The 72089-nt window shown below is 37.9% G+C and overlaps 2 protein-coding genes and 1 pseudogene across 3 annotated transcripts; all 3 read right to left on the bottom strand.

Annotated features, from left to right (window-relative positions):
- Window positions 1-4030: 4030 nt before the first annotated feature.
- LOC307057655 (olfactory receptor 2A7-like) lies at window positions 4031-4953 on the bottom strand (the record flags this gene model as incomplete). The annotated part of the gene is given in 3 exon segments (XM_079710859.1): window positions 4031-4570; window positions 4574-4788; window positions 4791-4953. Coding segments are annotated over 3 exon segments (918 nt in total).
- An 11071-nt stretch (window positions 4954-16024) lies between these two features.
- On the bottom strand, window positions 16025-36034 carry LOC307058430 (olfactory receptor 2A5-like; annotated as a pseudogene). The gene is made up of 2 exons: window positions 35828-36034; window positions 16025-16746 (listed from the first exon to the last, which is right to left on the bottom strand). The product of its transcript is annotated as an olfactory receptor 2A5-like (transcript).
- Window positions 36035-65779: 29745 nt separating this feature from the next.
- On the bottom strand, window positions 65780-66705 carry LOC307057653 (olfactory receptor 2A12-like; the record flags this gene model as incomplete). Its single annotated transcript, XM_079710857.1, is given in 3 exon segments — window positions 65780-66153; window positions 66156-66399; window positions 66403-66705. Coding segments are annotated over 3 exon segments (921 nt in total).
- Between the last annotated feature and the right edge of the window lie 5384 nt (window positions 66706-72089).

Below are 72089 nucleotides of genomic sequence, written 5' to 3'. Positions count from 1 at the left end.
CTTTTGCTCTCTTTCTCTCCTTCCTTCCTTCCTTTCTTTCTCTCTCTCTCTCTCTCTCTCTCTCCTTCATGTTCCATGTGACCTGCAGAAAATGTGGAAATCAGGAAACTAACACATAAAAGAAAAACTGAAATACTGTGAAAACAATAGTTTAGGACTATTGTTTTCATATGTTTAGTTTCAAAACTAAAACATAGTTTTCTTTTTTTTTTTTTTTTTTTTTTTTTGCGGTACGCAGGCCTCTCACTGTTGTGGCCTCTCCCATTGCGGAGCACAGGCTCCGGACGAACAGGCTCAGCGGCCATGGCTCACGGGCCCAGCCGCTACACGGCATGTGGGATCTTCCCGGACCGGGGCACGAACCCATGTCCCCTGCATCGGCAGGCGGACTCTCAACCACTGCGCCACCAGGGAAGCCCCTAAAACATAGTTTTCTATGTTCATTTGACCATAGGTCATAAAAAGTAAAAAAATTTGAACAAAGACAATAATAAATTAAATATAAGCATTTATGATACCAAACAACTTAACCGTAGGGAAATGCATCATTTCAAAATTACATGGGTTTTTTTGGTCACATATCAAGGTGACATAGCTCTTAACTTGTGGACAACTTCTAAAAGTGGTCAGAGTAAAACATAAACATATATAAAACATAAATGTATATGAAGGAAAATAACATACATAATACAGTCAGCTTTTAATTGCAGTAAGTATGTTCTCAAATATTTATATTATCTGTCAGCATTGGACATTTTTTGTCAGCACTGGGCATTTTCTGTAATCACTGATTTTCTTTTAACCTGCATCTATAACCATTATGGTTATAGCAAGGTCCACTAGGATTTGAACATAATTTCCATTTGAAAGTAGAATAAATAAAAATCAACACATTGATAATATAAACAGCTCCCAGATTAAATTATCTTAATGATTGGTTTGCAAATTGGTGGCTTTTAATTGATGAAATAAATATGCAAGTCAAGGATGAACCTGTCTTCAGAAAGTCATGACAGGCTTGGAATTTATGGAAAATTACAATTGTAAAATATTAACAACTGTATTTCTGGAGTAATTATGTGTTAAAAGGTCAGAAGTTCAATGTTTGATTTGGAATCCTGAAAACTGGGAAATTAAAGAGGCAGAATTTGCTTACTGAGCACAGCCCAAGACATAGAAACTTCATTTAGTAGACACCTGGTTTCTGATTATGAGAATTGTGATCTATTGGGGGGAAATTTATTCTAGTTTTAGAAAATACCCTTCAATGTTATTCAATTGCATTTGCTCTGATTCTAGGCTCATTGAGCCATGTCCTTATTTTTTATTCATTTCTCAGATTTTTGAAAGGAAAATTGGGGAATCTTGGATAATGGGTATAGGTACTCCTTTTCCTGAGAAGAAATATCCTCCATTATAAGGTTCAAATTGGCATCCAGGTTAACCATGATTATCTCGTGAGTTTTGTGAGGGTCAGTCAGTTCTTCAGTGACCATAACTCCCAAAGAAGAAGTCCCACACCAGATAAACACTGATGCTCAAATTGTGATTTCATAGTCTGATCATCAGGATTCCCATAGAAATGGTTAACTAAGAGAGGTTAGAACACTATTTTCTGACTTAATTAAGTATAAACTTTATTAAGGACTAAATATTAACCCCATTAAACATTAAACAAGAACACTGATCCCTTTATTGAAATGATGAGAGCTTCCCAGGGGACACAGGTTCGAGCCCTGGTCTGGGAAGATCCCACATGCTATGGAGCAACTAAGCCCGCGTGCCACAACTACTGAAGCCTGCATGCCACAACTACTGAAGCCTGCGTGCCTACAGCCTGTGCTCCACAGCAAGAGAAGCCACTGCAATGAGAAGTCCATGCACCGAAATGAAGAGTAGCCCCCGCTCACCACAACTAGAGAAAACCCTTGCGTAGCAACGAAGACCCAATGCAGCTAAAAATTAATTAACTAATTAATTTTAAAAATTTTTTTAAAAGAAATGATGATATTTGTTCAATAATATAAAACACTCTGGTGCAATTAAGTAGTTTCTCTTAATCCCCCAAATTCTTAATTGTTCATCAGGGCTTAACTCCATTAAGCCTTTTGATAGAACTTACTTCTTCAATTTACTCCAGGGCTTAATTTACAACCAAAACATTTTTATAGCTGTGCTTAGAAGCCTTTACTTATCGCCAAACCTTATTGCTCTTCAAGTAGTTGAGACCTGACTATATCCCAAGATAACATTTAAAAAAAACATAATTTGCAAAAGATATAATTTACTTTATACCCCTTAAAAACAGTGTTATTTTATTCCAGCAGTAGAAAAAAAATTCTTAAAGTTCTGTCTATGTATTTAGCCACAAAATACATAGAATATTTTTCATTAGGAGGAAATTTTCATAACTGCATAAACACCTCACTTAACCCTCTGTCTTTTGAGATTCTAGTAATGTATATGGCATTCTATATAGAGTGTCAGGAAATTCTTGTTTGTGTGGCTATAATTTGAGATTTTTTCATTGCAAGAATAACCAATGAATAATAAATCATGTACTTTCCCTATTTTGTTTCGTTCTTAATCTCCAAAGGATCAACTAGCCCCTTGGGCATTCTATCTTTTATTCATTTCCTTTTTATCCATCATATTCATCGTGCACCTTTTCCTGTGAACATTCTCTTACAATTTCTCCCATGTCTCTATTTTCTAAACACAACGATTAAACTTTTCTAAAGCTTATATACTATGTAGGTGATCGACTTTGCAAATTCTTCTAGATTCCCTTGAGAAACCTGGTTTTCTCTTTAAAGCCTTGAGACAGAAAAATAGATTGATTTCATGCAGTGGGTAAGTAGAAAAATGTATACAGAATAAATTTTTTTAATGAATGAGGTCATCCCCTGAGATGTATCTTGGAATACTTATTGAAGACAAAGCAGAGAGTTGGATTTATTTTCTCCAGATGATCCAACATTGAAGAGTAGGGATAGTGACCCTCACTTTCTGTATCCAAAGAGAGCACAGACCCTCACAGGCTGATCTAGGTACTGTGTTTAGACCTACATCCTCTTTAGAGGCTCACTTTGCAGGAACAAAAAATCATTTTGCCTAGAGGATGGTTACAGGAAATATTCACAATGAGTCAATCAGTATCAAGATCTCCTGTTCTAGTAAACTTCTAATTAAGTGTTATGGAAATAATTTCATGTGACCAAATAAGTTTGGAAAACACTGGCTAAAAATTGCAGTAGAATTCTTTATTTACCATAGGAATTTTTACTGTTTTTACTGTATGATAATATGAATTGTGAGTCCCCTAAAATGAGACATTTATTATGTAATAATTCTCAAACTTATTTGACCACAGAATTTATTTTTAAAGCCCTCTTAAGGGGCTAGAGATTTGAGGAAAACATATTGGGAGATATGGGGCTGGAACATAGCTTGATGAAGAAATTATAAATAGTATTATTGTAGATCTGTGGCTTCCAAATACCAGTCTATAACATCCAATAGCATCACAATTTGCTATAGATAATATTTGGACAATGATAATAAAGGCATAGATTTCTATAAGATACTTCCTACATCTATTCAATCAGTGATCTAATGGTGGGTCAGGAGACAGTTCTATTTATTTATTTATTTATGGCTGCATTGGGTCTTCGTTTCTGTGCGAGGGCTTTCTCTAGTTGCGGCGAGCAGGGGCCACTCTTCATCGCGGTGCGCGGGCCTCTCACTATCGCGGCCTCTCTTGTTGCGGAGCACAGGCTCCAGACACGCAGGCTCAGCGGCTATGGCTCACGGGCCCAGCTGCTCCGCGGCATGTGGGATCCTCCCAGACCAGGGCCCGAACCCGTGTCCCCTGCATTGGCAGGCAGACTCTCAACCACTGCGCCACCAGTGAAGCCCCGACAGTTCTATTTTTAATAAGAGTCTTAGATAATCTTATGCTGAGTTGGGTTTGGGACCTCTTAAGATAATATCCTCCTAGGTCACTGTCAACCCTGATACCACTATCTTTTCATAAAGCTCTCTCTATTCCCAGCACTCTCTTCAAGGCATTCTTTACTTCTGAATTCCTAAGAGTATAGATAAGGGGGTTGAGCACGGGATTGAAAAGTCTGTGAAACAGGAAGAGATATTTCTTCTGTTCCTTGGGGTTCCCATATCTGGGTCCAACATACATGACAATGGCTATGCCGTGAAAGAGTCCAACCACACAGAGGTGAGATGAGCAGGTGGACAAGGCTTTTCTTTGACGTTCCCCAGACTGGATCCTGAAGATAGCACAGAGGACACATGTATAGGAGATTACAATTGAGAAGCGTCCCCCTAGCACAGAAATCATGCCAGCCAGTACCACAGTGTCATGGATATGTGTATCTATACAAGCAAGTTTGAGAACAGCCATGATTTCACAGAAAAAGTGATTGATTTTCTGGGATATACAGAAGCGTAAGGGTAAAAGTAACACTAGATGAATCAAAGACAGAAGGACTCCAATGGTCCAGGAAATCACCACCAGCATGATGCAGACTCTCCAGATCATGATGGCAGAGTATCAGAGGGGCTGGCAGATGGCTACAGAGTGATCATAGGACATCACCACCAGGAGAAGACATTCTGTGACAGCAAATGTCAAAAAGAGAAAGCTTTGTGTCATGCAGCCAGCAAAGGAGATGGGCTTGGCTGGACTCAGGAGGTCTCCCAGCATCTGGGGCATCGTGTTGCAGGCATAGGCTATGTCAACGATGGCCAGGTGTGAGGGGAAGAAGTACAGTGCAGCCTGGAGTCCAGTGAGATGAGCCCCAGGAGGACCCTGTTCCCCAGTAGGGTGAAGACATAGAACAGAGAGAAGAGCCCAAAGAGAAGCATCTGAATCGTTGCATCAAGGGGAAATCCCAGTAGGGTGAACTCTGTGATACATGTCATATTGTCTCCCATATCCCTATGACACAGGAAATTCAGTTAATGTCCATGGTTAAAGAGAAGTCTTTGAAAATAGAGTTATGTCAACAATACCTTTCTGTGGTATAAAAAAGTGTTCAGAAACACTTTCAGTGAATTTTTGTGCTTTTAAATGAACGTCTAAAGAATTTATTTGGGGCTTCCCTGGTGGCGCAGTGGTTAAGAATCCGCCTACCAATGCAGGGGACATGGGTTCGAGCCCTCGTGCATGAAGATCCCGCATGCCGCGGAGCAGCTAAGCCCGCAAGCCACAACTACTGAGCCTGCGTGCCTAGAGCCCGTGCTCCGCAACAAGAGAAGCCACCGCAATAAGAAGCCTGCGCACTACAATGAAGAGTAGCCCCCGCTCGCTTCCCCACAACTAGAGAAAGCCTGCAGGCAGTAGCGAAGACCCAACACAGCTAAAAATAAATAAATAAAACAAATAAAATTCTTTAAAAAAGAATCTATTTGGTAACCTTAAAATATATACATACATACAAATAAACACATATATACATATCTTTCCTTTCTTGTTGTTAAGTTTTTAGCAGAGGCTAACTTTTCAAAATATTGGTTTGGCCAAAAAGTTCGCTCGGGTTTTTCCGTAAGATGTTAAGACGGTACGAAAAACCCGAACAGAGTTTTTGGCCAACCCAATGACTATGTTGCCACATGTTAATAGAAAACATAGTTTTTGTTTCATTCAGTGAGATACCTCATATCCTTCAAATAAATTCTGCTTTTCTTTGCTCATATTAGAGTTACTTCTGTTTTTTTTTTCAAAAACTATGACCCTTAACTGATACACATGCTAAAGTCCTTAAGCTGCAATACGTCTAATCTCAACTTGGAAGGGCTCATCAAGGACAGGGTATACTGAAGGTAGATGTACCATTTCCCAGATACACCATTAGCCATTAACCTCTCACCTGCCTGTCGAAACACACTTTCGACTCCTGCATCTGTTGTCACCTCCACAACTAATATTGCACAAAATCTCTTCTTGTTCAAATATAATGACTTCTTTTCAGCCTAAAATCTATTTTTTCATATTTAGCTTTTCAAAATACTTAGATGAACATTTATATGAATGACTGAATAGATTTGTACTGTGTTGCTTATCTAAACACAAAAACAGATTCAGTAACTTTGTTAGATTTTGACTCGATATTGATAAACACTCTAGAAATACCCAGTTTTAGATACTGTCTCTGCACATGACTGGCAATAGCTGGAGGACTTCTGTGAGGGATGCTGCAAAGGGGTCTTTAAATTCCTTGAGAGACTGAACTAAATCCTCTTTCTTACTCTATGATTCCACAATTAGAATGTACGTATAAACATGATATTGCCCTTCTTGCTTAAATTGTATTCCCATTTTTTAATGTAAAATCATCTTGTCTTGAAGAGAGCAAGAGTGAGCAGTAATTCTCAATTTAAATGGCTATAAAATTATCAACCCATTTAAAAATCATCCCATTTGGGCTTCCCTAGTGGCGCAGTGGTTGAGAGTCCGCCTGCCGATGCAGGGGACAGGGGTTCGTGCCTCGGTCCGGGAAGATCCCACATGCTGCGGAGCGGCTGGGCCCGTGAGCCATGGCCGCTGAGCCTGCGTGTCCGGAGCCTGTGCTCCGCAACAGGAGAGGCCACAACAGTGAGAGGCCTGCGTACCGCAAAAAAAAAAAAAAAAAAAAAAAACACATCCCATTTGCCTTGTTACTCCCCTATTGCTATTCCAATGATAAGTGTCAGGTCCAGAAGTTTGAAAATAAAATAATTTGGTATTTATTGATTTCCTATTACATACCTACGATTGTACTGAGGGTGGAGTTATCAATGATAGGAACTCTGAACTCATACTAACTGCTTAGACTCTGGTCTCATAATACTGTACATAAATACATAACTACTTGTACACTTATCCAATAACTGAATATTTGTCCTTATATATTTAGATATTTGACTTCCCTCTATATGTGGTACTTTAAGCCTAGTTTGTAAAATGAAAAGGTACTGGACTTTTTTGATTATTGTTAAACATTTACCAGAAAGTCGTACACACTTATCTCGTTACCTTAAAAATAGCTACGAGTAAAAAACAACCATTCATATATTGATTATATTAACATATTGATATATTGCTTAATAGTATCTTTTACTCAGCCTACTATTTATACTATCAATGAGAAAAATATGAGCATTAATAAAAATATACTTTTGCATGATATTGATGAGTGACAGTGAAAGCTAACAGGCAATGAAAATGATGTTAAAATATATTTGACCAGAACTCACAAAAGTAATTAAGACACTTGTGTATCTAGGGATGATTTTTGTGTAAGGACCCCACAAAATCTTCATGCAGAAAAAGCAAACATACCTGGTGTGGCTAAATTTCCTGATGGTGCTGGAAGGTTTGCTCCTCCTCTGAGAAGTGCCAAGGAAGGATACTGGCTTTTCATGTTGCCTAAGAGAAGAGAAGGCTTTATTCATTTATTATCTCCACAGGGCACCTTCTCAATTGTCATGAGGGCTTTGTGTACGGCATGAGACAGTAGGTCTCTCTTACACCAGTGTGCTCCCTATAGAGACGTAAAGAAGCCAACCACTGTTCCCCTTCTGAGACTGAAGAGGATTGGCAGTCTCTGTCTCTGAGGAAGCCAGAGAAATAGCGAGATCTTTAGAGGTTAAGATAAGAACAGGAAATACCTTCATAATTAAAAGGATACACACATATTAAGTTATACTCTGGTGACCCCATGAATATTACGGGTACCCAAATATAGGAATTTATTATAGTTTCATGAATTTTTATGTTGTTCCAGTTCCCAAACATTCAAGAGGCACTCAGGAGATGCAGAGATTCATCCCTGGTTATTGTCTGACAGTGAAATAGAAACTTGACATTAATTCCCAAAGCCATATTTCTTTTAGTGTACATAGTCTTGTTTCCCTGCTGCCGTGAACCTTATAGGAGAATAAACTTGTATTCAAAGGTAATAACCATTAAATCATTTTAGATAACAACTCAGAATCTACATCCTTGAGCACAGATCTGGAAATATGTGGGCACCGCTGTTAGGGTTTCACGTTGGACATGCCCTGCAGCTTGTTGATCTGTCTGGAGGATGAATGAATAAGGCACAAGGGCTGAGTGAAGCTTACTTTTGAAACTTTTCCCTTTTTGATAATTTCTGGACCTGCCCTTATGGGAAAGATAGAGCTGTGTAAAAGCAGAGGGCCAACTCCTGTCCTCTTTACCCTTATGGTGGGGCTGGTTATATGTATTCTACCTATCAGAGTAGGCAAATACTACTATCACAGTCTATACTGGAGGAATACAGTATTCCAATTCTTCAGGGTGTTATCAACAATCCACTGCCTTAAATCTGTGTGTCAGGTTACAATTTCTATCAGGTCTACAAGTTCTGAGCAATACAATATGTGTTGGAACCAGTGAATCCCTTGGTCATTTGCCCTTTGTCACTTCCTTTGCTATGAAATGGGCCTATTGGACTGAGGTGATACTATGTGGGAAACTGTATCAGAAATCAGGTAATCTAATGGCCCTCCAATAGAAGTACTAATCAAGATACCGCACACAAGAAAGGGAAAGTCATACTTGTGATGTGTATCATCTGCACTCACAGTGAATCATTGCCCTTTGTAGGGTAGAAGGAATCAGCATGCCACCAACTGACTATTGGTCTCAAGAGGAAGGTACAATATTGAGGGCCCAGCATTGGTCTTTGCTGCTAACACAACAGATACTCAGCACAGTAAAGCAGCCTTGGTGAGGTGCAGACTGTGCTGGTGCAAAGCTCCCACCTCAGTTACCATGCCTAGTGCATTTGTGTGCTCACTGTGTAATCACTGGAGTGGCTGAAAGCAGAGGCTGCCTGACACTTACTGGCTATACCTGGTTGTTTAATGCCTCTTCTGCAATGATGTCTCTGGTTGACATGAATGTGGGATGTACAGATTCATACACTTTGTGTACCATCCCACATCTTTTTCCCATACCTCCATTCAACCAGTATTCCAACTGTCCTCCTTCCAGATCCATATCAGCCAATCAACCCATTTGCCATTTTTCAGGAGTCCATGAATATTCTTTTTTTTTTTTTTTGCGGTACGCGGGCCTCTCACTGCTGTGGCCTCTCCCGTTGCGGAGCACAGGCTCCAGACGTGCAGGCTCAGCGGCCATGGCTCACAGGCCCAGCCACTCCACAGCATGTGGGATCTTCCCGGACTGGGGCACGAACCCATGTCCCCTGCATCGGCAGGCGGACTCTCAACCACTGCACCACCAGGGAAGCCGCCATGAATATTCTTATCTCAGGAAACTTTTCTCTCCACAAGGTAGAGGAATAGTTGAATGGCTAGCTATGGGCAATGAGAAGTTTACCCTCATTAACTACCTTTAAGGCCCCCCACCTGAGTGTTACATATATTGCACCAATATATCTAGCCAAATCATCCTTGTATCAGGCCTTTCTTCCTAAATTGTCAACTGGCTGTAGGAAATCTCTTGGAGATAATACACACGTGTGCACACACACATACACAAAAATACATTAGAGAGAAGCATCAGTGATATAGGTGATATGGGGATCTGGGCCAACTGTCCACCCAACTTACTTTGTCTTCTGCACATGCTCTTGTCCTAAGTTATACCACATTCAGTATATGATGCATGATTGCTGTGATCACTCTCTCCTATGATTTGGTGAGTCTGATGGCATCTCAGTTCAAGACAGGCAACTCTGGATTTATAGTAATTTGATACTCTGTGATTAGTCTCTCCCAAGTCTCAGCAATGTGTGAGGAATGGTGTTGAGAAAGGTGTATTGTCTTCTGCTGGAGACGAAAAGCCTTGATGCAGAGTCCCTGTGGCCTGTCCCATGATTCACCCATTGGGGCTTACCAGAGACATCTTTATCTACCAGAGATACCTTCAGATCCACGTGGTCTGCCAGTCAGAAGTTCCAAGTGCTAGAGCTATAAATATTAAATGTATAGTTCGATTAATTTTCATATATCAGTACACGTGTGTAAGCACCATCCAGACAAAAGTATAGAGCATCTCCATCACAAGAGAAAATTCCTGTGACCACCTCATTGCTAGAAATCACTTTCCTACTCCGAGGTAACCACTATTCTGACTTCCATCACATAGATTAGTTTTGCCTGTTTTTGAATCTCATATAAATAAATTACACACTATGGATGCTTTTGTCTCTGGCTTCTTTGACCCAACATAATGTTTTTGAGATTCACCCACACTGTTTGGGTATCAGAAGTTCATTCTTTTTTATGCTGCATAATATTCAATATGAACGTTCCAAAATTCATTCATCTATTCTACTGTTCATGGACATTTGGGTTATTTCTAGTTTTTGGCTATTGTAACTTAAGTTTCCATGAATATTCTTATACACGTTTTCACTGGGTATATACCAAGGAATAGCATTACCAAACCATAGGATAGGCACAGATTTAGTTTTAGTAGGAATTGCTAAACAGTTTTCCAGCGTGGATTTATAATTTTACGTTCCTACCAGCACTTGATATTAATTTTGTAATTTTAACCATTGTGGTATTTCTCTGTGCTTTTATTTATATTTTATTTATTATTATTATTTTTTTGTGGCATGCGGGCCTCTCACTGTTGTGGCCTCTACCGCCACGGAGCACAGGCTCCGGATGCGCAGGCTCAGCAGCCATGGCTCACTGGCCCAGCCGCTCCGTGGCATGTGGGATCCTCCTGGACCGGGGCACGAACCCGTGTCCCCTGCATCGGCAGGCAGACTCTCAACCACTGCGCCACCAGGGAAGCCCTATTTATATTTTATTGATGAGTAATTGTATTGAACACATTATCATATGCTCATTGACTTTTAGATATCCTTTTGTATGAAGTGCCTGTTCAAATCTTTTGCCCAATTTTTGAGGGTTTTTTTTTCCCTTTTGTTGATTTGTAAGCATTTTTTAAAGAGTCTGGACGTAAGCATTTTGTTGAATATAGGTACTGAGGATATCTTTTTCCAGAATGTGGGTTCCCCACTGGTAACATCTCTCAAAACTATGATACAATATCATAATCACTATATTGTCAAGGTGCATAACATTTTCATCAGCACAAGAATCTCTCATGTTGCCTTTTTCTAGCCACATCGACTTCCCTCCCATACCCACTCTGTTCTTAACCACAAATCTGTTCTATGTCTATAATTTTGATATTTCAAAATTATTACATAAATGTAATCATACAGTGTGATTAGTATATAATCTTTTGTGCTTGGCTTCCCCCCCCAACCCCACTTAGCATAATTCTCTGGAGATTCAACCAGGTTGATACATGTATCAGTGGTCTGCTCCTTTGTATTACTGAGCAGTATTCTATGTATCCCAGTTTAACTATTCACCTGTTGATGGACATCTGGATTGTTTCAGTTTTGAGCTATTACAAAAAAAGCTGCTATAAACATACACATACAGGGTCTTTTTTGGGGGGCGGGCTGTGTTTGTTTAAACATAAGTCTTCGCTTTCCTAAATTTGATTTTTGGTAATTTTAAAATTATGAATTAAATTTTCTTAATTCATATTATATGGTTATAGTGTTATGAAAATTGTCTATTCATGTTGGGTGAGTTGTGATTGTTTTTTTTTGAGGAAGTGTTCCATTTTGTCTAAGTGGTCAAATTTATATGTGTTGAGTTGTTTATAATTTCCTTTATTATCCTTTGATGTCTGCAGTGATGCCCTGTTTCATTCTGATATTTTTAGGTTGTGTCTTTTCCTTATAAATCCTGCTAGAGGTTTCTAAATTTTATTGATTCGTTAAAAGAAACAGCTCTTTGCTTCACTGATTTACCGATTTTTTTTTGCTTTAAATTTCAGTGTTTTCTGTTCTAATCTTCATTAATTCCCACCCTCTGCTTGTTTTGAATTTATTTTGCTCTTCTTTTTCTAGGTTCTTGAGGTAAGGACATCTATTACTCATCTGAAACTTTTCCTTTTTCCTAATGTACACATTTATTGGTGTGTTTCCCTCTCTGAACTTTGAAATGTTGTGTTTTTATTTTCATTCAGTTCAATATATTTTCTTTATTACTCTTGAGACTTCTTCTTTGACTTATACGTTTTTTAAAAGTGTATTTTAAAATTTCCAAGTGTTGGAGATTTTTCTGTCTTTCTTATATTGACTTCTAGTTTGATTCCATTGTGGTTGAAGAATTTACTCCATATGATTATTTCTTTTAAATTTGGTGAGGTGTTTTTACAGGCTAGAATAGATCTATCTGTTCTGTCAGCACTTGAAAAGAATGTGCATTCTGCTGTTCTATAAATTTTATGGAATGTTCTATAAATGACTATTAGATTCTTTTTTTTGATGGAGCTGTTGAGTTCTTCCATATTCTTGCTGATTCTCTCTCTAGTTGTTCTATCAGTTTTTGAAATGGCAGTGCTGAAGTCTCTAACCATGTGTGGATTTGTCTACATTTTTGCATCATATATTTTGAAGCTCTTTTGTTTGGTGATACACATTTAGGATTGCTATGTCTACTTGGTGGATTAAACTTTTTATTACATAAAGTTCCTCTTTGTTTCTGAAATTTTTCTTTGCTTTATCTCATATTAATATAGTTTTTTTTTTTTTTTTTGCGGTACGCTGGCCTCTCACTGTTGTGGCCTCTCCTGTTGCAGAGCACAGGCTCCGGACGCGCAGGCTCCGCGACCATGGCTCGCAGGCTCAGCGGCCATGGCTCACGGGCCCAGCCGCTTCGCGGCATGTGGGATCCTCCCGGACCGGGGCACGAACCCGTGTCCCCTGCATCAGCAGGCAGACTCTTAACCACTGCGCCACCAGGGAAGCCCTGATGTCATTTTTTTACCAGCTTGAATGAAGTATAGAAATATTATCTCCTTTTGCATCTCTTTACTCTCTCCAATTTATAATTTTCTTCAATATTTCCTCTACATAAATTTAGAAAAGTACCCAAAAAAGCTATAATTTTGGCTTGAACCATCAAACATAGTTGAGAAACTCAAGAGGATAAGGAAAGCCTATGGGATTCACTCATAATTTTTCTTACCATGTTCTTTCTTCCTAATATTCCAAGTTTCCTTTTTTTCTGTTTAGAGAATTCATTTTTAAAGATCAGCTTTGTTGTGTATAGAATTCTATGTTGACAGTTTTTAATTTCAGTAATTTAAGATGGTATTCCATTTTATTTTGTCTTCCATGATGTTTGTTAAGAAGTCAGCTATAATCTTATTGTTGTTCCCTTGAAAGTAATGGACTTTTTTTTTTCCTGGCCAGTTGTAATGTTTTTTCTTTACCTTTCATTTTCAGCAGTTTGACTAATATATTTCTCAGTGAGGTTTTACTTATATTTTTCCTGTTTGAGTTCTCCCGAGCTTCTTAAATTGGTGTGTTGGTACTGCCTATCAGATTTTAGAACTTCTTGTCATTATTTTTTTTCCAAGTAATTCACCTGTCCCATTTTTTCCTCTTTTTTCCTATGGGACTCCAATTACATGTATGTTAGACCTTTTGACTCTTTCTTACAACTTCATTTTGCCCTCTTGAGTTCTTTATTTCTTTCTCTCTTTAGTTTTGGCAATATATATTGAACTGTTTTTAACTTCACTAATCTTGACATCAGTTGTAGCCTGTCTTCTGTAAAATATATCTAATGAGTTATTTGTCAGATTTCTTTTATGGAAAGATTTAGAATGGTAACTAGACTTTTAAAATCAGATTCTTATTTTCAATCGAAATACTACATGTTGTCATCTATTCTCTCCTTTATTTCCTTTATATCAATTATAGATATTTTAATATCCTTTTCTATTAACTCCAATACCTGAATGATCTGTGAGTTTTTTCCTAGTAACTTATTATCTCTTATCTATCATTTTTTGCATGTTTAGGGATTTTCTTTTTTTTTTTGCCGTACGCGGGCCTCTCACTGCTGTGGCCTCTCCCGTTGCGGAGCACAGGCTCCAGACACGCAGGCTCAGCGGCCATGGCCCACAGGCCCAGCCGCTCCGCGGCATGTGGGATCCTCCCAGACCGGGGCACGAACCCACGTCCCCTGCATCGGCAGGCGGACTCTCAACAACTGCGCCACCAAGGAAGCCCTAGGGATTTTCTTAATGCTGAAGTTATGGATAATATGCTATAGAAACTCTCAAGAGTTTTGAGTTTTTTTTTTTTCTGGAGAGCAGTTAGACTACTTGAAGATCACCTTGCTCCTCTCTTAAGGCTCAGTTTTAAGCTGTGTTATGGTAAGTAACATAGTCCCTAGTCCCAGGACATGGGAATTCTCCAAAGACATGGAATTTCTAGAGCCCCATCTGAGTTTCTAAATTTTGTTTTGTTCTGTTTGCTTTTGACCAATCTCTTCCCATTCTGGCTGGATCTGAACTCTAACATCTTCCCGGGAATTTGTGAGGTTTTTTTTTCTTTCAGTCTTCAAGCTGCTGCTGCTGCTTTCTGCTAAGTCTCTCCTTAGCCCATTTTCACATAGCTAGGGAGTTAACTCAGGAAACAAATGACATTTTAACATGAATATTTCTAGGATTCTCTCTCTATTGCTCTCCTCATATTGGACGTTGACCCCCCATTACTAACTGATCTAGTGGCCTTGAACTCTAATCACTGCATCCTCTGGTCACCAAGACCACTGATCCCTCCTTGGGTTCCATATTCCTGTACAAAGTCCAGGAAAATGCCTTCCTGGGAGAGTTTGGGCCAATGTATTCACCTCATATGCATCTCCTCCATTTCTCCAACAATTGACAAAAGTAGTTTTCTATATGTTGTTGAGATTGTATAGCTATATATGGTGAGAGGATAAATCTAATACCAGTTATTCTGGTATAGTCAAGACACATACTAATTTATTTTTAATGTGACTCTAGAAAATCTTTTCCCTGCACTTAAAATTTTAATTAAAATATAGTAGTTACAAGATTACTGAAAAAAAAGGGGTTTTAATAATTTGGTTTCATGAGGGAAAATCTCATCCAGGAGTGGAAAGTCTGTTTTAGAAGTCGTGGTCATTTTGCATGACATTTTCTGGAAGTCCCACTCCATGCATAATCATTAGTGTGGTTTATCTTTGCCCATTAAGAAGTCAAGTCTCTAATATGTTACTATATTCCACTATATATATGTTTACTATTTAACTTTTTTATTTTTTTAATGGTTGAGAGACATAATAAGGTGAAATATTATTGCCTGAAAATACTCTGCTAGTCTGGAAAATAAAAAGGCAGAAGCTTCAGGGGAAACCTTGTTAAGAGATATAAAAATAGTAGGAAAGTGAGGTAATTAGAGAATAAATCTGCATTTAATTATGCATGTTGTAAAACATAAATGGGAGACTAAAAGAGAATGTAGGTGAGAGGTAAAAATGAAAGCAGAAGTAAAGGAGGGATGGAAACATTTCTATAATGGATTATGAGACATTGTTATCTTTTTTTGGTCAATACTAAGTATTTTTCAACTCTTGTCAGAGGACTTAGAAACTATTCACTATCCAACAGTGAATCCCAGTCCTGTCTTCACTTGACTCATAACTGGTATTGTAGAGACATTTAGTTCTGCAATGATTGTATGTTGAGCAACATTCTGTAGCCAGGAATTTTCCTTCTGGGTGTTCATTTCCTTGAAAAATAACACTTGTTACCAGGCGATGTGAATGCTTATGATTGAATTGGTTACTTAGTGTAATGACATTGTTTCAATAATTAAACAACAAGAATTTAAAAAATAAGCTATTAATCCATTTCTTGAAAAAACTGTGCTCTTTAGATTTTTATGGCTTTAAGCATATTGATAATCCAGATGTCTCATCTCTGAACAAAAATGCTTAACACCAGAGATGAAACTTACACATCAAAATTTTTCCTATTTTCAGGTAGTGTCTTGGACAATTCAGATTCTCTTATCAAATTTTGCTGTTAGGTAATTTTTCTGACCTTGAAGTCATCCTCTGACCACATCCCAAAGGAAGAAGGCTCTACTTATCAAAAAGTTCTATCCACCCCTCACATGGACCTCTTCTGCCGTTCCCTCCATGAAGCACCCTTCACCTTAGCATTCCTGAGGCTGTAGATGAGGGGGTTCAGCATTGGACTGAAGAGACTGTGAAACAATCACAGCTTTTTCTCTTATTTCCTCTTTGACTAGAGTACAGGGACGATATCAGTGCCATGTCAGTGCCAAAGGAAAGCCCAACCACACCACGGTGGGAGGAGCAGGTGAAGAAAGAAGGCTTTTCTTCAGCCCTCTCCTGACTGGATCCTCAGGATGGTCCAGAGGTTGCTAGAATAGGAGACCAGCACCAAGCAAAGGGACCTAAGACAAATACACAGGCAGCACAGATGACAGCTTCACTGATCCATGGGTCAGCACAGGCCAGTTTGAGGACAGGTAGGATTTCATAGAAGACATGGTCCACTTCCTAGGACTCACAGAAGGACAACCTTAGAAGGAGAACTGCATGTACCAGAGCCAGAATCAATCCACATGTCCAGGAAGTGATGGTCAGGACCGTGCACGCTCTCCAGTTCATGATGACAGTGTACTGGAGGGGACGACAAATGGCCACAAACCTATCATAGAACATCACCACGAACGTCAGGCACTCCATGTGAGCAAAAGTCAAATACAAAAATGTCTGCATTATGCATGGAACAAAGGAGAGGGCTCTATTCAGGTCTGCTAAGTTTACCAACATCTCAGGGACACTGTTGGAAGCATAGGACATGTCAATGATGACAGGTAAGAGAGGAAGAATTACACTAGGGTGTGCAGCCTGGGATGCAGACAGATGAGTCCAGAGATCAAGCCATTCCCCAACAGGCTGAAGGCAGAAAATAGAGAGAACTTCCAGAAGAGGAACACTTCCATCTCTGTACTGAGTGGAAATCCTATCAAGATGTGACCCATGTCACAATTAAAGATAGTCTGCCAAGGACAGAAGGATGACAGAAAGATTCGTCTAAAGAATTAATAAAAATTGAAGTTATTTAATTCAAAAGAATTCAGAGGAAACACAGACTAATTTCTGTTCTGTTTCAATTATTTTCAGTCCTAATGTAGCAAATATTTCAGAACCACATTTATAAAGGAAGAACGAAGTATTTACCATAGTGTAAAAATAATACTGTGGGGTAATAGAGTCAGTAACTTTATTCTTGATCCTCTACTTCAGCTTTTCTGTTTCCTGATAGAGAAACTAATTATTTCAGTATTTTAACAATATTTACATGAACTGGTGATTTATTTTTAGCTTAAAAAATCTTACAATTTTAGGGCTTCCCTGGTGGCGCAGTGGTTGAGAGTCCGCCTGCCAATGCAGGGGATGCGGGTTCGTGCCCCGGTCCAAGAGGATCCCACATGCCGCGGAGCGGCTGGGCCCGTGAGCCATGGCTGCTGAGCCTGTGCGTCCGGAACTGGAGAGGCCACAACAGTGAGAGGCCCGCGTACCGGAAAAAAAAAAAAAAAAAAAAAAATCTTACAATTCTAGAATTTTATTTTAGTTATTCACTTTGTACCTTTACTTATTTTTCTTTCTGTATGAAAAATTTGCTGACACCTCATGATTTTAGGTCACAGGTCACAGTTTCAAAAGACTGAGTCATAGTGAAAATAAGAAGATCCATGTCATATCTGATGATACGATATTCAATTTTCTACTTTCTAGAAACAGAAAAATAAAATGTCATATAAATGACTAAGAAATCTATGATGTAAAGGTAAGCGTTTTAATTATTTTGATATGTGAATATGTAGTCTTTGTAATACATATATATCTACCAGCTATATATTAGAAATTTAAAAAAGTGATAAGAAACAAATACCTATCCTTTGTTTTTCCTTTGGCAATAACATTTATGAACACTTTCTCATGTGAAAAATCTTCTATGACATTTATTTAACAGTGGAGCGGTTTTTTTTCATTCATACATACAATGTAACTTAGTGAATCTTATTTTTTGACAATTAAGTTATGAACTATGTCCATTTTATTCGCCATGATGTGTTATGGGGCAAAAAATGTACATGCGTGTGTGTATGTGTGTGATATATGTGTGTATATATAAAAATTGTGTCTATCTATCTATCCTTTAAATTAAAAGCTTAGGATATATTCCTAGGAGAGGAACTGGTGAGGCAAAGGATGCTTTATTTGCTTGTTAAGAAAGAAGTAAAAGCAAGCCAAGCAGTTAGATAATCTAAAGCCTCACCTGGGCAAGAAACCCTCAGTGGGAAATGTGACTGACAGCAGTTTGGAAAGCTTAATTCATCCTTCCCTGGTAGTTGCCCTACCTGAAGGGCATTTCTATCATGCTGACTCCTAAGAGGCATTTTCTTTAAACCTCTGGCTCAAATGGGGAATAATCTGCTACTTTGGGGGTTTTCTTACAATTACTTGATAAGTGGTAAATAAGAAAACAACAACAACAACAAAAGAAAAATAGAGACTCCTTGAACTTGAATTCAACCTGTGTGGTGGAGAAGGAGAGCCGTGACTTCAAGAGAGGACTGTTTTGCCCCGGGTGCCAGTAGGTTGCCTCCAGCAATCAGCTCCCTCAGGGCTACCTAGACTGCAGAGATGCCTCATCCCATCACAGTCTGTGCATGTGCTTCTGGTGCTGCTCACAATCCATGGCTGATGGTGGTGGGGATTTAATGGCCCCACCATCTGGGCCGACGCGGGAAAAATGTGTTTCACAGTTGGCTGTGGGGTTGAATGAGCCTCTGTTGCACCGACACTGCAGGTTTCCTACCTCCCCTGCATTCTCCAATGTCACTCCCTGATAAATATCCCGCATGCCAAACTCCATCGTGGTGTCTGCTTCTGCAGGATCCCACGGGGGACAATCTAACAATATGCAGACCTTGATCCTCCCATAATCACCAACCTTGAGACCTTGTCTCATTCTGCCCTCTGCCTTGAGCCTTGATTTAACTGTCCTCAAATCCCAAAGGGCTGACACACACCAGACACATCCCATTTTCGTATCTTACTTTCTAGGTTTTTGACGTTTTCCAGAAGGCAACTCCTTCATATACACTGCATTTTAATCCTCCTACATGGTACCCAGCTGCCACAACACAACAGACACTCCTTGAGTCGTCAGTGTCTTGTATAGCAATAGGTATTTTACACTCCAACAACTTCAGCTGTGGGCAAGGCAGCCCGCTCTGATCTTGCAGCTGTGCCTTGTGGAACATAATGGATCACAGTAGGGAAACAGATGAAGATGCATATCTGCTCCTAACTCCTTTAGCTTGGAAATGACTGATGTTACTTTTGCTCACTTTTTAGGCCAGAAACAGTCATATGTAGTCATTCTAATTTTAAAGAGAGCTAGTAAATATGGGGAATTCCTGGGATATTTGGTGACCTCTGTAGCTCCAACATTTGATGGAACTGATTTTTTGTGGCTGACAAGCACTGACTGTTCTCTTGCCTTTCCCACTCTGTGCACACACAACACACTGATGGCTTGAAACTGTAAGTAAGGCTCCCTCCTCCCCCTTTAGAAAGTTTGTTATGAAACATTTACCATTGCTCATACATAAAACTATTTTAAAACTCTATCCAATGTAGTGATTTTCCTCTCAATTTTAGGGTCTAATCTAAGAATTTTTCCTTATGTAACTGACATCAAAAGGAAGACTATTCTTAGCCAGTGGGGAAGCAGCAGCATAGCACAGGGAGATCGGCTCCGTGCTTTGCGAATACCTAGACGGGTGGGAGAGGGAGGGTGGGAGGGAGGCTCAAGAGGGAGGGGATATGGGGACATGTGTGTGCGTGTGGCTGATTCACTTTGGTGTACGGCAGAGACTAACAGAGTACTGTGAGGCAGTTATACTCCAATAAAGATCTATTTAAAAAAAGACTTTTCAGCTGGACCTTATCAGCTACACAGAAGAGAATAAATTTATCATGTTCTGTTATTTAGCATAGCAACATAGCATTTAAACACCCATGGTAGATGTCATTTTACTTTGCATAGTCACAGCAAATTTTCCACATAGATAATACAGGCATACCTTGGGTATACTATGGGTTCAGTTCATACCTCAGATATATTGTGGGTTCAGTCCCAGACCAATGCAATAAAGCAAATATCACAATAAAGCGAGTCAGACATTCTTTTTTTGGTTTCTCAGTGCATATGAAAGTTACGTTTACACTATACTATAAAGTGCAAAATAACATTATGTCTAAAAAATGTATATACCTTAATTTAAAAATACTTTATTGCTAAAAAATTCTAACCATCATCTGACAATGGAGTGTTGCCACAGACTTTCAATTTGTAAAAACACAGTATGTGCGAAGTACAATAAAGCAAATCATGATAAAATGTATACCTGTAAATAGTACATTGTGAGTTAAATTCACTTGTACTAAAATTATTCTTCTTCCGATATGTGATTGTCTTAGTTTTCTAAGACCCATGCAAGTAGTATGATCTGAGTACTGAAACTGTATTGGCAATGATTGTGTATTTTTTTCTGGATGTAATAAAGGCATCTATCGATTGGAGAATATGGTGAGAGCCATCTTGGACACATGCGTAGATGCTCACTATCCAACGAATGACAACTGTCTTACTTACAGAAGATCAAAGGGATGCCTTGAAGTGCAGGACAGTCCTGTGATGTTCTGAGCCTTGACTTCTTGCTTGGTTAAACAGCTCTTTGCTTACACAAAAAGAATTACCATAAGGAACAAGGCAGGCAGCCAGCTCATCCTTTTTGGTAGGCTCAGGTAAAAGTCTGGGTAAAGATGACATGGTCCTTTCTGCACTGGTGGATTCAAGGCTGCTCTGTGCACTAGCTCTTTATGAATGAGGAGTTGCTATGAACTGCTATTAAATGTGCAATATTGGTCAAAGATATCTGTAAAAATAATTACATTATCACTATAAATGTCTGGTTATTTTTTAGGACATAGTCAAAGATGAAATAGTGAGAAGTGTGATAAAAAAAAAAGCCACTCAGTTGAATTCACATGTTGTATTTACCATATAAAATATATCCTGGGAATATGTATTATCATATACATCATTTTGTCTTTTTGAGTGGTCACCATAGTTCACTATGATGTAAAAGACACTCAGTTTTTCTTAAATGAATGAGGGTCGATTCAATGAAGAACACATACACTGAAGGCTGATATGTAAATCCTGTTTTGCAAAGTTGTGATTTTTGCTTTAAAGAAAGTTTTTACCATTAGGTGTTAATAATATGACAATAATTTTATTTGAAAAACTATAATAATTCAACTAATCAGTTTGAATATATTGTTTTCTAAGGGTAAACTGGAATCAGTCTGTAATATGGGAGTACTGGAAACCTACAGAAAAATTATATAACACTTAAATGCATCTTATAGGTAATAACTGCTTTGTATTTACAATTTGGAGAAATCTAAAGAGGGAGTTCTATTAATTAAAAGAGGAAGAACTGTTTAAGTACGTTTGAAATCTCAGTTTCAATGTATGGCAGAGCTTTGAAGGTTTTAAACTAAGAAACTGAGAGAAGCATCAGTTAAGATGGGGTGGTGTCCTTTTATGAGCAAAAGCTCACATGAAGTCCTCAACATTTTATTTTCCATACATACAATCAAGTGATGGAGGATTCCATGTAACAGTGTATTAAGTATGTGATACTAAATTTAGCTACAAAACTAATTTTCTAGAGCTTAGAACTGAGTAAGAAACAACAGGAATATATAATGTTTTGAGATACTATTGAAAGCAATCAGCAATAATTAAAATATATTTAATCTCTAAACTGAAAATTTGTTAATTTAAATAAAGATGACCTATTTCTACTGATGAGGAACATTTGCGTCATACATCACCATCTTACTTCCCATTTTTCTTTCAATTGTGGTTATTTTCTACTTTGAATTATTAATCATTTATTCCTCTTTTTTTTTTTTTTTTTTTTTTTTTTTTTTTTTTTGCGGTACGCGGGCCTCTCACTGTTGTGGCCTCTCCCGTTGCGGAGCACAGGCTCCGGACGCGCAGGCGCGTAGGCTCCGGACGCGCAGGCTCAGCGGCCATGGCTCACGGGCCCAGCCGCTCCGTGACATGTGGGATCTTCCCAGACCGGGGCACGAACTCGTGTCCCCTGCATCGGCAGGCAGACTCTCAACCACTGCACCACGAGGGAAGCCCTATTCCTCATTTTTATTAACATTATATTAATATTACTTTTTAAATTCAAATTGAAATTAAAGCTAAAAATAAAAGTTAAGATATCACAGAACACTGATACCGTTACAGCAATGGGAGAGAGAAGAAAACATAAAAGCACTGATGGCTGAATGACAGTGCAATTTGTTAACTGATGCAATTTAAGTGCATCAACTCATGGAAATAAAAAACAGTAAGATCACTTCCTCACCTGGGCAGTGGTTTCCACTGAACATACAACACAGGAAACTCTGAAAAATGTTTCTTGCACTAAAGAATTTTACTATATATCTCCACCTCAATGGTCGATTTAGAAAATCCAGAAGCACTGGCTTTCATCCTATCCTATTATGGAACCAGAAAAACATTTTCTTAAAAGATGGATGCTATCAGAGTATGATATATACCAACACTCATGAATAAAGTGAGAGAATATACCTCGGAAATAACTACAAGTCACACTTAACTATTTCATTGTTTCATGAAAGGCAATAAAATATTGCTCATAGACACTATCACTAGGACTATTGTTTTTAGGCTGATTGCTAGTTACTCAGTGCTACCAAGATTAGTAGCAAATGTTATGAAAATTTTACTTGTGGAAGTATCCATAATTACATACAATTATCCTTATCTTTCCATTAAGTGATTTTGGGATAAGTTATTTAACAACTCTGCACATCAATACTTTCGTCTAGGTGTGTGAAGTCCTTTCATCTCTGTGGCTGAGTTCAGAAAGCCACATGCAGAGGCCACAGCCTCGACAAGGAGGCTCTCGTTTTCTTTGTCTCCTTTCCATTAGTGCCAGTTCTGGACTCCATTCTTAGTCACATTGTTGGAGATGATGTGGGGAACGATGGGAAATAGATTCAGAATTCCTGTGCTCACAGCTAAGCTAGGAAGAGCTCCCCACGAGAACGTCTTCATTTACGAGTTCAGCTGCACTAAATACAAACTCTGGCTCAGAGAAACAGACATCCATGATATAATTTTTCTCTCACCATAGCCCAGGTGAATTCTGCTGCCTCCTCATTCTACTGCAATAATCCTTATCCCAAACCACCTACCAGTGCAAATAAATCTCATCTACATATGATGGTGTTAGTTCTGGCTGTTACCTTAAGATTCAACCTTAACCTACAGACAATCCCACAGAAAGTAGACTATTCCTCTTTATAGTAGTCTCCATAGTGAGAAATCCCAGAGTTGAAAATGTTTACTTCACTTTCTGATGATGATGGAGAATAATAAAGCTGTTATTCTCTCCACTTTTGGGAGCAAAGTTTGGGTTTTTTTCTTTTTTTAAAAAATTGAAGCATAGTTGATTTACAGTGTTGTGCCAGTCTCTGCTGTACAACAAAGTGACTCAGTTATACACATATATACCTTCTTTTTTAAAAATATTATTTTCCATTATGGTTTATCCTAGGAGATTGGATATAGTTCCCTGTGCTATACAGTAGGACCTTACTCTTTCTTCATTCTAAATGTAATAGTTTGCATCTGCCAAAGGTTGCATTTTATAATTGGTTCAATACAAACAATTCTCATAACTCTCTTGAGAACTTAGATTTTCCAAGGAGGCCCCATTAGTCATTACACCTATAAACATCTTTCCTGAGGGAAAAAAGTTTTGATGAACATTCTCCCTGGAGGAAAACAAAGACTACTTGTGTTTGATTGTTTGTGCAGGAAATATATTGGGGAAAGTCAGGAGCAGATATGTTATCATAGAATGTAAATATATTTTCAAACACCTCAAAGGCTATATAACCTGAGGCAAATATCACAATTTAGAGGACATAACACTTGGCCATATAATAGCTTTGCTAATTCAAACTTCTTACCCCCCTGGTGGTTTATTAAGATCTGTATCTCCCTAATATCCAATAAACAGGTGCCTATAGAGCCTGTGTTGCCACTTCTAAGGGGAATAATTCCCCTCAAGTAGATGCGTATTTTCATCTACTGAAGAATGAGATTGGGATGCAAAGCGGTGAGATTATCATAATGACACGTGTTGATTAGTACTTACTGTGTTTCAGAACCTCAGGTATATACACCATACATGGTATTTTATTTAATCTTGTGAATTGATTAATATGTTGTTGCCACGTTATAGGTGTGCATTATGAAATTAGAGAAATAAATATATTGTCCACTCTATCAACTGCCAGTGCCAAGAATGAATTACATATGCAGATAACAAATCCTCTGCTCTAACTACTGAACGTACGCTCATTTTCAAAAGCTCTTAAAATGACCTCTCAGAAAAGCTTCACCTGTTCTCCTCAATCCTTACCAACTCTCACCAACCTCATAAGCCTCCAGAATTCCTACACATATTTCCCTGGGTATGACTCATAACCTCGGAAGAGAATAAATTCTCTTTCTGTTTCTTGTTGTAAGCTTATATAAATTTACTCTCAAACATTTCTTCAAAATGTTTTTTACTATCTAGTAGTTGTAGAATGGTTTCTCAAGTGCTGCTGCACTGGGCAGGTCGTATAAGAAGGTGTCGACATTACTTTCATTTTTCCTAGCACATTTACGTCCATATAAGGTATAAACATGAATATTCAAGAAACACAGATTAGTTCTTTCAAATATGCTTTACAAGTAGAAAGCAGAGCAGGTAAATCAGGTGACCTGGCAGTTGAGATAGACAAAGCAGATTTGTAGAATTACTGTGACACATTAGCATATTATCTTGTTGACATTATTTAGTAATGAGAACCAAATGAGATAACATATTCTTTTATAATTCACTATTAAAGTTTTGAGAGTTAACATCTTTACTAACAATAGCTGCGTCTTTTGGGGAATCTGTTACACAGAATAATGTCCGGCCCCCAAGATGATGACATCCTAGTTCCAGGAAGCTCTGAGTATGTGAGTTTACATGATAAAAGAAACTTTGCCGATGTAATTTAGTTAAAGATCTCAAAATGCAGAGATTATCCGGGATTACCCACAAGGGCCCACTATAATTACAAAAGTCTTTGTAAGAGGGGGGCAGGAGGTCAGAGAGGAGGGAACATGAAGTTGACTTTGAAAATGGAATCAAAGAATGTAGGCAGAGTCTGTAAAATGTAGAAAATAAAGAAACAAATCATTCACTGGAGCCTCTAGAAAGAAGAAAAACCAGCAGACCCATTTCAGACACAAGACTTCTAGAAATATAGGATAATACATTTTCGTTGTCCTAAGCCTCTAAATCTGTATATGTTTCAGTAGGAATAAGAACGTAACATAGGAATGATAATGCTTTATTTTCAGTTATGAAAAGAAGTCCACTTCTAACTACCGTGGGCACTCTAAAAAATTGAAAGAGAAATTGGTGATTCCTGGCTTTTATCTGAGCATATAAAGAACTTGAAAGTCATCAATCATGTCTTTGAACAAGAAAAAATGTAAACGAACTAAAAAAGGAAAAACTCTTCATCATTCAAACTTGCACTTCATTAAAATTAAAAAAAAAAAAAACTATTTTGCTCTGTGAAAGACACTGTTAAAACTATGGAAAGTCAAGCCAAAGACTGAAGAAAATCTTTGCACATATTGGAGAAATGACTTGATTCCAAAATATACAAATAACTCTTAAAACACAGTAAGACTATACTAACCAAAGCAACCTACAGATTCAATGCAATCCCTATCAAAGTACCAATAGCATTTTTCACAGAACTAGAACAAAAAATTTCACAATTTGTATGGAAACACAAAGGACCCTGAAAATAGCCAGAGCAATCTTGAGAAAGAAAAACAGAGCTGGAGAAATCAGGCTCCCAGACTTCAGACTATACTACAAAACTACAGTAATCAAGACAGTATGGTACTGGCACAAAAACAGAAATATAGATCAATGGAACAGGATAGAAAGCCCAGAGATAAACCCACGTACATACGGTCACCTTATTTTTGATAAAGGAGGCAAGAATATACAATGGAGAAAAGATAGCCTCTTCAATAAGTGGTGCTGGGAAAACTGGACAGCTACATGTAAAAGAATGAAATTAGAACACTCCCTAACACCATACACAAAAATAAACTCAAAATGGATTAAAGACCTAAATGTAAGGCCAGATACTATAAAACCCTTAGAGGAAAACATAGGCAGAACACTCTATGACATAAATCAGAGAAAGATCCTTTTTGACCCACCTCCTAGAGAAATGGAAATAAAAACAAAAACAAACAAATGGGACCTAATGAAACTTAAAAGCTTTTGCACAGCAAAGGAAAACATAAACAAGATGAAAAGACAACTCTCAGAATGGGAGGGTATATTTACAAATGAAGCAACTGACAAAGGATTAATCTCCAAAATTTACAAGCAGCTCATGCAGCTCAATATCACAAAAACAAAAAACCCAATCCAAAAATAGGCAGAAGACCTAAATAGGCATTTCTCCAAAGAAGACATACAGACTGCCAACAAACACATGAAAGGATGCTCAACATCACTAATCATTAGAGAAATGAAAATCAAAACTACAATGAGGTGTCACCTCACACTGGTGAGAATGGCCATCATCAAAAAATCTACAAACAATAAATGCTGGAGAGGGTGTGGAGAAAAGGGAACCCTCCTGCACTGTTGGTCGGAATGTAAATTGATACAGTCACTATGGAGAACAGTATGGAGGTTCCTTAAAAAACTAAAAATAGAACTACCATACAACCCAGCAATCCCACTCCTGGGCATATGCCTTGAGAAAACCATAATTCAAAACCAGTCATTTATCACAATGTTCATTGCAGCTCTATTTACAATAGCCAGGAGGACATGGAAGCAACCTACGTGTCCGTCGACAGATGAATGAATAAAGAACATGTGGCACATATATACAATGGAATATTACTCAGCCATAAAAAGAAACGAAATTGAGTTACTCAAATATATTTCAAATAGTGAGGTGGATGGACCTAGAGTCTGTCATATCATACAGAGTGTAGTAAGTCAGAAAGAGAAAAACAAATACTGTATGCTAACACATATATATGGAATCTTAAAAAAAAAAAAAAGGTTCTGAAGAACCTAGGGGCAGGACAGGAATAAAGATGCAGACGTAGAGAATGGACTTGAGGACATGGGGAGGGGGAAGGGTAAGCTGGGCCTAAGTGAGAAAGTGACACGGACATATATACACTACCAAATGTGAAATAGATAGCTAGTGGAAAGCAGCTGCATAGCACAGGGAGATTAGCTCGGTGCTTTGTGACCACCTAGAGGGGTGGGATAGAGAATGTGGGAGGGAGACACAACAGAGAGGGGATATGGGGATATATGTATACGTATAGCTGATTTACTTTGCTATACAGCAGAAACTAACACAACATTGTAAAGCAATTATACTCCAATAAAGATGTTAAATAAAAAACCCACACACACACAGTAAGAAAATGAATAACTCAATTTAAAAATGGGCCAAAAACCCTGACAGACAGCTCTTCAAAGAAGATATTCAACACTACCAAACGTAAAATAGATAGCTAGTGGGAAGCAGCCGCATAGCACAGGGAGATCAGCTCGGTGCTTTGTGACCACCTAGAGGGGTGGGATAGGGAGGGTGGGAGGGAGGGAGACTCAAGAGGGAAGAGATATGGGAACATATGTATATGTATAGCTGACTCACTTTGTTATAAAGCAGAAACTAACACACCATTGTAAAGCAATTATACTCCAATAAAGACGTAAAAAAACACACACACACACACACAAAAGCAAGATCCAAGATTTACTGAAATATTAAAAAAAAAAGAAGAAGAAGATATTCTGGTGGTAAGTAAGCATATGAAAAGATGCTCCACATCTATATCATCAGGAAAATGCAAATTAAAATAACAATGAGATATCAGTATACACTTAGTAGAATGGCTAAAATCCAAACACAGGCAACGTCAAACACTGATTAGGATGTGGACCAAAAGGAACTTTCCTTCATTGCTGAAGGAATTCTTTTTCATTCATTGCAACATGGTACAGTCACTTTGGAAGGCAGTTTGATAGCTTCTTAAAACACTAAACACACTCTTACTATACAATCTACAAATCGCACTACTTGGTATTCACTCAGAGGCAGTGAAAACTTATGTCCACACAAAATCCTGCAAACAAATGCTTATAGCAACATTATTCATAATTATCAAAACTTGCAAGTAACAGTGATGTCCTTCAACAGGTGAACAGTTAAACAAACATCCATACAATGAAAATATTATTCAGTGATAAAAAGAAATGGTCTATCTGCCACAAAAAATGTGGAGAAAACTTAAATGAATATTGCTATGTAAAAGAAGCCAATCTGAAAATGTTACATATTATATGATTTCAACTATATGACATTCTGGAAAATATAAAACTATGGAGATATTTAAAAGATCAATGGTTGTGGGCTTCCCTGGTGGCGCAGTGGTTGAGAGTCCACCTGCCGATGCAGGGGACACGGGTTCGTGCCCCGGTCCGGGAAGATCCCGCATGCTGTGGAGCGGCTGGGCCCGTGAGCCATGGCCGCTGAGCCTGTGCATCCAGAGCCTGTGCTCCACGATGGGAGAGGCCACAACAGTGAGAGGCCTGCGTACCGGAAACAAAAAAACAAAAAACAAAAAACCAAACCAACAACCCAATCAAGAAATGGGGAGAAGGCTTGAATAGATATTTTTTTCAAAGAAGACATACAGATGGCTAACAGGCTCATGAAAAGATGCTCAGCATTGCTAATTATTAGAGAAATGCAAATTAAAACCAAAATGAGGTACTTCCTCACACCAGTCAGAATGGCCATTATCAAAACGTCTACAAATAACAAATGATGGAGAGGATGTGGAGAAAAGGGAATATTTGTACACTGTTGGTGGGAATGTAAATTGGTACAGCCACTATAGAAAACTGTATGGAGTTTCCTCAGAAAACTAAAAACAGAGCTACCATGTAATCCAGCATTTCCAATGCTGGGTATATATCTGGGAAAAATGAAAACACTAATTCAAAAAGAAACATGTACCCCAATAGCAGCATTGTTTACAATAGCCAAAATATAGAAGCAACACAAGTGCCCAATGACAGACAAATGAAGAGAAGTTATGGTATATACATACACACACACACACACACACACACACACACACAATGGAATATTACTCAGCCATAAAAAAAGAATGAAATTCTGCCATTTGCAGTGTCATGAATAGACCTAGAGGCTATTGTGCTTAGTTAAATAAGTTAGACAGAGAAAGACAAATACCGTATGGTATCACTTACATGGAATCTAAAAAACAATACAAATGACTGTATGTGCATAACAAAAAAAGACTCACTGATATAGAACACAAACTAGTGGTTATCAAGGAGGAGAGGAAAGAGGAAGGGGGCCAATTATGAATATGGGATTAACAGATACAAACTACTATATATAAAATAGATAGGCAACAAGGATATATTGCATAGCACAGGTAATTAGACCCATTTTCTTGTAATAACTTTTAATGGAATCTGTAAAAATATTCAGTCACTAAGTTCTACACCTGAAATTAATACTGCATTATAAATCAACTATATTTCAGTTAAAAAAAAAACTTCTAGAAGAAAACATACACAGTACTCTCTTTGACAATGGTCTTAGTGATATTTTTGGATGTGTCCCCTCTGTCAAGGGAAGCAAAGGCAAAAATAAACAAATGGGAATGCACCAAACTAAAAATCATTTGCACAGTGAAGGAAACTATCAACAAAATGAAAAGGCCACGTACTAAATGGGAGAAAATATTTTTCAAATGATATATCCAATGATGGGTTAATATTCAAAATATACAAAAAACTCATACAACTGAACATCAAAAAACCACACAACCTGATTAAAAAATAGGCAGAGGATCTGAATAGACTTTTTTCCAAAGAAGACCTACAGATAGCCAACAGGCACATGAAAAGGTGGTCAACATCACTAATCATCAGAGAAATGTAAATCAAAACCACAATGATATATCATCTCAAACCTGTTAGCACAGCTATTATCAAAATGACAAGAAATAACAAGTGTTGGTGAGGATGTGGAGAAAAGGGAACCCTTGTGCACTGTTGGTGGGAATGTAAATTTGTATATCCACTCTGGAAAACAATGGGGAGACTTCTCAAAAAATTGAAAATAGAACTACCAACCATAAACAAGATGAAAAGACAACCCTCAGAATGGGAGAAAATATTTGCAAATGAAGCAGCTGACAAAGGATTAATCTCCAAAATTTACAAGCAGCTCATGCAGCTCAATATCAAAAAAACAAACAACCCAATCCAAAAATGGGCAGGAGACCTAAATAGACATTTCTCCAAAGAAGATATACAGATTGCCAACAAACACATTAAAGGATGCTCAACATCACTAATCATTAGAGAAATGTAAATCAAAACTACAATGAGGTATCATCTCACACCAGTCAGAATGCCATCATCAAAAAATCTACAAACAATAAACACTGGAGAGGGTGTGGAGAAAAGGGAACCCTCTTGCACTGTTGGTGGGAATGTAAATTGATACAGCCACTATGGATAACAGTATGGAAGTTCCTTAAAAAACTAAAAATAGAACTACCATACAACCCGACCCAGCAATCCCATTACTGGGCATATACCCTGAGAAACCCATAATTCAAAAAGAGTCATGTACTACAATGTTCATTGCAGCTCTATTTACAATAGCTAGGACATGGAAGCAACCTAAGTGACCATCGACAGATGAATGGATAAATAAGATGTGGCACATATATACAATGGAATATTACTCAGCCATAAAAAGAAACGAAATTGAGTTATTTATAGTGAGGTGGATGGACCTAGAGACTGTCATACAGAGTGAAGTAAGTCAGAAAGAGAAAGACAAATACCGTATGCTAACACACATACATGGAATCTAAAAAAAAAAAAGTTCTGAAGAACCTAGGGGCAGGACAGGAATAAAGACGCAGACATAGTGAATGGATTTGAGGACATGGGTGGGGGGAGGGTAAGCTGGGATGAAGTGAGAGAGTGGCATGGACTTATATATACTACCAAATGTAAAATAGATAGCTAGTGGGAAGCAGCCACATAGCACAGGGAGATTAGCTCAGTGCTTTGTGACCACCTAGAGGGGTGGGATAGGGAGGGTGGGAGGGAGACGCAAGAGGGAGGAGATATGGGGATATACGTATATGTATAGCTGACTCACTTTGTTATAAAGCAGAAACTAACACACCATTGTAAAGCAATTATACTCCAATAAAGATGTTAAAAAAAAATAGAACTACCAAATGATCCAGCAATTCCACCTCTGGATGTTTATCCAAAGAAAACAAAAACACTGATTTGAAAAGACACATGCACACCAATGTTCATAGCATCATTATTTACAATAGCCAAGATACGGAAGAAACCTGAGTGCCTATCAATAGATGAATGGATAGAGGCGATATAGTATATATACACAATGGATATTACTCAGCCATAAGAAAGAATGAAACCTTGCCATTTTTGACAACATGGATGGAACTAGAGCTGTTATGCTAAGTGAAAGAAGTCAGAGAGAGAAGGACAAATATTGCATGTTTTCATTTATATGTGGAATTTTTAAAACAAAACAAATGAATAAACATAAAACAGAAACAGAGATATAGATACATAGAAAAAACAGGTGGTTGCCAGAGGGGAAGGAGGGAGGGAAGAGGAAAGAAATAAGTGATGGAGGGGATTAAGAGGTACAAACTTCCAGTTGCAAAATAAATGGGTCATGATATGAAATGTACAGTGTGGGGAATATACTCAATAACAATATATTTGTATAGTGATAAATTATAACTAGACTTATGCTGGTGAACATTTTGAAATGTATAGAAATATCAAATCTCTATGTTGTGTAGCAGGAACTAACATAGTGTCATAGGTCAATTATACTTCAAAAACAACCAACCAACCAAACTCATAGAAAAAGAGATCAGGTTTGATGTTACCGTATATGGGCTGGTGGGGACTGGGGGAATTGGGTGAAGGCAGTCAAAAGTTACAAACTCCCGGTTCTAGGATAAATAAGTACTAAGGATGTAATGTACAATATAATAAATATCATTAACACTGCTTTACATTATATATGAAAGTTGTTTAGAGAGTAAATTCTAAGAGTTCCCATCACAAGGAAAATTTTTTTTCTATTTCTTTGATTTTTTATCTCTATGAGATGATGGATGTTTACTAAACTTATTGTGATAAAAAAATTCACTTTGTATGTAAGTCAAATCATTATGCTCTATATCACAGAGCTGTATGTCAATTATATTTCAATAAAACTAAAATTAAAATTTAAAAAATAAAATGGCACAAATGCAAATTTTGAGGGAATTATTCTGGAGTATTTCCCAGCATGATAAAAGTTATGATCTCATGAATGCAGAGAGCTCAGCAAATCAGAGGCAGGATAAGTGTAACCAAAACATCACTTGGGGATATTACAGTCGCACTTCTGAAAACCAAAGAGAAAGTATTCTTAAATCTCAGAGAAAATAATTATACCCATTACCATCAGGGAGCGTTTCTTTCAGATGGGAAAAATATTTTGTTTAGTGTTTCTTGCAGTGCACCTACTGGCAATAAACACTTAATTTTGTTTGGTTCTTTTTTTTCTCTTACTGGATCCTTGGGATACAGTCCTTATCTGTTATTTCTCATTTGGACTTATTTCCCAGTAAATATAGGCAAATTCAGGCTCTCAGAAATTTCCTTTAATTGACCATTTATTCACCCTTTCTCTGTTCCAAGCTGTAGATTCAACTACTAATTTCGTGTAAGTTAATAAGGGATGTAAAAGCATCAGTCAGTCTACCGAGCTCCTGTGCTTTAGAGTAGGAGAGTTATCTGTAAGCCTTACTCATATGATTACTGCTTTCCATATTCACTGTTAAGTCTTGCCTCAGGGTGAACCACAAGAGATTTAGAACAAGTATCCACCCTTCCTCCCTCTAAAATACAAAATGAAAACCCTGAACTGAAAATCAACAACTCTAAAAATGAAGTTGATAAATTGTATTTAATTAAATTTTAAAACTGTTGCTCTGTGAAAAGCACTGGTAAGAATATAAAAAGTCAATACACATACCGGAGACAATCTTTCCTCATATAGGAAAAATGACTTGATTCCAAAATATACAAGGAACACTTAAAGTCAAAACCCTAACAGACATCTATTCAAAGAAGATAGACAGATGGCAAATAAGCATATGAAAAGATGCCACATATCTTTGTCATCAGGGAAATGCAAATTAAAACAACAATGAAATATCACTATATGCCTAGTAGAATGGCTAAATTCAGAATATTTACAACACCACACACTGATTTGGATGTGAATCAACAGGAACTTTCATATATTGCTGGGGGGAAGTCAGTTTCATTCATTGCAAAATGGTACAGCCACCTTGAAAGGCAGTTTGACAACTTCTTAAAAAAATAAACATACTCTAATCTATGATCTACCAATAGCACTATTAGGTATTTATCCAAAGGATCTGAAAACGTATGTCTACATGAAAACCTGTACAGAGATGTTTAAAGCAGTTAAATTCATAATTGCCTAAATTTGAAAGCACTCAAGTAGTCCATCAGTTGGTAAATGGATAAACTGTGGTGCATCAAGACGACAGAATCTTATTTTGCACTAAAAAGAAATGAACTATCAAGCGTATAAAAAAAGACATAGGAGAAACTTAAATCCATAGGACTGAGTGAAGGGAGTCAATGTGAAAAAACTACATACTTTGTAATTCTAACTATATGACATTCTGAAAAACCAAAACTATGGAGGCAATTAAGAGATCAGTGGTTGCCAGGGACTAGTAATGAGGGAGGAAGAAGAGGTGATTTTTTAGGGCAGTGAAACTACTCTGTATGATAGTATAATGGTGGATGCACATAATTATACACTCGTGCAAACATAGAGAATATACAACACCATGAGTGAAAACTTATGTAAGGTGTAGACTTCGGGTGATGATGATGTGTCAATGCAAGTGGATGAATGATAATGAAGGTGCCACTCTGTGGGGAGATGGTGATAATGGGGGGAGGTTTGTATGTGTGGAGGCAGGGGGTATATTGGTTATCTCTGTACTTTCCACTTAATTTAGCTGTGAACCTAAAATTACTCTAAAAAATAAAGTTTATTACATAAAACTGGGCAAAAATGTAGAGATACCTCACCAAAAAAGATACAGGTGGCAAGGAAGCACTTGCAAACACACTCAACATCACATGTCATCAGGGAATTTTCTATTAAAACAAGAATGAGATACCACTGCACATCTATTAGAATTGTAAAAATTCAAACATCTCTGTATTACTGTAAAAACTTGGGTGCTTGCTATGTTTCTCAGTGGTCGAAACATGGAGTCCAAACTGCCACTGCCATTCCCATCAGGGCTCTGAGTCAGGCATGACGGAAAACAAGCTCGCAGGCTCCACCACCACCTGAAAAGCTAGAATGTAGTAGGCACGGTCTACCCTTCTCTTTCCCTCTTGAGAAAGAGCTGGGAGTTGGGAATTTTCTCCAGATCCTAACACAGTGGGTCAGGGAGGTGAGGTGGATATGGCAATAAAATGCCATAAATTTGCCTAAAAGCTTCACTCTATCTCTTCTTGGCTTTCTGTTAGTCTGGGGTGCTGCAAACTCCTATGTGGTTTCTGGTGTTCTCAGAAAGGCAATTTGATCTATATTATATCATCTTCATGGAGGAAGGGGGGGCTTGGGGATTCCTATTCTCCCATCTTTGTGATGTTGCTCTTGGATAATTCTCATCCTTAAGTCATGTATTTTGTTGGAAAATTTTCTTGAGTTCTAGGGGAAAAATTCACTAAACCATAATTGTGCCTTGTGTCATATTGTTCTACTTTTCTGCAATACTCTGTGGAAAGCAGCCTTCACTTGAGCATCCCTTACACTGTAGACAAGGGTGTTCAGTAATGGGTTGAAGACAGTGTAAAACAGGAAAAGGATCTTCAGCTGCTCCTCTCGTTGACTATTGCCAGGGACCATATAAACCATCATGGCAATGCCAAAGTAGAACCCAACCACACAGAGGTGGGAGGAGCAGGTGGAAGAGGCTTTCTTGCGGCCCTCATTTGACTGGATCTTCAGGATAGCCCAGAGGATGCGCACGTAGGAGACCAGCATCAGAGCTAAGGAGCGCAGTTAAGATAAACGCACCATCAGCAAAGAGGAAAATTTCATTGATCCAGGTTTCACCTCAGGTCACTTTGAGGACAGATCAGACTTCACAGGAGAAGTGGTTCACCTTCTGGGGCCCACAGAAGGGCAGCCTTAGAAAGAGACTTTCTTGTACTAGGGCCAGGGGAAATCCACGTGCCCAGCAAATGATGGCCAGGACCGTGCACACTCTCCAGTTCATGATGACAGTGTATTGCAGGGAATGGCAGATCGCCACATACCTGTCATTGGACATCACCACCAAAGTCAGGTGCTCCACGGAAGCAAAAGCCAGATAGAAAACCATCTGCATAGTGCATGAGAAATAAGAGATAGTTTTTTTGTGTTTCACTAGGTTTTCCAGCATATTGGGTAAATTGCTGGAAGCATAGGATACGTCAGTGATGGCCAGATGAGAAAGGAAGTAGTACATGGGGGAGTGCAGTCTGGGGTCTAGGGAAATGAGTCCCAAGATCATGCCATTTGCCAGCAGGTTGAAGATATAAAATAGGAAGAAGATAACGAAGAGGAACAATTCCATGTCTTCACTGAGCTGGAATCCCACCAGGATGAATTCTGTGACCCATGATTGGTTCCCCTCCATTCTTTTTTTTTTTAAATATAAATTTATTTATTTATTTATTTATGGCTGCGTTGGGTCTTCGTTGCTGCGTGTGGGCTTTTCTCTAGTTGCAGTGAGCGGGGGCTACTCATCATTGCGGTGCACGGGCTTCTCATTGTGGTGGCTTCTCTTGTTGCAGAGCATGAGCTCTAGGTGCACAGGCTTTAGTAGTTGTGGCTTGCGGGCTCTACCGTGCAGGCTCAGTAGTTGTGGCACACAGGCTTAGTTGCGCCGCGGAGTGTGGGATCTTCCCAGACCAGGGCTCAAACCCGTGTCCCCTGCATTGGCAGACACATTCTCAACCACTGCGCCACCAGGGAAGCCCCCTCTCCATTCTTAATGACAGTCTGTAAAGGACTGAAGTGTGGCAGAAAGGTCAGAGCTGGATAACAATGAAAACTGGAGTTATTTATCTGAAGTGAATTCGAAGTAGGCTTCTATGCTTGTCCCTACTTCACTGAGTTTTTTCTTCAATATTTCTCTGCCTTTTTGTTTTTCTTACTTCTTATTCTAAAGTAATTCAAAATTTCAGATAAGTATCAGGAATTATAAACAATACTAGTATATACACTTTACCAATTTTTTTCATGTTTGCTTTATCATTTCTTTTTCTCTGTATATATTTTGTTAATTTTCTCTGGACCACATAAGAGTTAAGTGCAACCATAAGGCCAACTTATCCCTAAACTGTTTATTATTTCCAAGAACAAGGATATTCCCTACTTTATTTTCAGTATAATTACCAAAATCAGGAGATATTAACATGATTCACTATTCTAGGTATAGCATTTTCAGCCCCTCTGGTCCAAGATTGAAATCCAATAAAATAATAAAATATTTTACCTCCTCTACTCTGAAATAGTTATTCAGTCTTTCTTTCCTTAACACTGATATTTTTGACGGGGATTAGTTCTTGTTTTGTATAATGTCTCTCAATTGGGGTTTTCCATTGATTGTCCATGTTTTAAGTTCAGACTATAAATTTTTGGTAGCAAAAAATATATCCTTCTTAATCTTAAAGCCTCTCATGAATAGAGATACTGTTAATTACTCTCAATATAGGTGATGCTAATGTGGATTACTTGGTTAAGATGGTGTGTCCAAGTTATCTCCATTATAGAGTTATTAATTCATAATTTTAAGTACTTTCTTCCTGCTGGCTTAACAAATTATCCATACCCATCCTGTAGATTTCTCACTTCAGCTTGGAATCAGTTATTTCACCAAAAATGTTTGGTTCCTTACTGAAGAATCATATTTTCAAAACAGTATCTGGATTTATTGGACGTAAAGTAATATTTTTATCAGGATTGTTGCCAAATTTCCAATATCCTCATTTAATAGAGAGCGTATATAATTTGGGAGAGTACCTAAGTTGTTAAGGGGATAATGGATTCTCAACTTCACTTGCTTAATCGTAATACACCTTTACTGACTTCTTTTGGAAAACACCACTAATACAACATTACCACTAAAGAAAATGATATCAATATTATATGGTAGATTTTTTTAGGCAAAAGTACATTTCGAATTCAAAATTATCTTGTTTATACTTTTTGTTTTTCTTTGTATTTAGATAATTATAGGCTCTTAGAAATTTTACACTTAATAAAGTTTCAATAGTCTGGTTCATTGTGTGAACAAAGTGGCATCTACCTCATATGAGATTTTTGACATCGTTTTCCTAAGTCTTAGAAAAACACAATATTAAATAAAAGGCTTAAGAGATAATACATATGTGAAACCTATGGCCAAGAGTGATCATTGCTAATAACTTGTACCTATAGTTTTCCATTATTCACTCTACTCACATTTTCATATAATTAAAATTATATAAACATTATTCTTTCATTTAAATCATATTATGTACATTTTCCATGTCAAACTATTTCTATACAATATACTTTAAACATTCGCATACTATTTTATTGCATACAGATATTTTAACTGATTTAATACATTACCTTCTAACTAGGTTGTATGTACTGTAATGCCATTGATTAAATTTTATACATATATTTTTGTGTATCTTTTATTATTTTCTTGTCATATACTCCTAGACATGGAAGTTCTCAGTCAAATCTCCCTCTCTTTCTCTACCTATCATCTTTTTATCTATATCCACCACCATCACCATCTATGAAAAGCAAACAAGTCCCAAAAAATCAAAACATATCATCACTGCAAGAAACCATTAAATGGTAAAGGATTTCTAATTTAACAATCATGCCTCTAATCTCAAGTTCACCTTTCCTATGAAGTTGTCCCACTTCAACTTTTCTACTTTTACCATGTTGACTCTTACACTTTAATACAATTTAGTCAAACCTGGTATAAAATGCATTTCCTTAGGTTCATCCTCATCTCAGCTTCATAGCAAATACCAAGGAAGAACAAGAATAGTTCATGGAAAGTGAAACTTCATGAAGTCTAAGTATCATCTGACTACAAAAAATGTAGCTTCTTGTTTACTGGGTTAAATCTGTCCTCTTAGTCTACATATAACCTTGAGCTATCTACTCTGATTACAAATTTATGATTAAAATCATATTTGTCTGTGTTTCTTACTGCCCAGGATCCAAATGGTTCCATGTGGAAGTAACTATCCCAACACCCACTATTTAGCATTTCCCCCTTAGACATCTTTGTACATAATTTGATTGAATTAACCCTACCATACAAATGTCTCACATTGCTTCTAACCTATTGTTTCTTCTTAATTTCACTTTGGGGCTTGAAGAGATACTCCTGTTTCCTAGATGAATGACAAGAAGGAATGACTTGACATTTAAGACCTACACCATACATCACACAGAGATGTCTTTACCAATATAGTCACACAAGTTAAATAATATTTTAATATAATTAACACCATGGCTTTTAAATACAAAATATTGCACACTGTGATGTGACTTTGATCACTCACGGTCAAAGCATGGTTTCTACAAAACTAACATATTCTCAGATGATATGACATAAATCTCTTAAGATAGATGATACATATAGTTCTAATTCATACTTTTGGACTTATGGAAGTATATTTTGGAAGTAATTAGTAATTAAAATATTCTGGAAATTATATATCCCTGTGAAGAACATCAGGTTTAGGCAAATGTAAATTTTGAAGCAGGCATATATTGAACTGGAAAATGCATATGGGTCATTCAAAAGTACTAGGATGGCTACATACTATGCTTATTCACTAATCTCATTATATAAGCGTGAAGGGGTGTCCCAGAGGGCAGTGAAGACATAAGGCTCCTCATCTGAGGGATTTTCTTGTATGCCTGTAATCAATTAGTGTACAAAGATGGCAGTCTTGCTTATTCCTCTCATCACTAAATGTCTAGGTGACAAGCAGTCTATTAAGAGGGTCTTTTTCTTTAAACATTTTGAGTTATGATTGGCATATAAAAAGCTGTACTTATGTAATGTACACAAGTTGACCTTGGAAATAAGTATTACCAATGAAACCATCACCATAATCTATGTTACAAACATATCCATTGCCTCCAAAAGTTTCCTACCACAAAGTATCTTTTTCTGTCCTAGGCAATTAGAGGAGATTACTATGAAGCATAGATTAATGTAACAGGCTTGGACAATTATGACAGTAAAAAGAGTCATAATCTCACTAGGAAGATCAATGTAAAAAATCAAGATGAGGTGGGGTTAATACCAACTGTCATTTATTTTAAGTGAGATGACTTAAATGGTTGTAAGAGCCTCATGAGTGGGTACTATGTCATGTACATGCTTTATGTCTCATATAATAACTTGTAGAATTCTAGATGAAATAGGCACTCAACAAGTGTGAGCTAGTATGGCAGAAGAATTATGAGAAGGAATAATAAGAAAACTAATCTCCACATTTTGAAGTGGGAAGTTAAAATAAAGGGTTGAAAATTGAAGTATATGGTTTACAAACATTAAAGACTGAAATTTCATTTTCTGTGCCAATTAAGGTGTAACCAATACACCTTTCTAGCCACATGCAAACTTTATTTAAGACCATTCTAAATAAAGGATGGATTAGGGAAGGGGAGAGGGGCGAGATAGGGGTAGGAAATTAATAGGTCCAAACTACTATGTGTAGAATAAATAAGCTACAGGATATATTGTACAGAACAGGGAATACAGCCAATATTTTATAATTTTAAATGATGTATAATCTACAAAAATATTGAATCACTGTGTTGTACACCTGAAACTAATATAACATTGTGACTCAACTATACTTCAATAAAATAATTCAAAAAATAAATTTCACTTTTTACTGACAACACACTTGTGCATGTTGAAAATATTAAAATCTCTGTGGATAATCTATTTTACCAAATAAGCAAATTTCTAAAAATCTGGAACATGCATAACATTTTATGGAATGAATGAATATTTTGTAAAGATTATAGATCTCTCCAAATTAATCTATAGGTTCAATGAAATCTAAATCAGAAATTAAGGAAGTATTTTTATGTGCAGAAATTGAATAATCTTATTTATAAGTTTCATGAGAAATTATGAAATATCAAGAAGAGTCAAGTCAATGTTGAAGAAAAATGAAGGAGAAGGACATACTCTATGAAATACTGAGACCTATAAAGTTACAGTGACTTTATACAGTCAGTCAATGTTGTAATGGGACAAAGATAAATAAATAGACTCGTGAAATAGCATGGTTAAACCAGAAATACAGACATGCACATGCCATCACCCCACAAGCACACTGGAACCAAGACAAAGGCACTGGTGTTTTCAATAATAATGCTGGATCAATTGGCTATCTGAGTGAAGAAACTAAAGCAAAACAGGTAGGTAATAGATCTAAGTATGAAAGACAATAACAGGCTTTGTAGAATATTAGACAATGGCATATAGTTATGACCTTGGAGTTAGTGGAACTGAAACAGCATAAAAGATTTATAAAACTAAGAAATAAACTGCTATTTATCTAGAGGCATAAATAAGAGAGTGAAAACACAATCCACAGAATAGAAGGAAATATATATAACATGTATAATAAATTCAAGGCTCATATTCAAAATATAAAAGAATTTCTGCAACTCATTAATGAAAAGATAGATAATCTAATTTCAACTGGGCAAAATACTTGAACTTACATTTCACATGAAAAATCATCTAAATGACCCAAAGCACATTAAGATATTAAGAGATACTAAATTTCCTAGGTCACCAAAGAGATAAAAATAAAACTCACAAGGAATGGCTAAAATTCACAAGTTTGAAACTACAAGGCCTTGGCAAGTGTACAAACCAGGGATACATTACTGATGAGAATGTAATTTAATGCAACCATTTTGGAAAACTCTGGAAGTATACACTGTTTTTAAACACATGCATAACAATAACCTATGGATTCTACTTCCAGATACATCCAAATAAATGTGTGTATACATATACATAAGTTATATACATATATAGATTTATAGAAAGATTGTATATATATATAAAGTTTGTATATGAATATTCTTAAGATGATTATAATAACTTTTTTCCTATCTTTCAAGGGAAAAATTTATCTTAGCTTATTAAACAAGATTGAAACATGGACTTATCTCTTTCCTTGAACTTACAATCCATGTGAGCAAATAAATATTTCTTGCAGGGGTTCCTATAATTAGTTTTAGATATGTATGATTTAATTTACTTATTCCTAGAAAAATTAAGTTTTGGGAAACCACTTGATGAGAATAATCTGGACAGTATCTCTTTACAAAGTCACTTTGTAGAAATAAAAAATGAGAGTCATAGGCACATTCCCCAAATTGTGTGATCAACACTGAATTCCGTAAAGAGTTCTCTGATTTCGAAATCTATGAACATCGAGAGGAGCTTCAAGACGGCGGAAGAGTAAGACACGGAGATCACCTTCCTCCCCACAGATACATCAGAAATTCATCTACATGTGGAACAGCTCCTACAGAACACCTACTGAACGCTGACAGAAGACCTCAGACCTCCCAAAAGGCAAGGAACTCCCCACGTACCTGGGTAGGGCCAAAGAAAAAAGAATAAACAGACAAAAGAATAGGGACGGGATCTGCACCAGTGGGAGGCAGCGTGAAGGAGGAAAGGTTTCCACACACTAGGAGCCCCTTCGCGGGCGGAGATGGGGGGTGGTGGAGGGGGGGATCTTCGGAGCCGCGGAGGAGAGCGCAGCCACAGGGGTGCGGAGGGCAAAGCGGAGAGATTCCCGCACAGAGGATCGGTGCCGACCGGCACTCACCAGCCCGAGAGGCTCGTCTGCTCCCCGCCGGGGCGAGTGGGGGCTGGGAGCTGAGGCTCGGGCTTCGGAGGTCGGATCGCAGGGAAAGGACTGGGGTTGGCGGCGTGAACACAGCCTGCAGGGGTTAGTGCACCACGGCTGGCCAGGAGGGAGTCCGGGGGAAAGTCTGGACCTGCCGAAGAGGCAAGAGACTTTTTCTTCCCTCTTTGTTTCCTGGTGCGCGAGGAGAGGGGATTAAGAGCGCCGCTTAAACGAGCTCCAGAGACGGGCGCGAGCCGCGGCTAACAGCGTGGACCCCAGAGATGGGCGTGGGACGCTGGGGCTGCTGCTGCCGCCGCCAATAGGCCTGTGTGCGAGCGCAGGTCACTGTCCACACCTCCCATCCTGGGAGCCTCTGCAGCCCGCCACTGCCAGGGTCCCGGGATCCAGGGACAACTTCCCCGGGAGAACACAGGCGGCGCCTCAGGCTGGTGCAACGTCACGCCGGCCTCTGCCGCCGCAGGCTCGCCCCACATCCGTACCCCTCCCTTCCCCCGGGCCTGAGTGAGCCACAGCCCCCGAAGCAGCTGCTCCTTTAACCCCGTCCTGTCTGAGCAAAGAACAGACGCCCTCAGGCGACCTACACGCAGAGATGGGTCCAAATCCAAAGCTGAGCCCCGGGAGCTGTGCGAACACAGAAGAGAAAGGGAAATCTCTCCCAGCAGCCTCAGGAGCAGCGGATTAAATCTCCACAATCAACGTGATGTACCCTGCATCTGTGGAATACCTGAACAGACAAGGAATCATCCCAAATTGGAGAGCTGGACTTTGGGAGCAACGATATATATATATATTTTTTTATTTTAATAACTTTATTTTATTTTATCTTCTTCTTTCTTTCTTTTTTCGCCCTTTTATTCTGAGCCGTGTGGAGGACAGGCTCTTGGTGCTCCAGCCAGCCATCAGGGCTGTGCCACTGAGGTGGGAGAGCCAAGTTCAGGACACTGGTCCACCACATACCTCCAGCTCCACGTAATATCAAATGGCGAAAATCTCCCAGAGATCTCCATCTCAACGCCAAGACCCAGCTCCACTCAATGACTAGCAAGCTACAGTGCTGGACACCCTATGCCAAACAACTAGCAAGACAGGAACACAACCCCATCCATTAGCACAGAGGCTGCCTAAAATCATAATAAGGCAACAGACACCCCAAAACACACCACCAGACGTGGACCTGCCCACCAGAAAGACAAGATCCAGCCTCATCCACCAGCACACAGGCACTAGTCCCCTCCACCAGGAAGCCTACACAACCCACTGAACCAACCTTAGCCACTGGGGACAGACACCAAAAACAAAGGAAACTACGAACCTGCAATCTGCGAAAAGGAGACCCCAAACACAGTAAGTTAAGCAAAATGATAAGACAGAGAAAACACACAGCAGATGAAGGAGCAAAGTAAAAACCCACCAGACCTAACAAATGAAGAGGAAATAGGCAGTCTACCTGAAAAAGAATTCAGAGTAATGATACTAAAGATGATCCATCATCTTTACATCCTCATCAGGCCAAGGGATTTCAATACAATTTATATGCTGTTAACACATAAATGAATTTCTCAAAGAATGTTTACCTACTGTACATCAGCGTGACTCAGCAGGTCCTCTGACTTCCTATCTCAAAATCTTACACCTTAAAGCCACTTAAAAGGCCCCAGTTATAAGCGTCACCTTCATGCCTTACTTCTCTTGTCAAGAGTGCCTGTTTTGCCTGTTATCAAGCATTTCTTAATTTCTAGACTTTTAAAAAAGTTGATTGACAAATTTTGTCAGTGCCTTTCTTGCTTTTATGGAGCAAAGAATCTGGGGGAGTCCTTCCTCTGTTAGTCCTACTGACCAATGCTTATTATTATTATTATTTTTTTTTTTTTACTACAATGAGATATCACCTCACACCCATTAGAATGGCTATCATCAAGAAGATAAGAGATAACAAGTGCTAGAGAGGATGTGGGGAAAAAGAGGAAACCTCTGTACACTCTTGGTGGGAATTGGAGTTGGTTCAACCATTATGGAAAACCATATGGAGGTTCCTCAAAAAATTAAAAATAGAACTATAATATGATCCAGCAATTCCATTTCTGGTTATAATCCCAAAGGACATGAAAACAGGATTTCAAAGAGATACACACACTCCCGTGTTTACTGCAGCATTATTCACCGCAGCCAAGACATGGAAACGACATAAGTGCTCATCAGTGGATAAACGGATAAAGAAGATGTGGTATATATACACAATGGAATATTATGTAGCCATGAGAAAGGAGGACATCCTGCCATTTGCAGCCACATGGATGGACCTTGAGTACATTATGCTAAGTAAGATAAATCAGAGAAAAACAAGTATGATATCACTGATATGGGAATCTGAACAAGCCAAATTCATAAAGAGAGAGTAAAATGGTGGCTACCAGGGAATGGGGGCAGAGGGATAGGACAGATGTTGCTTAAGGGTACAAATTTAAAGAGTAGTGATTAAGCCCTAGAGATCTAATGCACAGTGTAGTTAATATAGACAACAATATTGTATTATAATCAAACTGGCTAAGCTACTAGAATTTAATTATTCTAATCACTATAAAAAAGGATAAATATGTAATGTGATCGAGGTGCTAATTATTGCTACAATAGCAATCACATTACAACATATAAATGTAACAAATGAAAATTGTACACCTTAAATTTACAAAATGTTCTATGTCAAGTATATTTCAATTTAAAATATAATGAAAGAAAGGCAAATTATTTTAGAAAATTATAGTAAAGAATATAACCTCAACAAAGAAGGTTATGAGAATCAATCACTAATCAGAGCTGGAAGAAACTTTTAATACAGTTTACCCTGCAGCATTTAAAAAGTTTCTGTTTCAGCCCCTACTGTGTGTATAATATTATATAAAGTAATAACGAGGGTTATAAACATTTAGAAACAGTGTTTCTATTTTTGAAATCAATAATTGGCTAGGGAATATTTTCTAGATGTTATTATGATAATGTTTTACACTAAAAAAATAACTTCTTGTTATTTGCACTTTCTCTCCTCTCTCTTCAGGATTCTTAGCAATTTCCATGAATAAAGTCGCTTTCTCTAGGACACTAGATACATTTTATTGTTTGCAGGGCTATTGCTAAGTATAATATAAATCAAGTTGCCTCCTTTGCAACTGATAAGCATTAACTATAATGCCTATCAAAACAGAGGATTAGAATTGCAGATCTGTGACACCATACTGGCCTTGATTGCTGTTCAATTTCTATTTTTATTCCTCCTCCCAAACGCCTATACTTTCCTATCTACAAGTCCTTTTCCTCATTTATAAGCATATTCTATGGGTATTCCTTCATTCAGTCATTTACTCACACATGCATTCATTCAAAAATATTTACTTCACTATAGTACTATTCAAACACTAAGGGTAAAGATCAATTGATTACTAAAATGGACAGAAATATTGTTTTCTTAGACTATTTAAAAAGTTTAGGTTTCTTTTAACATTATTTACACGAGTGTTTGAAATATTGTAGTTTCTCCTAATAATGTCAAAGTGATATTAAAAATTCTATACTGTGACTAAATATTGTATATGTAAAATAACATGGTAATCTGGTTGGCTTTCTTCTCACTGCCCTGGGAGATGAGTATGAATATGCTCAAAAACATTGATTGACAGGACGTTGTGTGTTTATGCTTAGTTCAGTTTTAGGTATATGGAGATTTTAAAAGAATAAAGGAAGTAGAGAAGAAGGGAGGGAGAGGGAGAGAGTTGATGGAGAGAAAACACAGGGAGGAAAAGAGAGAAGATACAGCACCTCTCCCTTCACTTCCTCACTATTACTTTACAATTCCTGCGGGGGGAGTGGGGGGGTGAGGCTGTGGTTGGGGGGAGCGTGGGGCATATAACACAGGAAAGGGGAAACTGAGTGCTGGAGAGCTACAGAGAGGTTAGAACCAAAACTGCTTCCGAAAAGTTGATAGGATTTAGATGGTTGGTGTCAAAGACGAAACTAAGTCTGGGGCACAATTTTAAAAGGCTGTTTATTTGTAGACATTAGGCTCAAACTCATCTGCTGTTGCTTTTATGTCAGAAAGGGTACAAAATTGTTAGCAAGGAGAGTAAGTTTTATACAGTAAAAAAAAAAAGGAAACACTGAGACAAGTCTCTGATTGGCAAACATTCTACTATGGTGGGAATTTTTTTTTTTTTTTTTTTTTTTGAAGAGGGAGAGTCTTTCTAATTGGGTTTTAAGGACACTTGGTAGCTCTTGGTTGGCTGCAAGGAGGTAAGGGAGCAGTTTAGGGACACTCAAAGGCAGAAGGGTTGTCCAATGTTAGAGAGAAGTATTTTCTGTGTTCCATTTCTTGAAACAAGTGGTTGGTTGAGGTGTTTTTGGGGGGTCAAACTGCCACAATGGTCCTCACAGGGCTGGTGGCAGGCAGCCCTGTGCCATGGCAGGCAGTTGTCATTAGGAAAGAGGTGGAGACCACTCCAGCATGGAAAACAACAGGAATGAAGACATGAAGTGATAATCAACAAACAAGGGGTCTCGCTATTTAAACAGTGAGAAGACCACCCTAATGAGAGGTCATGAGAAATGAAACCTGTGCTACCAGAAGATGAAATTTGAATGCCTATGACTAGAATTTGGATTTGATGGACTAGAACTTTGGATATCATTCACAGGGTTTTGAAAACAAGTGTGAGAAAAAAAAACAAATTTAAAGAAGGTTATAAGAGAGACATTAATAAAGAGAGACCAAGTGACTTATAAGGGAATCACTACTAAGCACAGAGATGTTACTTTGAAAATAATTCTGGCCTTAATGATCCACATGTTCTTGTGGGAAAGAAAAAACAAATACTTAGCATTTAAGCCTTGGAGGAAAATACACACACACACAATTTCTGAATACCAGAGACTGAGGGAAAATTCTGCCCATCCTAACTAGTGGAAAATACAAAGCTAACTCCAGGAATGAAGAGTTTGTACAGATTAAGAAAAATACTTAAGCATTACATGCTAACCGTAGGAGCCCATTTTTAAGAAATTTTCTCAGGACTCTTTGAGTCAACTAGTTAAAAACAGCTATACAAGAGAAAGCCTTCAGAAAAGAAATCGCTTTTTCTACAGCTAAGGAAGTAGGGTTTATTCACAATGTGTGTTAGTGAATTTTACTTTTTAAGTTCATGAATAAACAGAGACTTTAACCAAATGTTTCAGATTTGTGTTCTATTCACCATGTAAATGGCACAAGTTACCAAAGTTATTATCAATGCATCCCATTTCCCTCCAGGAGAAATTCAAACCATTCATTAGCAAAGTTAAAAAACAAAACCTCATCTGGCACGAAAAAACCACTGTCCCCTTTTGTGGACATCCTCCAAACACTGATACCTTTAAGAGCCCAAGAGCAGTCTCCCAGTTATAAAGAAGCCATATTAGGGTAGCCCTTTGAATAACACAAACTATGCCCTAAAATAAAGGAAGATTTTGGAGGAGAAAGAAGTTTCAAGCACTTACCTTCAGTCTTTCCCTCACCCCACTGCAGATTTAGAGCTGGAACGGAAACTCCGCTGACTTGGGAAAGCTGAGGTTTTCGGCTGCTGTACTTCTCAAAGACCATAATTGACGGAGGACATTGGTGACTTTGGGCAGCAAGCTTAGCAAAATACTGGATGTTTCTACCAAAGTTCCATGGTCTTTTACGACGACTCCTTTTTAGAAGAGCTCTCCCACCTACAGTCTTATTTCTTTTTCCGTAAGCACAGCACCCTCGTGCTGCTTTCCCGCTGCTTAAATCCGCCCGTGGTTGAAGCGGTTCCTCACTACCCAGATTAAAAGACAGGCAGCTCTCACAGAGCTGTAACTGGCTATTTGATTAAAACTGGGATTTTTTTTTTTTAACCTTAGAGGGAACATCAGAATCACCTGATGCCAAATCACAGCGCCTGATTCTGATGTCGGTGTGGTGTACAGTCCTGGCCTCTCACGCTCCGCATGTGCTGCTAAGGACAGTGCTGAGGCTGGGAACACTGGTCAAAACAACTTCAAGGATGTTACTAGATGTTGTGGGGAATGGGGGTGGGGGAGGAGGGGTGTGTTTGTAAAAGTTAAGCCCGTTCCCCAAATAACCTCTAACTAGAACCTTCAGGAGGATCGTTTTGATCAAGAGACCCTGCCCCTTCTTAGATCTATCCCACCTGTGGGGATTTTAAAATGGGGAGAAGGAATCTACTTTACAGTCAAATTGCATTTGTTTTCCCCACCCCTTCGTTCTATCAAACACGGCACTTAGGGATGGGGGGATGGGACTCGATTTTAGGAGCCAACAAAGACACTTCTGGGTCAAGCCTGGATCTGTCTCCCTACCCCTTACCCTGGAGGAATTTGCTGAAGCTCAAGTAGGGGAGAGTGTCTTGACCTTTTCCTAAGGGAGTTTTGAAATATGTGCAACCAGTTCTTTTTCCAGTTTACATTGATACAATCCAATCCTTACAAAAGGTGCCAGATGACAGAGAAGCAGAAGTGGCTTCTCTGGGTGAGAACCTAATTACCACAGGGAACTTCCCACCGAGACCCTCCAGGAACCTTCCAGGCACCCTCCCCCACCACATCCTTTAACCCTCTGTCCACTGGGCACTTTCCCCTCCAGTCTGATAGTCTCCCAACAACATGCATCTGGATTATACGCCTCTCTTAGCCCACCCCCTCTCCTGGGGGAGGGAAAGCTTTGGTGTTTGGGGGAAGAAGAGAAGACGTGTGTCTGTCCTGAAGGTGATGATCAAAAAGGGATTTTCCTTTGAGGTAGCTTATCTCGTGGGTTATTCCTTGACTGGTACCACCTGCATCAGCCAGAAACTTGTTGGAAATGCAAAACCTTACTGTAGATTTATGGAATCAGAAACTCCAGAGTAGAGCCCAGCAATCAGAATTTTAACAAACCCTCCAGGTAATCCTGGTGCAAACTCAGGTGTGAGAACCACTGGTGTGTTGTGTCTTCTGTGGTCTTCTCCTTTCCAAGTGCAAGAGAGAGAGAGAGAACAAAGGGGACTTACTACTACTTTTACTTTTGTCTGGAGCCTGTAAGGAAAAGGGAGAGACAATAAGCAAATAAATAATAGATAAACCCACTGAACATAGAAAAGGACACACTTGCCCATAGAAAGGACAAATAATGGCTTATTCAAGACACATTTGGTTAAAGTTCTCTTTGAGTCTCCAGAGCTGCAGCTGAGAAGATGCTTATGTTTTCAATTAAGAAAGTTGGCCTAGGGGTTTTCCTAATATCTCTTCCAATGCCAATTCAATGGATCTATGAGTTTTTAGGATTAATGAAAAGTAGCAGGGAATAAGAATCATTAAGAATATAGGAAGGAATGCTGTATTAAGTTGGGAAATATGTATATATTTAAAGACAACTTCTCAGACAAAATAGTTTTGTGCCTGCATCACAGTTTTATTTCAAACATGCTGGTAAATGAGAGGGTGCTGATAAGCCACGCTCAAGGTTGCCCCTGATACTAAAAACATTTTGTAGGAATAAAAAGAGGCAATAACAATAAAGAAATGTCTGATTAAAGATTATTAGGCCACTCACAAAATAGATTAAAATGCAGGCAAGTTTCAAAACTGATAGTCAGCTATCAGTGGGTGATCCCGAAAGGATCTTGAGAGATCATGAAAGTCCCTTAGAAAACTTGTTTTATCAGGATTGTAATTGCTTTCAGCAGGGGCTGTGACTTGCCTCTTCCCAAAAGGCCTGTCTCACTACAAGTTTAAGACAACTGTTTCCTCAGTTTCTAGTTTCTGAGTTTCTTTTTTCTTTTTTCATTTTTGGTAATTTAATCTTCCCGAATCTTCCTGACTGCTTCGTCTATAAAGTGGGGGAAATAATTTCTTCCCCAAATGAAAGAGTGAGGCTAGAAAAAAACAACTCTCTTTAGAGTCTTCCAAGGTCTATCACTGACTAATCAAAATTATACATTAAAGGGAAAAGTTAATATGATGTAGTTTTCTATCCTTGGATTCTGATCTAACCATAATGCCAGGCCTGTGGTAGATTTATTCATTCTATGTCATGTATCAATTAAACACTTACATAGTTTCTGCTATGTGCTATGCATGCCCTATGCATTTACAAAAGTTAACTCAATCTACATGATTACCCTATGAGGCAGGTGCAGTTTTATTCTCCCCATTTTACAGATGATAGAACTGAGAAAATGAGAGGTTAAATAACCAGCCCAGGCACAATATCTGGTAAGTAGCAGAACCTGGATTTGAACTCAGGAAGCTGGATCCAAAGACTGTGTTCACTAAACTGTTTACTAATTGATATCCTGTCCCTCTGCTTGATTCTCCACCAGTCAGGCTGTGCCTTGTCAGGGATCAAAGGACGACAGATAACCTTAAATAAGTTGAACTTTAAAGAGCCGCAGTAGGAGGGAATAAAATACCTAGTCCAGGTAATTAAAGCCTAGGTCATTTCCTTGTATTGAATTGTATTGCCCACTGCCCGGTCTGATGCTCGTGCATTTATATTTGTCAGCTGTCCCTGGATTGAACCTTCTACACTATAGGCACTAGGATCAGCCCTTATTTGAGAAGATGGTACAGCAAGTGTCCCAAAAGCACCTGTTTTGACAAATGAGGTTCCCTACCTGTGTACAGTTAACCCTTAACAGCACAGGGTTGAACTGCATGGACCCACTTATATGCAATTTTTTTTCAAGAGTAAATACTATAATACTATGCAATCTGTGGTTGGTTGAATCCACGGATACAGAAGAACCACCTGTAAGGAGAGCCAACTATAAGTTACACACGGATTTTCAAAAGCCCATGCTGTTGAAGGGTCAACTGTAAATGCTGCTGGTTACCTAGCAGGTTCTCTACATTATTCTTAAGAAAAAAAATGTACCATCTCAGGATAGAAGATATTACTGCATTGATGTTTTTAGAGCCCCTGCCATTTTCTCGAGGCTTTAAAAATACCACTTTCTCAGGTAGTACAAGAATGAAAGGATCCTTGCTGGGGATAAGAAACGAGATCTCTGAAGACTCTGAAGGCTAAAAAACCAATAATGATCAGGTGTAATAGTGATAACTAGTAAGTATACGGCTGCTACCAACAAAACTGCTTCTTCAGGTGTGAGAGGCCCCAGAGTGGGCCCCCTGCTCGTGGACGCAGACCTCAAGTGGAAAGAGCCTTACTTCTGGGCAGCTGGACACACATGATTCTGTTCATATTGTGTCCACAACTGGGGACAATCCTCAGGCTTCAGGCTTGACCAGTGGTCTCTGGATAGTATATACTTGAGAGTAGCATTTTCTCAGTGTATGTGTCAAGCACTGTGCTGATGCAGTATCTTATAGGCAGGTCTTTATCCTCTATGACATAAGGTTATTCCTATTTTACAGATGAGGGTCCTGTATTTTAAGTACTCACTCCATCCACACAGCAAGTAGGGAAAACGGGGTTCATTCACCCATTTCTCTGGCTCCAACCTAGCAGTCAGTGTCTGTTCTTAGAACTTCATGTACCTCTGTATTCTTGACCTCTGATATTTGAGGTATTGTACTGCTCTCATATAATGCCAGTGTTGTGTCCTGTGTGTGTGTGTGTGTGTGTCCTCTTCCATGGCCTACTTGTGAGAATGATAGATTTCAGTCAGGTTGTCAGGGAGCATTTGTCTCCACTGTGACTTAGTAGAAACTTCCTAACTTTGGGAAGACCCTCCAATCACCAGAAGGCCACTACTGCTGGTCTTTTCCTGTAATGCAAGGTTCTATAAGCTTTACTATAATGCAGCTTACAATACAGTATTCACAACTACAACAAAACAACAAAAACATAGCTCTAATATCTTGGAAGTATTACAGAAATGGAAAGGAAAGATGTGTGAAAGTGAAATTTTACTCTAGAAATTATTCTCTCAAAATAATGATTTTGAACTAGATGATAGTTTAGAAATGCAGTTTTCATTCCCTTATCTTAAGAATATTAACGTTTTTCTTTGATTTTTCCATTCATTCTCTCTGTAAAACAAGTAAGATAATGGAGAAATGCTTTATATTTTTACCTAAAAATGAGCCATGTTTAATATTATAACCATATGATTTTTCCTATTTTTGATTATATAGAGAAGATAAACATTTGATTCACTGGAATAACTTTATAGTTTACAAGACTTGCTGATATTGCTGCATATATTTAAGCTTATTCAAAATATACAGCCTCACATTTTAGAATCTGAGGTACTGACTTTGGGCAACAGTTGAGCCGGTTTTTAAATTCGCACTGGAAGCACTGAATTGGAACACTGAGATCTTCTCCAGAAATATTTTCTTTGAAGAGTTTCTAACTCTAAAAATGGTGGCAATTTATATTTCAAGGAAATACGATTATCTTGCTCAGAAAAGGGAAAAAACATAGAATTGCCTTTATTTTTAAATTATAATGACAATCATACATTGGCAGCACATGTGAACAATTTAGACAAAATTATCATGGAAAAAACCTGCAACAAAGAAGTTTGTAGATAATGATCCTCTACCAAGTAAAGTGAATTCTGTTTATTTATATGTTTATTTAGATATTGTAAATGTCTAGAGCAGCAATCTGGACTTCACCTTTTTTAATACCTATATTTGTTTACCATGTTGAATATTATATATTTTATGCTTTGGGCACTATATATTTTTTAAATGAAAGTTAATTATGTTTAATTTTGTAATTAATGTAGAATTTTATAACTCTTGAGGTAAATAAAATTTTTATGACTTGTCAGAAAATAGAGAATAATCAATATTGTTATGATACATTTTAAAATAAAAACTGAAAATCTTCTGCAAGCAAAGAAACCATTAACAAAATGAAAAGGCAACCTACCAAATGGGAGAAAATATTTGGAAATCATATATCTGATAAGGGGTTAATATTCAGAATATATAAAGAACTCATACAACAATAGCAAAAAAAAAAAAAAAAAGAAGAGAGACAAGCCAATTTTAAATGGGCAGAGGATCTGAACAGACTTTTTTCTAAAAAAGACATACAGATGGCCAACAGGTATATGAAAAGGTTCTCAACATCACTAATCATTAAGGAAATGCAAATAAATCACAGTAAGATACTACCTTACACCTATTAGAATAGCTATTATCAAAAAGACAAGAAATAATAACTGTTGGCAAGAATGTGAAGAGAAAAGAACCTTTGTGCACTGTTGGTGGGAAGGTAAATTGGTGCAGCCACTATGGAAAACAGTATGGAGGGTTCTCAAAAAACTAGAAAAAGAACTACCATATGATCAAGCAATTCCACTTCTAGGTATTTATCCAAAAGAACAAAAACATTAATTCAAAAAGATATGTGGGGCTTCCCTGGTGGCGCAGTGGTTGAGAGTCCGCCTGCTGATGCAGGGGACACGGGTTCGTGCCCCGGTCCGGGAGGATCCCACATGCCGTGGAGCGGCTGGGCCCGTGAGGCACAGCCACTGGGCCTGCGCGTCCAGAGCCTGTGCTCCGCAACGGGAGAGGCCACAACAGTGAGAGGCCCGCGTACCGCAAAAAAAAAAAAAAAAAAAAAAAAAAAAGATATGTGCACTCCCATGTTCACTGCAGCACTATTTACAATAGCCAAGACATGGAAGCAACCTAAGTGTCCATCAAAGAATAAATGGATAAAGAAAATTATATATATATATATATACACATACACATACATATACATAATGGATGATGGAAATTTTGCCATTGGCAAAAACATGCATGGACCTTGAAGGCATAGGGTAAGTAAAATAAGTCAGAAAGACAAATACCATATGATCTCACTAATATGTGTAATCTAAAATAAAAGAAGACAAAAATAAAAACAAAAACAGAGCTTGTTGTTACAGAGAACAGATTGGTGTTTGCCAGAAGCAGGGGGAAAGGGGTGGAGGGTGGGCAAAATGGGTGAAGGAGGTCAAAAGTGATAAACTTTCAGTTATAAAATAAATAAATCAAGGGGATGTATTACAGCATGGTGACTATGGTTAATAATACTATATTGCATATTTGAAAGTTGCTAAGACTGTAGATCTTAGAAGTTCTCTTCACAAGAGAAAAAATTTTTGTAACTATGTATGGTGATGAATGTTAACTAGACATTGCAGTGATCTTTTTGCAATATGTACAAATACCTAATCATAAAAATCACCATTAGCATCACGAAGACAGTTGTTCCATCTGTTTTCATAAATCCAGAGGATCTTTTGCCACCATGAAAGAGAAATAATGTTGGCTATATCATAGTTGTCTCATACTGCTTGGTGCTACCCTAAAGCATCTTCAGAGTTGTTTCAAAATTACAAAAATATTGGTGAGTAAAACTTAAAGAGCTTCAACAGCTGATTACTTTGCCTTATTAGAAATAATCCCACAATAAATGTAAAGTTTGAGCAATGCTCAAAACCCATACCTCCAGTACAATTTAAACATTACTAATGAATTTCCTTCATTTGACCAACCCCTTGGGGTTACAGTGTAGACATGATGCCCGTTTACCCGAAATTCCTCATTTTTTCACTAAGAGCAAAGATATTTACTAACCTAACCACAACACAATGATCAAAATCAGACAATTTAATATTGACATGGTTCTTCAATTTATAGTAAATTATATATAATTGGTCTCTAGCCCAACCACTCCCCATCTAGGACCCAATCCAAGGTTACATATTATATTTAATGTCATCTGTCTTTAGTTTCCTTTCATTTGGAATAGTTACTAAACCTGTCTTTGCCTTTCATGACACTGATATTTTTTAAGAGTATAGAGCAGTTCTTTAGTAGAGTATTCCTCAAGTTGAAATTGTATGAAATTCCTCACTTTCGATTCAGATTATTCACTCTCTTCAGGAAAAACAGGTATCCTCCTCGGTGTATCCATGAGTGGGTGTATGATGTTAATTTGTCCCATTGTTGGTGATGCTAACTTGGATCACTTTGTGAAGATGGTGCCTCCCAACTATCTCCATTATAAAATCTTTCCTTTTTTCCCTAATGTAATTTCTGGAGCATCCATTAAAATTAATATGTAAATATTCTGTTCCTCATAAAGCTTTCAGCCACTGATTTGAGCATCTATTGATTACTTGACTCACTCAATTATTGGTAATGATTTTTGCAAAATGCGGCCTTCCAACTCCTTCATTGCTTTTGTATTTAGTATTGGTTGTCAATTTTAGTATACGGAAAAGTTCTCTCTCTCTCTACCCATCTATCTATCTCTATGCATCTGTATCTATCTCTTATCTCGCTCTCTCTCTTCCTCTCTTATATCTATCTGTCAATATGGGCTCATGAATTTTATCAAGGGATTACAATTATTAATTATCATTACATGCTTAACTGTTCTAGATATGAACACTGAAAGCTTACTCCTTTGTCATTTTAACATGTTCCCATAATTTTTGAGTACTTCCTTATAAGACATTTCAAGCTTTTTTTGTACATTCCCCACTTCAGCATAGACACAGCCATTTCTTCAAAAAGATCTGATTACTTTCAGTAAATAATCATATAAAGCAATATCTGAATTTTAATCATTTATATTTTTATTATGATTTTTACCAAATTTTTGATGTCCTCATTGAAAAGAGCTAGCATTTAATTTGGGAATGTATACGAATTGTTATAGGGGATAACATATTCTTTTAATTACTTCTGAAAACATACCTTAACTGTCTTTTATGGACTCAAATCAATTTCACTAAATTGAATAATAGCTTTGAAGAAAATGGTCTTCATATTATTCAGTAGTTTATTTTTAGGTAAAATATATATTGTAACCAGCACCCTATTACTGATCAAGTTTATATTATTTTCTTGCTTTTATTTCTATTTAGAAAATTACAGACTTTTGAACAGTTTAATTTAGAGAGTAAAATTTTAAGAGTTTGGTTCCTTGTGTGAATAATGTGGTACCTACCTTGTATGAGTTTTTGACATCATTTCAAAAGCTTCTTTCAAAAACATTATGAGGGCTTCCCTGGTGGTGCAGTGGTTGAGAGTCTGCCTGCCGATGCGGGGGACGCGGGTTCATGCCCCGGTGTGGGAGGATCCCACGTGCTGCGGAGCGGCTGGACCCATGAGCTATGGACACTGGGCCTGCGCGTCCGGGGCCTGTGCTCCGCGGCGGGAGAGGCCACAACAGTGAAAGGCCCGCATATCGCAAAAACAAACAAACAAAAATAACAAACATTATGAAACTCTGTTTAAAAGACTAAAGAGGTAATACCCCAAAACATACAATCACAGATGATCATTGTTAATGCTTTGTATACATAGTTATACCTTTTTACTGTATAATCCATATATATATATATATACATATAATGAATTTTACCTATTTCTTTCATTTACAAACATATCAGGAATGATTTTCCATGTCAAAATATTTCTCTGTATCATACTTTGAACAGCTGCATACTATTTCCTTGAATAAAAGTATCTTACTTTAGTTAATATTTTATCTCATTAAGTACATACAGTATATTTCAGGGATTAAATTTTATACATATATATGTTTTATTTTTTTCATGAATTCCTGTAATAAATTCTGAGACTAGAATGTGCTCAGTCAAATCAATCACTGTGTATGTAAGCATGTATCTCTGGTTGTCCAAAAATTAAACAAGCAAAAGTCCCTCATGTATAAAGACATCTCCCCAGTGGGAAAGGATGTCTAGGTTGACAGTCATGACCCTACAATCCTAAATCTACCTTTCCCATGTGGTTGTCCCACTCTTATGGCTTTTCCTATCATGCTGCCTCCCAAAGGGCCACTGATCCTCTTTAAACACTTTGGTGAAAGTCTGCTTAACACCAACTTCCTTTGGCTCATTCTTATCTCAGCTTGATATTAGATACTGAGCAGGAAGAAAAATATTAAATGGAAATTAATATTCCACAAAGCTTAAGTACAACCTGACTTATAACGTGTACAGCTATTTGGTTACCAGGCTGAAATTCTCTCGTACTCTTATTCTCTTTCTCCACCTGCTACCTGAGCTACCCACCCTTTAATCTGAGAGAGTTGACACAATTTTATACAAAATTTGTCTGTTTCTTCCTCCCTAGGTTCCATGTGGTTCCACGTGAAAGAAACCACTCTAACACCACTATTCAGATTTCCTTTCTGGACAGCTTTATATCTATATTATTAAGAATAAGAGATACCAGGCTTCCCTGGTGGCGCAGTGGTTGGGAGTCCGCCTGCCGATGCAGGGGACGCGGGTTCATGCCCTGGTCCGGGAGGATCCCACATGCCGCGGAGAGGCTGGGCCCGTGAGCCATGGTCGCTGAGCCTGCGCGTCCGGAGCCTGTGCTCCGCAACGGGAGAGGCCGCAACAGTGAGAGGCCCGCGTATCGCAAAAAAAAAAAAAAAAAAAAAAAAGAATAAAAGATACCGATTTCTCATGTGGTATCTAATCAAGTGTTTTCTTCTCAATTCCAGTTTTTGGCTTGAGAAGAACTCCTGTTTCTCCTAGGTGATAACATCTGTAATTATTAGACTCTGTGTGTCAAAAAGAAGGAAAGGTTTTTACCTATACAATTTAAATAATTACAAGTTAACAATATTTTAATATAATTAATACCATATCACTTTAAAATGTTGCATAAATATAATGCCATTTTATCACACGGCTTAAAGTTTCAATATAACAATGTATTCCCTCCCAGATAATTATAAGTTAATTCTCTTAAGATGATGGATATTATTTTAGTTCACACATTTTTTAATGTTTATGAGTATAGGATGAATTCAGTCATTTAAAATGCTGAGAATTATTGTATATCTTTTCGGGGGCTGTCAGGTGTCAGTAAACGCATATTCTCAGGCTGGTATATATTGAGCTGGAAAATGCATAGGAGTCATGCAAGAAGACCAGCGCAATTGCAAAGGGTGCTTATTACTCCTCTCATTGCATAATCCTGAAAGGGTGTTGCAGTTGGGTCACGGCCATCCTCTTTTGAACCATTTTATTGCAGTTTACTACCAGTTACTATAAAGAGAAAAGTGGCAGCCTGCTTGGTCTTCTCTAGGCCTCATTATAAGGCTAATGACCTATAAAAGGGGTCTTTTCTACTCTTGGAATTAGAGTAGATTCATATGGTGAGGCTCTTCAGGCACCTATTAAATGTGTAGGCTTGGTCAAAAATAAAAGTTAAAAGAGATATTTCCTCACTATGAGATATGGATAATCCTCAAGATAAAAACCAAAAGGTACTTACACCAAATGTCATTTATTTGAACTGAGATACCCTTTCACCAAATAATAAGTCTTATGGGTAAGTCTTATATATCTTTATGTCTCATAATAACTAGTATAAGTCTAGACGAAAAACGCACTCAGGAAATGTTAAATGGATGACTGTCATTTTTAGTTCAAAACATGCATACACTAACTATCTTCTATTTGCCACTTTCAGTTAACCAAGACATGGCTTCTATTTTATTAGAAAAGTTCACAGTTAGGATCTGATCACTGGGAAATGAAACAGAGACAAAAATCATAGATCCCTTCACTTCCATAAATATGATTGCATTTGGGAGGGTTCTATATAAATGGGCATTAAGTTTGTGACATTGATTTTTGCTACAGTTAAAGAATATTTCTATATTACATAAAGTGGGAGATAGCAACATCTGTACTGCAAAATTCTTAGACCCACTTGAACACAAAAAGCAATGTCTAACACATTCAATCTCTGAACAGAAAGGACAATAATATCGTTGAAAGTACTTTAGTCTATTAGTATTCAGTAGGAATATGTTTATCAGCTTTTTGGTCTAGTTATTTTTGTGCCTGAATTAATCAATCTTTTAATTTTCCTTTTTCATCACATTACCATTTTGCAGTTAAAAAATAATCAGCATGAAAATAAAATTGAAGATAGCTTAAAACTCTTAAGCAGATACAGTACTGGAATAGAGAAGAAAAGATCACAAAAATGATGCCAAAAACATCACTTTCCCAATAGAGTAAATAAAAGAATAACAGCTCAGATAACAAAAGGTTTACATGGTCAGTATGAGCAATTCTGTCTACCTGGGCAGTCCTGTAACTCAGAATGTTTCTTGATCTATGCAGATTATTTATTTCTCCACCTCTTGTCAGGAGTGTTGGCACTCATTCTATCCTATTTGTGATAGGAAAGATATTTATATAAAATGTTGTGATTTCAAATCTGATCATCATCACGACAGGGTGATAACCTAGGATGGTTCCAAAAAAACTAGATATATGGCAAACTTACCTCTTACATTGTTTCAGCAAAGATTTACTGTAACTGTTACTAGAATTTTATTTTCCATCAAGGGAGGCTTCCCTGGACATCAATATCTTCATTTAGGCTAGTTAATATATAAAGTCATTTTATTAATTTGGCTATTTCAGAGCCTTATTCAGAGACGATGCCTAGATATAGAGCCTTTCACTCTCTGAGCCCCTTTTCTTTGAGACAGTGGTGCTAGCCCAGACGGGCACCACCCAGTTACACTGGGGGGTGATTGTGAGAGAGATGCTGAGGGAGTGCAAGAGCCCTCCACCCACAGCAGAGTAGGCAGAAGGTCCCTAAAGTCGGGGAGGGAGACATCGGTGTCTATTATTCTGCCTACAATGTACAATATGAGTTGGAGGAAAGATCACCCAGGGATGTCGTTCTTGTCCACAGAGCCATGGTGGTGTCTGCTGCTGTCCTGTCCTATCTCACCTACCTGTACTGAAAACTACCTCCCAGGGTAAATTAATCTCTTCTTCACAAGGAGATATTAGCTCAGGATTTTCTCATGAGAATCTTCTCTGACCTAGAATAAACCCCACAGAGGTGAGATATATACCTCTAAAATGAGTACAGTATCCTGCTCCCCAGCAGCTTTCAGAGGATTAAATTCCAGATACAAGAGGAGTCACTCATTGGAACCCCAGGAGCGTAGGTTTTATTTTAGAATCAAATTTAAAACATTCTTGAGTTTCTATTGAAAATTCAAATTCCCAGAAAGATCATAAGATATAATACATTTTTGTCTTCTCTCTAAGGGGGAGGTGGAGGGAAACTCCTGAATTTTCTCTCTGAAAGAGAGCTAAGATTATGTTGAATTGTCCTTGGAGGAAAAATTCTAGGGAACAGTCAGAGCAGACACTAGCATCATACTGTTTCTACACAGATTTTCAAATATCTCTAGGGTTATAAACCAGAGACAGATATCACAAATTACAGTACCTACACCCTTAAAATCATTAGTTTTATGAACTCATGCTCCTCTACAACCCCCATGAAGTTATACATTTAGATGGCTGAGAGGTGGGTTTCCACGGAGATTGTTATGGCAACCCTGAGAGAGAATAGATCCCCCAAGCCAAGGTATATTTCTATCTGCAGTAAGGGTGGATAGATACAAATGAGGAAGGGTTCTAATAGCCAAAAGCAAAAATTATTAAGCCCTTCTTTGTTTCAGGATATGTGCCAGATGTTTTATATTGACTACATAGTTTAATATCATTATCTTCATTTTACAGATATGGAGACTGAAGTTATATTAAATATAAATTTAAAATAAATTATAATGTATAAATTATTAATATAATTACATATATTAATATATAATAAACATATAGTATACATACTTATATAAATTATTTAAAAGATAAAGTTTTTGATTCTTTAAGTGGGAATCTCTGAGAACATTTCCAAGGGTCCATGGGATCAAAACTATTTTCACAATAATATTTAGACACTTTTTGCCATTCTCACTCTCACTCTATTAGTGGAATTTTCCAGAAGCATCATGGCATATGATATTGCCACACATAGAATGCAGAAGAAGATATAAAATCCAGCTGTCTTCTCTGTTAAGCCAAACATTTAAAAAATTTTCAAAAATGTAAAACATAGCTACTGTTTTCACTGTTTTTTGTTTTGTAAAAGATAGTTATTTTTCATAAAAATACACTATTTATATTATATAATGGAAATATTTCTAAATGAATTAAAAGTAAATGTTTAATAAATTCTCAGTTTTAATTTCTAACATGATACATATCAACAAAGATAACCACATACATAAAATATGTTTGTATCCTCAGTAATTTTTAAGAGTTCAAAGGGGTCCTGACCAAAAAGTTAGATACCATTGAAGTAAATGATAGATTACCAATCTGGCAAGGCCCAGAGCTGGAAACAAATGAATTTTATCTGACACCAAAAGTTTTAGTTTTCTATTGCTGCTGCAACAAATTAACACAAATTTAACAGCTTAAAATAACGCATCTATCATCTCACAATTTCCACTGGTCAGCAGTCCTGGTCCCAGTCAGCTGGATTTTCTGCACGTGTCTCACAAACTGAAATCGAGGGTTTGGCTGGATTTGCGATCCTTATCTGAGGTCCTTGCATGAGCCCAGCTCCATCTCACACCAGGTATCTCCCTGACTTCCTCCACTAATACTAGATGGAGGAAGGCTCCATCTGCTGTTAGAAGACTTACCTGATCGGGTCAAGCCCCAAGATAACCTCCATATTTAACATCAACTGATTTGCAAAATCCCTTCACAGAAGTACCCAGATTAGTGCTTGATTAAATAGTGGGGGTAGGGGGCAGATATCTTAGGAGACCATCTTTAGAATTCTGCCTACAGTACAAAGCCTTTTTTCATAACTGCTGAGCAGTGCTTTCATTTTTTGGATCCTATATTTTTCCTCAGAAAGATGCATCATGTCATGGCTATCTTTATTACCAGCCACATATGTCTCCACAATTCCCACCCAAAATAATCATGACCCTCAATCCTAACTCAGAATGAAAAAATGTCTATTTCTGTCTTACTCTGAGTGATAAGATTAAAACATTTTAATTTCAATTCCCAAATTATAGGAATTTAATTGAGTTAACTCTTTTTACATAGTCCACCCACCTGGACCATGGCTTAGTCTCTCTTGCAGCAAAATGATATTTTTCTAAGCATTTACATTTAGAAGAGCATTTATATAACAGCTACAGGAATAGTTTATTTAATACAATAGATACAGCAATAACATGAGTATACCTAACATTTGGAGGAGTGAGTGTAGGGTAGGGATAGCCTTGAAGAAACATGTATATCCTATAAAGCCATGATATACATTTTCATATTTTTGTACTAATTTGATTACTTGTTCCCCTTTGAGTTTGTAATAAGCTTGTGCAGAACTATTTAGTGTAGAAGTGAGCTGAATAAAGGTTAGCTAAATAAAGTTCTTCCTCAGGCCAGCCATCTTCCATTGGTATTAGATTCTGAGGCAGCTTTAACCCATCTCCCAATACATTTGATCATCAGTATCATCATGTGACTTATTTAAATAAGGTAGTTGAATCTTAGCAACAAGCCAATATTACACCGTATTACAGTACAGGCATGGTACAATTCAGTTTCATTACAGAACCAATCAGTAAGAATTAGAGGTCTTTGTTATGCCTTTCCAACAGATCTGGCCCTTGTCCATATACCAGATTATTATTGTGGACAGGTGTCATTACAATTAGCCATGATTCACTTATTTCTGGGTTTCAAGTTAGTTGGGGACAAAGCCAGTTAACCTATCTCAGTTTAAAGACTCGTACTAAAACTAGTTTCTATTGTGGGCTGTTACATAGTGGGGCCCACTTCCGTGCCTGCCCCACTGTGACAAAAAGGACATGGCCTTATTCAGACTAGTTTCTTTTCCTCCTAACCGTACTACAGATTATGTCTTCTTCTGATCTGTTCTTCATAGACAAGAGGGCAATCACAATGCATCAATGAAAATGACAAATGCCTCCCGAGAAAAAGAATAAGTTCCAAGGTCAGTAAGATCCCCATAAGTGTACCCCTTTGGCTTCAGCAGCTAGAATGGAGGGGCTCTGCCCCATAGTTACTTTGGTCTCCATCTGGATCAAAACAGTCAAGAGGTCTTGGGTCAGAGCTGAGTCCTAGCAGTATCCAGCTCTATTTGTTGAATCTGTCTGACCTATTTCACTGAAATCTCATCATGTTTTCAGGCTGACTCCTATCCCTTGCTTTTTTCCTAGAAAGAATTCCCTCTAATCTGTTCATTCTAGTTAAGAAAATGTTTTTTCTACTGTCATGCCTCATTAAAAATGAATTCAGCGTGTTCAGTGATGTCTAGATGGCCACCTAACTCTTTTAAAGCCATTTTTTTGTTTTGTGGAACAATCCACCATGCTTGTTGTTGCCATTGTGTACTAATAGCATGAGTGCAGTTATGTATACGTTTTGCTACCTCACAATATTGGGTCCTGCATATAGGTCTTGATACATAGCCTACCTAGATGTAATTTAGTATGAGTATGCCATAAGTCCTCTTAGAGTCTTCCTCCTGTCAGGATAGGGTCATTTCCCATGAAATTCATACCCACTGTGTGAAGTCTATGCTTTATTCCTGTCAGAAACCCACTGCCTTCTCCTATTCTGTTTAACAGCTTTCCATCCACAAAAACGGAGGTGATGTGTATCTGTCCATAGCACACTATGGACTGCTAGGAATGAAGCGGATATATTTTGTCCATTATAACCAAAGACCTTTCTAAGCATTTGATCATCAAGATTTATAGTTACACAGTGATCCATCAGCTGATAACTGTACAACACATGGTCCGATGGCCACAGGGAGAATGGTTCCCAGAAATTTCTTCCTAATGAGAACCTTTGCAGTAGAAGCAACCTGAAAAATAAAAGTCAAGAGTTACTGCTATGTAACTACAGTTCCATTCAGTCACCAACAATGGCTCCAACTTACCATAAGACCAACATGGTTCCAAGTGCAATGGCACTGAGGAGTGCTTGTTTCCATTCTAGGTTCCAAAAGCAGGGTTGGTTGTGGCAAACATATGACTTCACATTTTTGTGCATGTGGCATAATCGTGTTGAGACAACATCATTCTCTAGCTGTGAGCTTTTCTTGAGGCATCAATATAATATTAGATTTCCTTTACTGTTGTCAAATTTTTAAAAACGCACAACCTAAAAGGTGCCATTTATGTTTAATTGTGGGACATTACTGAGGGCTGTAGCCTCAGGGAGACAGCCTGTCAGAGGGCTCTGAGAATGTTGTCATCAAGCCGTCAGCACTGCAGCTGGTCGTGCACCCTGAGGTGAATTCAGGATGGAGAAAACCGGGATACTGGCCCTAGACAGTTAGGGTGCATATCAAAGGAATGATTTCAATGAGCCCAGACTCGTGTATCTTCTTATACGTAGAAAAGCACTAAAGTCATTAAGATATCTAGATTTTTTGGTAAAATTTATTTTTATTTTATTTTGCTTTTATAGAGCAGGGATTCATCATTTCATGAGCTTGAAGTTTACAGTTGGAAACTTTCTTCTTCAAATTACTTCATATATTTCTTTTTTAATACGTGTTTTGAGTAAGATGGACCCAAGACAGAAATGTCCAAATCTTTTTGTGAAAGGATAGCAAAAAGATATTTCAAATCAAATTGCAGAGCAATTTGTCAGTGGAATATTTGAATACCAGGGAATTGGTAGAAACAGAGAAAATTACTCACAGTTGTATGCAATTCAGAAATTGGCATGTTGATTTCAAATTGAGAACCAAGCAAGCAAGAAGAAAACAATAAAGCATACTATTAGACAGCACTTGGTATTTCAAGGAAGAAGAGAGGCCAGAGATTTAAAATGAGATTACTGAAAGTAAGATAACTTGGGCTCCAAATATCAGAGGAATTCTCGCCTTTAGAACTCTATTGTGCTTTCTCAGTCTACGTGATTTCCTTCTTTACATGGTGAAGATTTATCTATTATAGGAACTCAAACTTGTTCTTAAACACCCCTTGATTCAGTGTTTCCTGCAGAAATGCCAACAAAGGCCATGGTTGGAATCTTCCATCCCCCTTGCCCTGTCTCCTGCCCCCTGACCACCCAGGTGTCTTCCCCATGTGGCCCTGCAGGGCATGCCATGCCTCCCGTCCCCAGAGCCTGAGCAGATAATAAACTTTGCTTTTTCCTAAGTCTCTCCTTTGTCTCCTCTTGTGACCACACCTGTCTGACCAATGCATTTTCAAAAATACAAAGCACATGGTCTGTGATTTGCATTTCTTGTTTCTTAACAGTGACTTTGAATAGCCAAATGATTAATTTTGAAAAGGCCTAATATTTACCAGTTTTTCAAATGTCTTGTGCTTTTTGGATTGTCTCTAAGAACGTCTGCCTACCCAAGGTCATGAAGATAGTCATCTATTTTATTTTCTAAGGTCTATATAGTTTCTGGTTATATGTTTAGGTCTGTAATATTCTATTATATTGTGGCATTACAGCACATGACAAAAAATACCCCCCACCATATTTCAGAGGAAGCAAAACCCTCTCCCCTATGTTGCACTTCGGTATCTTTCACACTGGCCTGTCCTTCCACAGCACTCTCTTCAGGGCACCACTGGCCTCTACATTCCTCAGGCTGTAGGTCAGCGGGTTCAACACAGGGTTGAAAAGACTGTAAAACAGGGAAAGGATCTTCTGCTGCTCCTCAGGGTGGCTGGATTTGGGGGCCATGTACATGACGAAGGCACTGCCAAAGAAGAGCCCAGCCACACAGAGGTGGGAGCAGCAGGTGGAGAAGGCCTTTCTGCGGCCCTCACCTGACTGCATCCTCAGGATGGCAACCAGGATGCGTGTGGAGACCAGCACCAAGCAGAGGGGCCCCGGTAAGATAAAAACACAGGCCGAAGAGATGACAAGTTGGTTCAGCCTAGTGTCAGCACAGGCAGCTTGAGGACAGAGAGGACTTCACGGAAGTGGTCGATTCCACGGAGCCCACAGAAGAGCGGTCTCAGAAAGAGAACTAAATGGACCAGAGCCAGGAGGAAGCTTAACACCCAGGATGTGACGGCCAGGACAATGCACACTCTCCAGCTCATGGTGACAATGTAATGTAGGGGGTGACAGATGGCCACATACTTGTCATAAGACATCACCACCAAACTCAGGCACTCTGTGTGAGCAAAGACTAGATATTAAAATGTCTGCATAATGCAGGGAACAAAGAAAATGGTTCTTTTCTGACTCACAAGATTTGCCAGCATCTTGGGGACATTGTTGGAAGCATAGGACATGCCAATGATGGCCAAGTGTGAGAAGAAGAAGTACATGGGGGTGTGAAGTCTTGAGTCTAAGCAGTTAAGCCCCAGAATGACTCCATTTTCCAAAAGGGTAAGGGTATAGCAGAGAGAGAAAAGCCCAAAGAGGAAAAACTCCAGTGCTGGGTCAGCCTGGAATCCCAGCAGGGTGACTTCTGTGATACATGTCTGGTTGCCTCCCATGCTCCTGGGCAGAGACATACAGGCCCGCGTCCACAACAGGAAGGTCACAGCTGTAGGGAAAATGAGACACAAAATATTTACTGAATGTTACAAACTAACATTTAGAAATATATTACCTTGGATGGATTTCCTACAATTTATTTTTTGATATGTTGTTAAAACTAACTCTGTGTGCTCATATGAATCAGAAGAAATTCTCTTTGTATCAATAGAATAATAGGATATATATAGATATATAAATGTAAAATTTATTATAGATAATAAAATATAATAGGATACATTATATACTCTACCTAACAGAATACACATACACATGCACAGGCACACATATGAAGTTTAGGAGAATTCAAGTATTCTGGCTTCCCTTCAAGGCTGTGAGTCTTGATATTAATGTAGTCAGAAGAGAGAGAACCCTGACAAACCATCTGCAATAAGAGGTAGTTTTATTTTCTAGACTTGCTTGTCTTCTCGGTCCAATACAAGAAGTTATTAAGGTCCTCTGTTCTTTGCATGTTGCTTTGGCTTATGTATCCATTTACCTTCTCACTTGCTTTTCTATCCACTAATTTCAGATTTGAAAGCCCTTAGCAATGGCTGCTCAGTTTTGTAGTGTCTTTAAACTTGGTAAGCCCCTCCTTTTCAGCAGCTGACTCATGTTCCCTAGAAGCAGCTTCTGGTACCTCTTTTCTACCTCCAGTGCTTCTCAGAGTTTTACTTACTTTATCAGCACTTGATCCTGAAATTTAGGCATAAGTGAAAGAAATCTTTGGCTTCATGCAATGAATACATATACACAACGTATCTTAATTCAGTTAAATGTGATAATATTCCTGCAGCCTTTTCAAGACTGTTATTAAAAAAGGGAAAATGAATTTATATTAACAGTGGGTATATTTAAAGATGACATCAGTACTGTAATTGTATTTTGTGTGTTTTCTCTTTTCCCTTTAAAAAATAAAGGGACAAATCTCAGAGCTTTTCTTAGTTTCTGGTGTGAACAAATCTTTTGTCATCATGACATCCTCCCAGCTTTGGCAACTCCCATTGCCATCAAATCCCCTGAAGACCTTCCTTATCACCTGTTACCATGCTATCTACTGCTGATCTGATGGATTCTGAGCAGATAATAGGAAGTGGGATCTACTGGAGCATCCCTCCTGGGAGGTGCCTAGGTCTATCCAGAGGAGAAAGGTCATGAAAGGGATGGATGGCAACATCACGTTGAGAAGCCATGTGACCTGGTGCTCTCTTTACACTTTCCTCACATTTTTTTCCAGAAACAACCTGAACTATCTTTATTTCAAAATTAGGCTAAAGTTTCATGTCTAAAAGAAAAAAATTTTAAATGATTCGTGTTTTCTTTTACTAAAAATTTATATCCTCAAGTTCTTGTTCTAAAATTGAGATTATTTATACAGAGTATTTTTAAACTAATGTTTTTGCTTCATGTAATAAATATTTTTCATGTATTAAAACAATCTTTACAGATATTGTTTAAAACACAATCTTCTATTATATAATTTAATTTCTTATTGTTGGAAATTCATGTCTATCATTTCTTTTATGTTTGGTAGCACTGAGATTAATAATCTTTCAATCTAAAGTTTTGTCTATACTCTTGATTATTTCCTTAGGACATACTCTAAAAGTGAAATTGTGGATGCTAAAGATACAGACCTCTTAAAGTTTTTGATCCCATTGCCATCTTCCCTGCACAAAATTTGTACCAATTTCTCCCTCTGACAGGGTGTGGTAGTTGTGTCTTTTTCCCACATGGTCATCAACTATGGATTATCAGATCTAACCTTTGCTAATTTGATATGTGAAAAATATTTTACAGTTTAAATTTATATTTCAAGAATTCCGTAACACATTTTCCTTGAGTAAACCACCTTTTCCAGGCTCTGTTCTAAGCTCTGGAGGAACAGCAGTGAATAAGGTAGACATACTCCACGGGGAGAGAGATAATGAAGAATAGGCTGATATACTGTCCTCCATGCCTCACATTTTCATTTAGGGGAGAAACCTCTCTACCTCTGGAAGGAAACACTTTTCAATATACCTGCCCCTCTCTGTCTTCTGACTTAAATGATTTGTGAAACAGGACAAGGAACTGAGGATGTCCCTTCTGTGCTCTCTTTTTGATCATATACACTTCTATCATTCAGGTTAAAGCCCATAGGAGCATATTATGTCCCTACTGGGGGTGGGGGTGGGCTAATGGTCGTGATTTTAATTTGGAGAGAAATTTTGCGAAAGATAGAAATGATGTATTCCAATAAAACCTCACTAATAAAACATATATTTTTTATTTATACCCGATTCCTGGGTATATTTCTCAGTTTATTTTTTCAGACTAGGAGCAAGAAGAGGTCATGGTTAGTTACCATTTCTAAAACACAGGAGTAAACAAATAAATATTTGTTAACAGTCAGAAGTGCTATGAACGAAACAAACAGGGAAAATGATAGAAAGTGACTTGAAGGGAACATCTTTAGATGGGATTGTCAGGAAAGGTCTTCCTAAATAGGAGACACATGGGTGGAATCTGAATGATAAAGGGGAGTCCACCCTGACAACAGCCAATGCAGACTGCTTCTTGCACAGGGAAGAGTAAAGGCAAAGTCCTGGGTGAGAAAGACTTGGTGAGTTCAGGGAACAGAAAAAAATAACCCAATGTTCCTGAACCACAGTGACCAAGAGGTTGTAAATATTGTTATCTTACTGATATTTTAAACAATTTGGAATTGACATAAAATTTATAAGTTGGAGATGGATTGAACTATTTGGCTATTTTTATAACTTAGAATATTATACATATAATGAATAAAGTATAATGAATTTTTATATGGTGATGAAAAATTTTCCACAAAAAGTCAAAACATGTGTACATAGTATGATTTGATTTATATTTCAAAATTAAACGTATCTATACACAAATGCCTTTGGGGTCTATTTGCATATATGTAGGAAGATTCTGTAATTTAAACATGAAACTGTTTACACTGATTATCTCTAGAGACTAGGATTGTGCAGGGACTTATCTTTTGTATATATTGTATGGTTACCATTTGTTTGTTTTTTAATAAACTTGTGCAGTATCAAAGAAAAAGACATTTAAAAAATCCACTATGTAAGATAGAAGTAAAGTTGCACATTTTTCTTGCTCATTTGAGAGTAATACTCAAGAAGTTGTAACAGGAATGTCAAACCTGAGCAGATTTTCTTAGAGTTTCAGATGAGAGAAACAAGTCACCACATAATGAAAAAGTTAACATATGACAGGAAAGAGGAAATTGAAAACCTCAATCTCATTTTTGTTTATTGAGATATTTTTTTCTGAATTGTCCTGATAAAGATCATGATCTTCCACTGACTAAAAAGTAGAAAAAGATTTCAAATCAAGTTGAAAATTACTGCAACATCCATCAAAATGTGAAGAGAGCACAAGAAAAGCAAAGTTCTAATGTTGCACAGGTGAAAAATACTGACACAATTGATCAGTGCCATGAAATTGCAAATTTCAGAGACATCTGCCCTCCTGCATGTGGACTTCTATGTCTATGCCTACATGGATTTGGAGTTTATCTTAGAAGGAGGTGGTCTCTTACACTAGGTTCCAAAGACTTGGGTGGACACTTCACTAAAGCTCCCAAGAAACAGCAACAAATTATGGTCAGTAAATATCTTAACAAGTCATTCAAATATTAATGAACTGATTTTATTTGAGCCAATAGATATGCTTTTGGCTTTTTATTAATGGATTTATTTTTAAATTCATGCAAGCAGAGCACAGTTAAAGGATATATATCTAACTTCTAATTAGCAGTTCTAATTATGAAATGGGAAACTGTCCAATTTTCTGGACAATACAAATGTAATGACAGAATGGAATTTGGCACTTTGGGACACATCTATTATTATGTTAATAAGTCCATGAATCAATATGAATAGGAAGGCTCAGGGGGCTCTTAATCTAGAGGCATGGATATTTTGTAAATTTTTTAGGCTCTTTTTGAGTAAGTACATTCTGTCATCAAGGAAAGCAAGGAACAAAAGTAATGACAGAAAATTAGATAATGACTTCAGAAAAAGTCTCATATGCATATGTTTAGAGCTAAAAAAGACACAGGAAGCTGGAAAGACTAAATTTCTTTCCAAGGAGAATGTTGGAAGGAGTCATGGGAGACCTCCAGGAGGGGAAGTATGGGTAAGAAACTGAAGAAGAACAACAAGCAGGCTGAGTCAGGACCTGGGCCAGGGAAGCCTGTGTGGGCCTGAGATGCTGGGAGAACAACAAGGGAAAAGCCCAGCGGGCTCAGCTGTGAAGTGAGCATCTGTGGTCCCACTGCATCCAGACCAGGGACCTAGGACAGTAGGCACAGGGATGCTTCACTATCAAATATGCACGTTTGTTTTTGTTGGAGATTTCTACACCGCTTCATCATAAATGGACAAATCCATCAGGGAGAAAATCAGTACAGAAATAGCTGAATTCAACAACACCATCGACCAAATGGATATAATAAACATCTACAGCCTACTTCAACAACAGCGGAATACACGTTGTCTCAAGCTCACATGAAGTATACACAAAGACAAACCACATTCTGGGCCATAAAACACACTCTAACGAATTTAAAACGTCAGAAATCATATAAAGTCTGTTCTCAGACTGCAGCGAGGTCAAACTGGAAGTCAATAACAAAAACAAAGCTGGAAAATTCCAAAATACTTGAAGATTAAGCAGTTCAATTTTTTTTTTTTTTGCGGTATGTGGGCCTCTCACTGTCGTGGCCTCTCCCGTTGCGGAGCACAGGCTCCGGACGCGCAGGCTCAGGGGCCATGGCTCACGGGCCCAGCCGCTCCGCGGCATGTGGGATCTTCCCGGACCGGGGCACGAGCCCATGTCCCCTGCATCGGCAGGCGGACTCTCAACCACTGCACCACCAGGGAAGCCCTCTTTTTTTTTTTTTTTTTAATGTAGTTTTTAAGTTTTTTATTTATTTTTCCCTTTTTTTCTTATTTTTATTTTATTTTTTTCACACACACACTGTATTTTATTTTTACAAGAGATAGACTGACACCAAGCATTGTAAATGGATTACCACAACAGAAGCAACAATGATTGCAATTACCAAACATGAAACACACTTATACTATGTCATAATATTGACATTCAGTCCAATAATCCTCCACTCTAACAGCTCCTTTACTTTGCAGTGAAAATTGATTTGTATATTTTTTGCCTCTGAGTCCTTGTGGGATTTTTTTTTATTCAAACAGAAAGTCACAAAAATTATAATCATCCTCATCAGTTCACTCAGTCCCATGTAATTAATTTTTTTTCATCTTGATCTTTTGTTAGCACTTTAATGAGCTCA

The sequence above is a fragment of the Hyperoodon ampullatus genome (genome assembly GCF_949752795.1).
Source record: "Hyperoodon ampullatus genome assembly, chromosome: 9".
Lineage (NCBI taxonomy): Eukaryota > Metazoa > Chordata > Mammalia > Artiodactyla > Ziphiidae > Hyperoodon > Hyperoodon ampullatus.
The sequence above is the reverse complement of the archived record's forward strand: the minus strand, read 5'-3'. Positions and strand labels throughout refer to the sequence as shown.